Source organism: Triturus cristatus, chromosome 6 (assembly GCF_964204655.1).
Source record: "Triturus cristatus chromosome 6, aTriCri1.1, whole genome shotgun sequence".
Classification (NCBI taxonomy): domain Eukaryota; kingdom Metazoa; phylum Chordata; class Amphibia; order Caudata; family Salamandridae; genus Triturus; species Triturus cristatus.
In genome coordinates, this window is record NC_140589.1 from 1339616605 (window position 1) to 1339688693 (window position 72089).

The window sequence follows — 72089 nt, forward strand, 5'->3', positions numbered from 1 at the left end:
TCTGTCCCTCTCTATCTTCTTCTGACCCTGCTTCCTCAGGATTAATCTCAAGTGGATTTTCAATCTCTTCATCTGACTCAGGTGTAGACTCTGTGGAATTGTTCTTTTCTCCTCTTTCTTCTCCACTGCTTGTTGGAACTTCAGGCACTCTTACAGAATCCGATCTCTCCTCTGAGACTCTCAATGTTTCTCTTGAAGCCTCTCTCGGAAAGAAAAAAGAATCACCTGACTCTTTCTCCTTCCCCCCTCTCAGGATTCTTTTTTCTTCTCACTGGTTCAGTTTCTGCATCATCACTGGAATCTGACTCCTCAAAATACTCCTTACCAGTCCCATCCTTTGGATTTGGAACTCTCAGAGTATGACTTGCATGAACCCAGTTCTTCACACCAGCACACTTTACTGCAGTTGTCGTAGTCGGAATAACTTGTCTTGGCCTTCCCCACCTTGGAACCAAGCAATTTCTTCTTCTGTGCACTTTTATCCTCACCCAGTCCCCTGGACTCAGATCATGGGCTTGCTTCTTTTCAAGTGTGGTGGCGTCTCCTCCAACCTGGGGAAACACAGAATGAACTGCGTCAGCCAGGCCTTTACAGTAATCCAAAATCATGTCATCAGTTATTGTCATCAACTTGTTGACAGGCACGAAAGCATGCCTCATCGCTCGTCCCATCAATATTTCATGTGGACTCAACCCTGTGGTTCTATCTGGAGTAGACCTAATAGTCATTAGCACTAGAGGCAGGACATCAGGCCATTTCATTCCAGTGGCTAAACACATCTTACCAATTCTGTTTTTGATTGTGCCATTCATCTGTTCAATAACACCAGAAGCCTCTGGTCTGTATGCACAATGTAGCTTCTGCTGTATGCTCAATGCTTCACAAATCAAACCCATGAGCTCATTGTAGAAGTGTCCACCTCTGTCTGACTCAATTGTCACTGGGAACCCGTACCTAGGAATCAACTCTCTTAACAGTAACTTTGCCACTGTTATTCCATCATTTATCCTTGTCGGATAGGCCTCCACCCATCTTGAAAACAAACAGACTACCACTAGAACATACCTCAATCTATTCACTTGGGGCATTTCAATGAAATCTATTTGCATCCTGGTAAAAGGACCTCCTTCTCTGCCTATTGTTCCTAGACTCACCACTGTCTTTTTCCCTGTATTGAACTGCTGACAAATCAAACATCTTTGACAGATGCTCTCTGCAATCAACCTGAACTTTGCATTGTACCAGGTTTGTTTAAAGGACCTAATCATAGCGTCCCTCCCCAGATGTCCCTGGCGCCATGATACATTCTTGCCATTGTTGATAGCATCGAGTTAGGCATGACTGGTCTTCCATCTCTATAGATCCAAACATGATCTGTCTCTCTTGGGGCACAACCTGCCTTAATCCAATCTCTCATTTCCTCATCTCCTGCTTCATCCTGCAACTTTCACCTCATCCCATGTTTCCAGGACATTAGTAAACATCACAGAACAAAAAGACATTTCCCTTTCTCGTCCCCGGTTAATCGAATGATTGTTCTTTGCACAATACTGTGCTATGTCATTTGCAAAACGATTACCAAGAGTAACAAAATCATCTCCTTGTCCATGAGCAGCACATTTAACAACTGCTAGTTCTTTAGGCAGCTGTATCGCCTCAAGCAATTTCCCAATCACTTCAGCATTCTTTATGGGAGTTCCACTCGACGTCAAGAAACCTCTCTGTAGCCAAAGTTGGCCAAAATCATGAACCACTCCAAATCCATACTGACTATCAGTCATCACAGTCACTCTCAGATTCTTCCCAATCTTACAAGCTTTCGTCAATGCCACCAATTCAGCCACTTGAGCAGATCTAATTCCTTCAAAGACGAAGCTTCCATAACTTCTGAAACCTTGCACACTGCATATGCTGCACTCAGGACACCATCATCAGTTCTTAGACATGATCCATCCACAAACAGCACATGATCACTCTCAGGTAATGGCAGATCTCTTATGTCTGGTCTGGGTTTTGTGCAGTAATCAAGCACATCCAAACAATCATGATCAACATCATCTCCCACATTCACATTTTCAGCATCTGGCAACAGAGTTGCTGGATTCACACTCACACATCTCTCAAGAGTCACATTTGATGCTCCCAGAATGATTTTCTCATATTTAGTCAGCCGACTGTGACATATATTGAGTTCTGCTTCTTGTCAAAAGAATTGCCACATCATGAGGTACGAACACCCTCACAGGATATCCCATTATTATACCCTCACTTTGTTCCAAGCTTCTGCATGTAGCAGCTACTGCTTTCAGGCAACCTGGCAAACCCACAGCTACGGGGTCAAGTGTTGATGAGAAGTACGCAATTGGCCTCCTCAGTCGTCCATGTTTCTGGATTAACACTGAAAGTGCACATCCATTTCTTTCACTGCAGTACAACTCAAACTCTTTTTCATAGTCTGGCATTCCTAAAGCAGGAGCTTCACACATTCTGCGCTTTAATTCTTCAAATGCTGCCATTTGTTCTGCATTCAGTTCCAATGGGTCTCTCACCTCACTTTTAGTCAATTTTATCAGTGGCTTTGCTATCAGGGAAAAATTACTTATCCACTGACGACAATAACCCACCATCCCCAGAAACATCCTCACCTCTCTCTGGGTCATTAGGGCTCTCATTCCTCTGATAATTTTGATCCTGTCATCGGTCACCTTTCTCAGACCTTTTTCAATATTGTGTCCAAGATAATGCACCTCTTTCTTGCAAAATTGCAATTTGGCTGGAGATACCTTCAACCCTCCATCTGCCAGATGATTCAGTAAAGCTATGGTATCTACTTCACAAGCTTCACGTGTCTTCGATGCCACAAGTAGGTCATCGATATACTGCACTAGTACTGAGCTTTCAGGCATGATCAAACTCTCCAATGATTTCTTCAACAACTGATTGAATATCGAAGGACTCTCTGTATACCCCTGTGGGATACGACACCATGCCAAAATACGCTGTCCAAACCGAAATGCAAAAATCGGCTGGCTGTCATGATGCAATGGAATTGAAAAGAAAGCATGACACAAATCAATTACCGTGTACCATTTAGCATCATGAGGAATCTGATACAAAATCACTGACGGATTTGGCACAATGGGACAACATGCCACCACAATTTTGTTAACCTTTCTCAAATCTTGCACAATACTGAACTTTCCATTAGGTTTCTTCAGCCCCATTATCGGTGAATTACACGGGCTACTCAGTAACTCTCTCAAAACACCCTGTTGAATCATCTTGTCAATTATAGGGGTTATTCCCTCAATTATCTCTGGCGTCAATCTGTACTGTGGGATATTAGGATAAACAATTCCCTCTTTCACTGAAATCTTCACTGGATCTACATTATTCATCAATCCCACATCTTTTCCAGTAAAATCCCAAACTGCTGTTTTTACTCTGTGTCTTAACTCTTGAGGCAAATCATCTGGATTAAACACAGCATATGTTCCAACAATCTCACTTTCTCTATTATCTAGAGTCATCCTGTACAGAACATCCTCATCTAGTGTCTCAAATGCTATTCCATCCGGAGTACAGAAAATTGTGCAATTCTTCTTACACAATAAGTCCCTACCTAACAAGTTCACTGGACTAGTGTCACAGACTACAAATCTGTGCATGTCTGAAAATTTCCCTATTCTTACCCTTACTGGTTCGGTAAGACGAGTCTTAATCTGTGTATTTGCTACACCAACCACTTGGATTGCTTCGTCCGAAAGAGGAAGATTTCTTATATCTGCTGACCTGACAGTTGATCTTGTCGCTCCTGTGTCTACCAAAAAAGTAACACTTTCCCCATTTATTTTCCCATCTACAAATGGTCCTGCCTGGTCTATTTCTAGAGTTCCACCAAGTATGCACTCTTCCTCCTCTCTTCGGCACCGTCAATAGTCCCCTTCAGACTCACTCCCCTCATTCTTTAGCCAGTACTGCTGTACCGGGTTTGAACGTCTCAGTTTGTTTACCTGCTCATCATTGTAGAATCTTGAGTCCTGGTTATACTTCTGGGACCCTCTATTCTGCGGCAAGGGCGGTTTTGGCTCTTGACTCTGCTGTCTGACAACCTTCTGCTGTTGCTGCTGATGATTACACCCCTCGTTCTGCACCTGTTGATTCAATGATTTATTCTCATTACTCACTAATGGTGGATTGGTACACTCGGATCTCCAATGCCCCAATTGTCCACAGTTGTGACATGGGAACTTCTTCTTGGCTTCTTCTAAATTTCCCTTTCCTTTTCCTGTACCGTATCTAGGCCTATTTCCTGGATTATTGGCCTGTTCCACCAGCTGTGCTTCTTGTCTTTCTGCAACTTTCACCTGTGCCCACATTGCTTTTTCTTTCAGCTTTCTCTGTTTTGCCTCAATCTCATCACTGAAGTACTTCGCATGTCTCAAGATTTCATCATTCTTTTTACTCTGCCAATCAACTGTGTGCTCACGAATCCTTTCACTGATTTCAGGTCTCAAGCCATATACAAACCTGTATACAAAATGACTCAAATCCTTATCACCCAGGTGTTCATCTCCACTAAACTGTTTAAAAGCCAGTATCAGCCTTTCATAAAAAGCATGAACTGATTCTTTCGCTTCCTGATGTGTTCGACCTATCTTAACCCAGTCTGTCTCTTTCGGGGGTACCTTATTTTTCAGGAATACAATAACCTGTACATATTTCCTCATAACCTCCGGGTCTGGAGCTCCTGTTTTCGGGTCTCTTGGATACTCCTTAGCAGGCCAATCTATAACTATTTTACACTCTGCCCACAAGTCTGCTGGAACAATTATATCAAACAGACTATTCAGGTCAATCCACAGCACCTTTGACAATTTCAGAAACCTGTCTACCTGCCTATACCACTCAACGGGCTTTTCTCTCAGTCGAGGGAAATCATTTGTAAATGACAAAATATCCTGTCTAGTCCATGGGACATGTACATATCCTCCTCCAGGAATCTCTCTCATAGGATAAGCATCCACTGTTTTTTCCTTTTCTCTCATAGGGAAAGCTGAGTAAGTTCTGTCCACTGAATCTTCTCTTTTCTTATACCATCTATCCTTCCACTTTTCCACATCACCCCATTTTCGCAATAAGGAAATCATTTCCTTAATCTGCCCTGTTCTGCCAACATCATTTAGATTCTCGATATCCTTATCAGAAAAATCCACCCTGTAAGGCTTCTGCAAAGCTTTCACCTTATCCATGTCAACTCCTAGTTCACTCGCTATTCCTTTTAACCTGTCATGTGTACTCTTAGCCCTCCAGGTGATACTCTTGCACATGAATAACAACTCTCCATCATGATGATTTTTCAATATTTCTGTAGGAATTGTTCCTGCAATAAGCTCCTCCAATTCTATGCGCAACCTGGCTACATCAATTGCCTGTGAATCTTTATCCTTCTTTTGAAGAACTTTCATCCAATCATTCAAATCCTCAGCTGTTATTTCTGTAGACTTTTTCACTGCACCCACTTGTTCTGTCATCCTTTGTGGTTCCAAAATCGATCCTCCCAAACAACCAGTATTCAATCCTGAATTAGGCTGTACATCTGATCCTCTACTACATGTGTCATGTCTCAACTGTCTCAAATTATTTTCTCCTGTCCTCATTCCTGATTCCTCCAAAGAACAAGAACCAACCAAACCATTTCCTACATAGGGAACTGTCAAACCATTCTCACCCATTCTTTGCTTATCAAAAATAGGCATAACCGGACCTATGGTTACAGCCACTGTAACAGCTTCTAAATTCTTTGTTAGTTCTCTAATTTTCTCAGTCAACTCAGATGTGGTTCTGGCTAATTCTCTTGTTTTCTCGTCACCAATTTGATTCTCTCTCTCTCGCTCTCTCTCTCTTTCCCTTTCCGTGAAAGAGCTACCACTTTTCAAATCAGGTGTCACAACCTCAGTTTTAACAATTCGCAAAGTATCTCTTATGGGAGTAGCAACTGGCGTTCTCTCTTCTGGTTCTGGTCTATATGGAGGTGGTCTCTTATAAATCATGTCATCCAAGACCTCATCCTCATAATCATTAGCCCCATACCTTCTCACTTCTGCACCAGGCACCTTTTCCGTACCCTTCCTCTCTTCAACTGTCCTCATAGGATATAGTCCCTCTGACATACTAGCATCTCGCCATCTCCTCATTCGATCATGATGAGTTTCACGATCATATTTCCTCCCAAAAATATACCTATAATTGCCTCCACTCCTCTGCTTTTCTCGCTCATGCACCTCATCTTCCCATTCTACCAACGCCTCAAACTGTGTCGGCCTTGGTCTAGGCTCTAGACACATCATCTTTTCCCGTAAATTTCTCAACACGGCCAGATTAAATGAACCATGTTCCGGGAACGCTAAAACACCATCGTCCTTAGTGTACTTAGCCCAGTTGTCTAACCATATACAGGTATGATACCCATATTTCGCAACCATGAAGGATGCAGGAGTTCTTGTCGGAGGTAGCAATTCACCTTCTCTAGTTATTACGTCTTCATCCTTGTCGAACCACCTTTTAATTTTACCGAACAAGGATTTTTTCTTCTTGTCCTCCGTTTGGTAATACATTTTAGCGTTTACCACAACTCTCTAGTCCTTTCCGCAACTGTACGATCTTTTGTCCAATAACAGCGCGACTCACACCAACGCACCAATCCTGGAGCGTCTACGTCACCCTGTACTCCTTCCAATCCCTGCGCGGCTCACACCAACGCACCAATCCCAGCGCGAGCACTGTTCTAATCCACTGTCCAATCACAGCGCGGTCTTTCTCTGACATCAGTAGTCGCTACAGTCGCTTCTGCTCCTGTCTCTTGTCACTCGTCTACCCCTCCTTTACAAAACCTTCTCAGTAGACTTCGTTTCAGATTCTACAAAATCTATTAGTTACAACATATAAACATCTCCATTGTCTGCTTCGCTAACCACAGAATAGTAAGGAAAGGTCTTTCTCACAAGAATCCCGCTTCTTCTCTAGAACAGCGCTTACCTCTGCTCCACTACGGAATAATTACGTTCATTGACACAGTAGCACATCCCTCTACTCTGCCCTTCTAACATGCATCCATTAACTGTTTCCTCTCAGAATGCTCCAAAGAGTCTCACAATTTACTAAATGCTCATACATTCACGCACTTTCATACCAGGAAAATGTAGCACATCCACACAGAATCCTGCCTTTCCCGAGAACAGCGAACAATCTGTCCCGCTACAGAATTATAACACACGTTAACCAAGCAGCGCTTACCTCTGCCCAGTCCTTCAAACAAGCTCAGAGAATACCTATTACTTCTCCAGCAGTAAGCTTTAAGCAAACCTTACGGATCCCTGGGACTTAAGACCAGAGTTTCACAGATAACCTTCGCTACCATACGCACTCCTTTTATACTGAAAATATGTCTCTAATAGTAACACACGACGATGTCACTGATTCCGAACCCAGACAATGTGACGCGCAACTTCAATTGTCACACGTTTTCCCCCGCATACATACAGGGCCAACAATCCCGTCTTTCCCGAGAGCAGCACTCACTTCCCTCTGCCCTACTACGGAACCGTCATCAGCTCCCCACGTTCCAGAAGCCGTACACACTACATAGAACTCAATACGACAACTTCAACATATAGTATTAGTACATTTACCAACATCAATCAATGAATCAAAAGCCTATGTACAGGCAATCGATCAGATCAAGACAATAATCTAAAACCCTGCTCCAGCAATCACACCATGTTAGGCTTTCAATAATTTCTTTTAGTCCATTGTTTAATGTTCCCGGCCCTTAATTTTTATTCACAGACTTTATCTCCCACCCGTATTCACATCTTTATCAAGCATAAAGTATACATATAACATTTGTCCCATTCAATGTGCAGGAATGTTGAGCAGGTTCTCAGGACATGTTGCAAATGTGTCCTTGGATGGGATTCAAGAATAACATCATGGCTTCTGGCTCCTTCAATTTGCGCATGTGCATGAATCAAGTGTTCTACAGATTTCGGTCTCTTGGAAAGGCCCGGAAATGAACTAATAAGATAATCAAATAGAAGCATATTGATTTCAAAATAAAATGTTTTCACTGTATACCACCTATCTCTACTCTAATCCCATTTACTTATAAATGCTCTCCCCGCGTTAGCAATTAGTAAAATAGTGTCTTTTAGTTTCAGCAAAGCAGATGCTTAGCATGTCAGTTTCAAGCGGCTATTTTAGAGGTATCTGCGCAAGTGCAGAAATTTCCCTCCAAGTGAAAGCTCGTCATAACTACGTGGACGTAGTTGACGCATGCACAATACAATTTCCCGCGTTAGCAGTCATTTCAGATTTCACTCGAGTTACTTGTTAATAAGACACATAAGCAAGCTTCGTCTTACTAGAGTATGGAATGTGGTACATATTAATTTACATAATACACAATTTATACAGTGTTACAAGTTATATAAGAAGATTGCTTCCGAGCAAGTGTCTTTTATGTGAGTCCTTGCTTCATCACTATGTAGGGTGACACTCTCTGCCTGAGCCCAGGCAATCTCTGAGCACTTCCATGTGATGCTTGTGAGGGGAGTGGTGTGATGAGTTGCTTAGCTAATAGGTGACGAGGACAATAAACAGGTCTGTGGCTATGTGTCATGGCGGCGCAACCCCAACACACATATTTCCCAGGTGTGCATCACCTGTCCTCCTGTGCAATGTGCCAGATGGCTGTGATCTCATGCCAATAGGAGTGCAAAGAGGGGCCGGCCCACAGCATGTGTAAGATATCAGCATCAACAAAGTTACATTGGAGCAGGTGTCCGCCATGCGTAGAAAGTACCAATTTATATTGTGTGGGGTGAGGTAAGCCCTGTGGAGGACATAGTGCTGTATTAGGCGAATTGAACATTCTGTGGAATCTGACAAGAACTCTCCAGAGCTAAGCTCCATTCCTTATCTGTAGATGGGCGGCCTAGATCCTCTACCCAGTGGCAGCAGAGAGGGAGAAGCAATTGATCCGTGTGCGTGCTCATGGAGTCAGCAAACAAGTGGGTCAGATGTGTACCGGCACCCTTGGCATGTAAGTATTGTAAAGTGAGATGCATGGGGTTCCCCTGCTGCATACCACCCCAACTGTTTTCTAGTACTCTGATCAGCTAGGTAAGAGAAGAAATTGACCTGGGGCAGACCATCATCCTCTATAGAATTCGGGATTGGGGGAAATGAGTGGTCTAAATCAAGTCACAGCACAATAATGAAGTCCCCCCCCCCCCCCCCCCCCACAGCCAGGGCAGGCCACTCCAACCATATAGGACATCAGACAATTTAGTTAGGAATACTGCCTGGCCCCTGTTAGGTGCATAAATGGAACCTATGACCACATGCCTTCCATACTGTCTACCCCTGATCAGGACATATCTGCTGTCTGGGTCAATTCTAGTATCCTCCACCTGGAAAGGAACATCAGCCTTGATCCACACTAGTACTTTCCTTGCATATACCAAAAAGTCAGTGGAGTATACCTGCCCTCACCAGCGCCTCTGTAGCTTTTTGCCTCCGCCATGATCAGGCGTGATTCTTGCAAATAAGCAATGTGGGTGTTTTGTCGATGAAGGTAGGAGTATACAGCATACTACATAAAGGGGTGTGCATTCCTTGGACGTTCCATGTTATCACGTTGGTGCCAGGTATGCCACTAATTATGAAGTGTAGTGGGGCTTTGGCCCGGTCTAAAAGGTCAAACCTGGTGCACTGTGTGCTTCAGCTAGGTGCAGACAAAAGAACCTAACATTTAGAAAAAGAAAAGGAACAGTGAAAACCAAACATAGAATACCAATGGGGCAGAGCAGCAACATGCACCCTATCTAACGTGTCCCACATTAATTAACACACCACATGTATAGGTTAGATTAGTGTATGGGAAGCAGGCATATGAGACCCCCCTGTGTGTGGTGTCTATAGGAGAAGGCACATCAGTGTATGGAAACCACCACAAATCTGAATGTCGATTGAATATAACACAGTGCAGAAAGGGGAATATAATAGGAAAGGGTGTAAGAGGGATGAGAAAAGAGGGGGAGGGATGAGAGGAGGATTAGACAGCATTAAAGGTGAAACCTGGCAGGAACCAACGAGTAATGTGCAGTGACTAACGCATGACCATCACAGCACAGCCAGTGGATGGAGAACAGTAAGGGAGTAGAATTCAGCAGCCTATGGAGTCAGATAAGACCCTCTGCAGTCTGTGGAGTGTTGGCCGGCAGTATCAATGTGTCCGGTTCTGAGAGCCAGACAGTAGACAAACCGTCTTCACTGGATGATCCCACTGGGTCTTTGTCAGCAGCAGACAGGGGTGCGTCTTCCAGGATGCTACCAGCCTCTGTAAATCATGTCCCCACTCCTGTATCACCTGCTTTCCAGATTAGGCATATATCTAACACTTGGGAGAAGCTTCTCTCTACGGCGCCTCTTGTGGTGGCAATCTCTTTGGGGGAGTGCCAATGCTGTATCTTTAGACTAAGTGGGGTGTTGCGATGCAGGACACCTCGTGTCACTCCAATTCCTGCTTCTTTGGGGGCTGTTAAAAATTCGAATTTGCTGTCCATCAGGACCCTAAGCTTTGTCGGAAACAGGAAGAAATACTACACATCAAGCTCGTGTAATTGAAGGAATGAGCCCTGTTGATGTTGTACAGCCAGCATGTAATCTGGAAAGAGCACTAGCCGGGCATTGTCCACAGTGAGGTCAGGGATCTTGCGATCTTATTTGAAGATGAGATTGTGGTCTCAAGGGGCGTGGTCTGGCCATGACGCAAGATGGCTGCTTGATAGCGGAGCCCGATGCTGAGGGGAGCCCCGGACGATAATGAATTGCCCTTCCAGTCATCAACGACGCCTTATTCATGGAAATCACGCCATCTGAATGGTCGGTCCTACTGGTGTGAAGATTTCAAAGCTTTGAAGAGGCTCCTTTACAAACTGCGAGGACGTTTTGTTCTGAGCCACGGCACTCGCATTCTCACAGAGCACAGCTGTCAGAGCGCACACCTCTTAGGAATGCGGTGAGAGGCTTCTGAATACCACAGACCCTGCTCTTGTAAGCAATGATTTATGACACTGTGTGTGTTCATTTGACTCCCTACATATCTGGTGAACCGGAGGTCTGTTAGCTCTTAGTTGTAACGCTTTGAAACTAGCGTTGTCAAAACACAGCTGTCTAAATCACGCACCTCTCAGAAATTTGCTGAAAGGGTCCTAAACCTTCGTGCTGCCTAATGAGACTGCATTGTTTAGCAAGTTAGCTCTCTTCAACTATAATTAGCAGACTTCGCAATGGCTACATCTCCTCTCTGAGAATTACTTTTACCTCACAGCATTCTCACAGAGCACAGCTGATGGAGTGCGTGCCTCTTAGGAATGCGGTGAGCAGCTTCTGAATAACACAGACGGTTGAAGAAACTTCACTGTAAGTGTGACCAGCTCTTGTAAGCAAGGATTAATAATTCTGTGTGTGTTTATCTGCCTCCCTGCATTTCTGGTGAACCGGAGGTCTGTTGTTAGCTGTTAACTGTAATGCTTTGAAGCTAGCATTGTCAAATCACAGCTGACTAAAACTCGCACCTCTCAGAAATGTGCTGAAAGGCTTGTGAACCTTCTTGCTGCCTAATGAGACTGCATTGTTAACCAGGTTGGCTCTCTTCAACTATAATTAACAGGCTTTGCAATACCTTTATCTTCTCTCTCAGAATTACTTTTACCTCACATAGTTCCTGGCAACTTACTAATACATCCAACTTAAACAATATTATCTGAACTTGGTTTACCATCTTATGTAGCTGCTGCAACAAAAATAGATGATTTTTAGTGGTATTAACAGCTCTTCAATAGGCTTCCTTGTTCTTCTGTTTATACCTCAGTGGTTAGAGAATTGGAGTGCGTCATTGATATGCAGCTAATAAATCTGAGGAGATATGACTCCTATTATATATAAGAGGGTTTGCTTACTCCTTTTTTGAGCTGTCCTCTCAGTCTTATATTCGGGGGAAAAAAAAAAGAAGGCAAAATATATGAATTAATTCCAACGCTCAAAAACAATTATTTATTGTTAAGTCACAATTTTATTTTTTATTTCTTTAAACTCCTGAATACTCTTAAGTGCAGTGCTGAAGGCAGCAACATGACGGTATATATATACAGTAGCTTGAGGGTGGAGTCATGAGGAGAATGAGCATGTTTCGTGAAGAGGTGCTCCAACGTTACAATTAACCCCCGGCAGTCCTGTAGAGAGGTTGTTGTTGCTCCAATGTGAGGAAAATAATACTGGCACCCTACATTATCAAAAAAGGGCAATATATATGAATTAATCTCAGTGCTAAACAACTTTAATTTCAAACGTACTATATATTGTCAAGCCACGTTTTAAGCTCTACCCCTGAATACTTTTAAGTGCAATGCTGAAGTCAGATTACATGACTGTACATATACAGTAGTGGTGGTTATGATCACTATGATGCAGTCCTAATTCAATGCATGTTGCATGAAGTGAGATGACAACATATACCTAATGAAATGTGACCCTCTCTGTATATGTTTTACTGCCTAATATAGCGTTCGCCCACACATGAAACCTACTGAAGTAGTTGGAATTGATATTCAGTCTTGACTCTTTTGGATAATTACTGTCATTAAGATATATTTGATAACTCTGTGCACAGAAGCATCAATTTAGAAAGATATTACAGAGGTTAAGATACATTTGTTTGCGCGGTTGTGGGGCTGATATTAATGTCAAACATTAAAAGTGACAGTAAACTCTCTACGCCACTTCTATTTGATGAGGTTCTTAAGCAATCAAGGAAGATGCCTGGCAAAGGATCTGCTCCTACATCAAAAAAAACACCTCAACATGCTAGCATTTCTTCACAAGGTCATACACTGAATCACATATTACTGGAAACTTCAGTAAACGTCTAGAAGGTATGGACACCAACATTTCCTCACTAACAGCTGAAACCAACGCCATTGGAGTAGAATTGGCGGGTTTTTGCACAAGAACCAATGCTCTAGATTTGAGATTGACAATTGTGGAAAATTGTCTTGACGCAGTGCAAAATAAAGACCAAGAACTGCTCTTTCTTCGCAGTAAGATAGTTGACTTGGAGGACCATAGTAGGATAGATAATATTCGCTTTTTGGGATGTCCGGAAAATATTGAAAATCAAAATGCTAGGTTATTTCTTTGGGATGTTCTTCCAAAGTTAACTGGCATCACCCTTGACCCTTCTTTAGTGATACAAAGAGCCCACCGCATAGGTCCTCCATGAAAAGATAGCACAGCTCGACCAAGACCACTTATCGCTTGTTTTTTAAGACATGAGCAAACTAGACTTCTACTAACCACAGCGCGTTCGCATGGCTCATTTTCATATAAAGGTTATGTCATCCACATGGCTGCAGACTTCTCTAAAGAGATTAACGAGAGGCACAAAGCATTCCTTGCTATTAGACCTCAGTTACGACAACTGGACATTAAATATGGTCTATATGAACCAGCCCATTTTCGTATTACGGAAAATAGGAACTCTAGAAACTTTGATGATCCAGCAGATTTGCAACAATTCCTAGATCAAATAAAAACACAAGATATGGATACACAAGATGCTTCAATTGATCAGAGCCATGCGAGCTTGAGTTCCACACAACAAATACTTGATAATAGAAGACGTAATGTTAGCAATCTTCACCAAAGAGGAAGAGATCTAAAAAGACCTACTCATGCCCAAGATGATAAATCTTCAGCGTTGCACGCTGCTTCTGTTTCTACACAAGATCAGCATAGAGATAAGTCTTATTCCCCTCTGAAGCCTGCCTCCGAAGAAGACTGACAATTGTAATATGACAAATTCAGTCATAAATAAGTACTGCATTACTTATATTTTTATTGTAAAAGTTGACTTGATTAGACAGTGTCAATCTATGCGATATAAATGGAAATATTATTCAAGTTTTGCGTAATAGATCTATTCACCATGTTTTATAATATGTATTTGATTATACTGTTTCATTAGGATGTTCCATTTTATCATACGATAATATTTAATAGTATTCGCTTCAGCTTTCACTTTCCTATCTGTTCTATTTTGTATATTTCTTATATTAGATCAATTAATTTTTAATTTGTGTGCATTTATATATAGCAATGAATGTTCTCATCGCTAATATATTATATTGATTGAATTTCCGAGATGGTAACATATACCATGCTTAAAGGACCTACTCATCTGATTTTATCTATGTATTTACATTATGCGCTTTCCTATAGATTCAACATATTGTGGTAATTTATGTTATGCTGTGATATGTATAGTCTCTGGGATTGACAGTATTTGCTATCCCTTCGTCGGGGCTCCTCTCTGCGGTGGTGCTCCGGGAGATATAGACCCGCGGTTCACAGTTTAGTATTTTTGGCACTTACATTATTCTCTACCAATATCTAAACTATATTCACCTCATTTTTCTTAATTTTGACTTTCTACACACTTCCTACTCTCACAACTTATATTTTCTTTGTGTCTCTGATTATCTATATCTCTGCTAAACCAGCGGTTTCTCTTCCTATTTTCTACCCTCTCTCCTCCCTTAATGCTTTTTTTTTTATCGTACTCAAACTCATTGACACCTCATAAATATGTCCAGAATGCCCAACACACGCCCTCTTTCTGTGATTACATGGAATGTGCATGGACTTACTCACTACATCAAAAGAAAGAAAGTACTGTCTTATCTTCAATCCAAGAGGACAGATGTGGCATTACTTCAAGAGACACATTTGGATACATTAGAGTCAGAGAAACTCTGTAGAGATTGGGTAGGCAAAGTAATTCACAGTAGCATACAAAGGGATGAACATACAACCGCAGGCCCCACACCCAAATGTGGAGTAGCAATTCTAATCCTGTCCCGAATCCGTAAATCTCAATATCAAAAACATGGACAGATCCTGAAGGTCGTTATGTATTTGCCTAGCTATGTCTTGGAGATACCTACATTTCTATTGGCTCTGTTTACTCTCCAACGGGAACAAAAAAATCATTTTTTCTTAATCTAAACCATTTGTTAGTTGAGATAGGTGCATCGCAATATCTCTTAGGTGGTGACTGAAACATTGTAAGGGAACCGATTTTAGATGGAACAGGACCCCTAGATAAAAATAATAATGCTGACAGAGCATTAATGGATGACTTCTTAGCTGATAATGCATTCATTGATCACTGGCGTCTTTCACATCCGTCAGATACGGTGTACACATTTTCATCTCCAACGCATGGTACCTTATCTTGTTTGGATTAATTTTTAGTATCACAAAGATTAGTCCAGTCCATTCAAGAATCTTGTCTTTTGGAAGCAGCATTATCTTACTATTCCCCGGTCTTCTTAGTCATTGAAGTTGGCATACCCAGACCAGGGCGTAAACCCTGGTGCATGAACATGAGTCTCCAGAGGGTAAACATCAATTACAAACATTTTTTCAAGACTATAGTTCTATGAATCAGGGTTCAGTAACTACAAATAAAGTGATATGGGCTGTGCCTAAAGATACTATCAGAGGTAAACTGATACGCGAGGCGGCATTAGCCAACAAACGAAATGCTGCATGTCAGCAAGAACTAGAGCAGAACATTCAGTCGTAGACCCGTCAATATACCATAGCACCAACACTGCAAAACCGTAAATCACTAGAGCAAGCTCAAATGGCACTAAATGGGCTTTTCACATCTAAGGCAGAGTTTGCCCTTCAAAAAATGAAAACAAGGCACTATGAACAAGGTTAAAATGCAGGTAGATTATTAGCGGCACAACTAAGACAAAGAGAAGCAGCCATGGTTATCCCCGCTATTAAATCACCTTGCGGTCCAAATCTTACTAGGCCACAGGACATAGTGAATGAGTTTGCTTCCTTTGATACGTCTCTCTACACACCAGACACACAAGTAAACACAGATAGACTAAATGACTTTCTTTCAAAAGTAGATCTTCCATACCTTTCCGATTATGGAAGGGCTTTTCTTGAGGGACAAATTAGTAGGGATGAAATTGCGCAAGCAATATCTAAATTGCCATACCATAAAGCCCCAGGGGAAGATGGTTTCCCTGATGAATTTTATTGTTGGGCTGGACATAATATAATTGATTCCCTATATGCTGCTTTTCAAGAAGGAGAACGAGAACTCCTTAAATCCTCTTTCTAATAAGGCAATAATCGCAGTACTCCCCAAACCTGGAAAGGACCCTTTGCTTTGTACCAGTTACCGTCCCATTTCACTCTTGAATTGCGATATCAAAATATTTGCTAGCATTCTGGATTCTCGTCTTAAAAGGTATTACCTTCCTTAATTCACTCAACTCAAGTAGGATTTTTTCCAGGACGTTCCTCTGGGAATCATTTACGTACACTGGCGCATACCCTATGTTATGCTAAAAACCTCCCACAAGACGCATTAGCCTTATCACTAGATGCTGAACAGGTCTTTGACCACATAGAGTGGGACTATCTTTTCAAAGTGCTTGAACGTTTTGGACTTGGAAACCAGTTTATTCAGAAAGTAGGACTATTACATGATAATCCCTCCATGCAAGTTAATTGTGGAGGATTCTTATCAGAATCATTTCCGATCCACAGAGAAACACGTCAAGGATGTCCTCTATCCCCACTTCTTTTCTTTTAACAATGGAGCCTTTAGCAGCCACGATTCGTCAATCAGAAGCAGTTACAGGCATACCCCTCCCTATAAGTGAATCAAAACTATATCTATACGCCGATGACATATTACTCACCTTAACGGACTTTCCTAATTCATTGCCATCTTTGCTTCAAATTATAGACACTTTTTCTTCATTCTCAGGTTATAAAATAAATTGGGACAAGAGTGAAGCCTTACCTATTTCTGATGGAACCAATAAAGCGGCTATACACAACTTTCACTTTCATTGGCAACCCTCACATCTTAAATATTTGGGTATCTTAGTGAATAAGGGTATGGAAGGTATGATTACAGATAACCTGAACCCACTGATTGTTCAAATGCAACGTGACTTTGATAAGTGGAACATTTTGAATCTTTCCATGTGGGATAGAGTTCAAGCTGTTAAAATGGTTACACTTCCTCATTTTCTATATACCTTAAGTATGTTTCCTCTCCATATTCCCTTATCTTCTTTGAGACTTATAGATTTCGAAATAAAAACTTTTATATGGGGCTCAACGAAACCTTGTTTGGCCGTGACAAAATGAAGGGCTCACCATTCTTCTGGAGGTATGAGTCTTCCATCCATTGAACATTTTAACTTAGCATTGCAGATTTCTCAATTATCATATATGTTACCGGGAGTCTCTGATGTCTCGCAATGGGTCCATTTAGAACGCCATCTTTTATCTTCGGGCTCTGATATTACTGCACTTTATGGCACTAAAATTGCACATCAAAAACCACAAACCCAATCCTATCAGCCATGTCAAAATTGTGTCAAAGAGCACACTGCTTATTATATTTAAACTCCCATATACATGAAAAAGCACCCATAAAGAATAATTACGGTGTTCGTATTAATAAGAAGGTATTATCATGGCCATTAAGAGAAGCAACAGTCAAACACTAGATCAAATTTATCATAATGGTGACTTTGAAACATTCACACAAATACAAGAGGAATTCGGTCTTCCATCACATCAATCCCTAAAATATGATCAGCTCAAGCAATGTTTGGAAAAACAATTAGGTTCACCTTCTCCGGTGCTTTCAAATTCGCAGATAGTATCATACCTAAATACCTGGGGCAAACATAAAGGAGTGATATCTGGTTTATACAGAGTTTTTACAGCACATCTTTTTTCTCAACCTCTAACACAGACATTACAATTTAAATGACAGTCACGACTCAATTTCTTACACTACTGATGCATGGGAGACAATAATGGAGAATCTAGACAAAGGAACTTGTGAAGCTAGACTTAAATTTTGTCTATTTAAGATTCTTCATGATTGGCATTGGTCTCCTGTAAGATTAAAGAAAGCTGGTTTAATTTCCCATGCCAATTGCTGGAGATGTGGTAACACCAATTGTGAATCAACACACATTATATGTGACTTTCCGTTGATCCAACCTTTCTGGGCATATGTGGGAAAAACCTTATCTTCTATTATGCCTTCACATCTTCCGTTCACTCCTGCTGTTATTATCCTTCATGACCTTCAGTTATCTCCAAAACTCACCAAACCCCAATGTAGTCTTTCTCACACAGCAATGGCCACAGCAAAAATATGTATTCTACGACATTGGAAATCTTCATCCCCTCCTTCGCAAGAAGAATGGTTGACAACTATGTTCCAAAACGCATCACATGAGAGAATAATGTATAATCTTCAAAATCAAACTGACATATGTCTTTGTGTTTGGTCACCTTTCCTGAACCTGGATAGTGGCATGGATATTGATATCACTTCAAGAGTGGATACTAATACCCCTTGATCTGGCATTTGACAATATATTTTCTTTCTCCCCCCCCCCACCCCTTTCTTCTTCCTTCCACCACTGGTTCTCATACTTTTCTATTATAATATTAATTTATAATTTGGTTGTATTATTATTTCATTATTATATTATCTTATTATTGTCTCTTTTCTAATTTTCTCCTATTCTTTTATTCTTACTACATCTTATTGACATCTCATTTCTCATCTCTCTTCATATAAATTCTATTGATATGCTTTGTTAATTCTTATATCAACTATTTTTCTATATTCTATTCACTATTCCTTTCTTCATATATTTTACAATATTCCATTTAACAAATGAATTGCTCCTCGAGAGCTGAGGAGATTTGTCATGTTACTATTTTCCATATTTATAGCTATATACAATTTTTAATCGTAATACTCAATCTATATATCCATTGAGTTAACCTATGATTGATTCTTTAAGACTTTTATGTTTCTTATATCTGTTGCCTGTATTATTTAAATATTTAACATTTCTCACACTATATTTATTCAACTGTATACCTTACTATTTATCTTTATAGTTGTAAGTGTTATTTATTGGTGCATAGTATTTATCATATATGCATTTTCTCTTTTTCTTTTACATATTTAGTCAGGATATTTATTCATATCATTCAAATTGTAAGTTGTTATTAACTTTATTGTACTTATGATAAAATGTTCTCAAAATGTCAATAAAAATTTATAACACTATAAAAGAGATTGAGGTCTCAATAATGTAGCACCTTGAAGACCAGAGGTGGAAGGTTGGCTTCCAATTGAGGCTTTCAGACAGGTACATAGTGCGCCTTCTCTACAGAGAAAAACGGCGAGAGGGTTGAAGGAGAGTCAAATCCCTGAATCCATCACTCGATGTAAGCAACTGCATCCCGGCCCCCAGTATTTTCCAGAAGACCTACAACTTGGGTATTGTTCCATACGGAGCAGCCTTCTACATCATCCACCCTCTCCTCTAGGATACAAATGCAATCTCCAAGGTGGTTGACTTGGGCTGTTGTTGTCTGTGCCTGAGGCTGCAAGACAGCTAAAGATTGTTCTGTTTTATGTACCCTCTTTGCCAGCTTTTGAAGATCGCAAAAACAACAATTGATGGACAGAATGCAGAACAATGTCATACATTCACCCCAGTACAGAGATCTGGGCCTAAATCCATTGTTTTTTTGCTCACCATGCCATTCCAGTTTGAACCCAGCCATATGCAAATCAGTCTTGACCCTGTGCCTCATGGGAACAGTCCAGCCCGAACTGCCAAGCCAGGTCCTCCCTGGACTGGAAACAAGCATCCTCGGACCGGTTTCGGGGTTTCACCCCTCTTCAGCCAGGATAGCTTGATTCCAGTGGCATGGAGAGCACGGGACTCACGTCTGAGCATACCCGTCCCACTCGGGGTGACAAATGCAAAAACAACAATTGATGGACAGAATGCAGAACAATGTCATACATTCACCCCAGTACAGAGATCTGGGCCTAAATCCATCGTTTTTTTGCTCACCATGCCATTCCAGTTTGAACCCAGCCATATGCAAATCAGTCTTGACCCTGTGCCTCATGGGAACAGTCCAGCCCGAACTGCCAAGCCAGGTCCTCCCTGGACTGGAAACAAGCATCCTAGGATGAACGGTGATGGATTAAACCCAGATCTGTTGACTGGGTGTGAGTGTTTGATTGGTTCTAATGCTCCGTCCATCACCACCCCCTTTTGTACCGCTTTGTTCGCCATAAGTTGGCAGGGTATGCTCAGACGTGAGTCCCTTGCTCACTTTGCCACTGGATTCAAGCAAGCCTGGCTGAAGACGGCTGAAATGCCTGAAACCGGTCCTAGGAAGCTTGTTTCCGGTCCAGGGAAGGCATGGCTTGGCAGTAAGGGCTGGACTGTTCCCATGAGGCACAGGGTCAGACTGATTTGCATATGGCCATGTCTGAACTGGGGTGGCAGAGTGGGCTAAAGAACGGTGATGGATCAAACCCAGATCTGTTGACTGGGTGTGAGTGTTTGATTGGTTCTGATCCTCCATCCATCACCACCCCCTTTTGTACCGCTTTGTTCGCCATAAGTTGGCAGGGTATGCTCAGACCTGAGTCCCTTGCTCACTTTGCCACTGGATTCAAGCAAGCCTGGCTGAAGACGGCTAAAATGCCAGAAACCGGTCCAAAGAAGCTTGTTTCCGGTCCATGGAAGGCATGGCTTGGCAGTTCGGGCTGGACTGTTCCCATGAGGCACAGGGTCAGACTGATTTGCATATGGCCATGTCTGAACTGGGGTGGGAGAGTGGGCTAAAGAACGGTGATGGATCAAACCCAGATCTGTTGACTGGGTGTGAGTGTTTGATTGGTTCTGATGCTCCGTCCATCACCACCCCCTTTTGTACAGCTTTTGAAGATCAGCATGGAGGGGAGTGTGGTCCGTTGCAATAGTGTCAATCCTGCTTTCAAGAGAGATCCTCGATTTTTCAATAGCCGCTAATACTGTATCCAGTTTGGCCTCAGTTGTAGTGATGACATCGGAGCAAGTCAGAGGGTTCGTCATGCCAGACATGGCTTCAGAGGCAACAGATTGGCACAAAGGTGCGCTTGTGGCGCCAGAAAGTAGGCGACCCATGAGGCAGCAATGTAGTTGGTTTACATTGGGATAATAGGAGGCGGTGGGTGTGAGCCCGCTTGCTTTTGTCAAGGACAATGGGGTCACACAGCAGCAGGAGCAGCCCACCCATCAGTCCCAGATGCTATGCCCCAAGAGGTGAACTGGGTGAACAATTGCAAAGTGATGACAAAGAGCAGAGGCGGTGGTGCCTCATGGAGATAGCCTATGGATGTGCACTGGCACAATCAGAGATACAAGAATAGTCGGACCTGCTTGCACATTAGAAGGTGTGCAGCATGTGGTTGAACCAGGGGAATAACAGAGTCCGCTTAAGTGTCAGGGAGCAGGTGATCTAGGACATCATCACCCAGATGAGGGATCCAGGGTTGTCATCCGCATAGACACATTGCATAATACAGAGAGGGGGGTCTCAAGGGTCAAGGCAGGACTATAAGGTGCACAAATAAGACAGTCATAAGAGGTGTAGCCATGCATGAGCTCCAGTGTTATTGTCAAAAGTGGCAGTTCAGGCAACCTGAAATAGCAGTAGGTTCAACAAGGCCAGGGGTGTTCACTGCAGTCAGGGAGAAATGCAACAAATGTTGTGAGGCCGTCAACATCTCCCCTCCTACAGCCGATGTATGCCAAAGAATGGGGTGAGATAGAGGCGACCACATTGATAATGTGCACCTAAGTAGGAGCTAACATGTGGTCACCGTGCAGCATAGGGGGATGGTAGGTTCCCAATATACAGAAAAGTGGACAAACCATTTGTCTCACCACCACTAGTCAGTGAGCCACCCCAGGAGAAGGAAAGTAAAGGAAAAATGAAAAGTGTTATAGTGATGCACTCACCCCATTTTAATTAGGTCCATACAAGGGAAACAGGCTAACGTACCATTTAGGCACAGCAGTGAGGCAACTGCATGCCAGTGGCAATCAGTGAAATGGCGTAAGCCTACAAGCCCCAGTCTGCCATCAGGCAGCAAATCAAAGCAGGAGCGGCATGGGCAGCTACATCGAGTAAAATGTAGTGGGGGCACAGAATCAGTCACAGAAGCCTTCAGGTGCAGTAGGCAAGGATGTATGGCCGCTTCCCTCCTCTGAAACCGCGCCAACAGTGGGGCAGCAGAAGGGCATTGTGCCATGGCAGATCCGCCCATACCTAAACCAGCCTTGGAAGCGCCCGGCAGTGGTCGGGCCCTGGGCACTGCAGTGTCAGTAGGAAGAGGTGCGCTAAGAAGGCACGAAGAAGTAGATGGTGATCTATAGGCCAGATGGAAGAAACTATTTTGTGTTCGCCAACGATGCTAATCGCAAAATTCGTCTGTTTGCAAATGCAAAATGGCCTTTTCTTATGTATGAAAGCCTTTGCTATTCGCAATTTAGGTGATTGCAATCTCCAGTGATTACCTAAATTCTGAATGCAAATAGGGAATTGCAATTTGTGATTCCATAATGCACATGTAAGAAGCCTTTCCTAACTGCAAACTGTGCATTTAGAACAAGCTATTACCATCAACTTCAACTTGATGGTAACCATGTGCGATATTTGAAAATGCGCAAAAATGCATTTTTCAAAGTGCCATGTAGTGCACACATGCCCCTAGGGCATGCGTATACTTTAAATGTGCACAATTTAAATTTTGGTGGTGTTTTAGGGGGGCAGTATGCCCCCGGGTACCCTTGGTTTTACATTTGCTAATTTGCATTTACCAATTAGGTAATCGCAGCTTAGCTAATGCAAAACCATTCGCACCTATGGGGCAGAACGAATGGAGTCCTATTACCTAATAGCAATTCCCAATCAGATCATATTAAGGAATCGCAGAAATTTGAAAGATTACTTAAGACATTGCATTCTGCAATTATCAGATAGTGATTCAGTACAAATCGGTATTTGGTAATCGCAAAATCATACTTTCAAACATGTGGGCCTATGTCCCGTAGTTAGGCATGTCTCTGGTCCAGGCCTCAGTCAAAGCACCGCTGGATCATGGGACACGGGGTAGACAGCTAGCATGTCAAGAGCGATTGGGTGGAAGGGCAGTCAGGGGGGAGAAATAGCAGAGGTGGTGCCCCACCTGAGGCCGGCGTGGGGGAGGTCTGTGCAATGCAAAAGGGCCAGCACTGACGCTGCACCACACATTCAAGAAGTGGGGTGTTGCCCCATAGTGTCCCACAGACAGGCTTCCAGAACAGGCAGAATAGTCAAAACACTGTACCTGTAGCAATAACTATTTTCAGACACCTCATCTCACGTGGTGATGTTGATCAGTGTACCGGATAAGTGACAGATGTAAGGGGCACAATGCGGAGCTCTGCTAAAGAGAATCCGCCATCTTGGCCTCACAAGCCACACACCCTTTATAAAACCCCTCATATGTAGCAATCAGAATTGTCGCCCTTATAGTGACATACATCTTAGTATACTGCTGAACGTTAAGCTGCTTTTCTTTGACACTGCTGTTCTCTCTGCTTGTGCTCTCTGACTATGGCCTGGCTGCTATTCAGTCTTCCCCCCCTCAGGAAGTTGCCCTACATCATGGTACTGCCATCTCATTCTGATGCTGTTCTCGCTCAGGGTTCCACCATCTTTCTGCAGCCTCTCCTGGAGCTCCGTCCCTGTCGACCCGGAACTCCAATTATTATTAAGGAGGGTCATTTTGCCAGAAATGGAGAATCCACAAACTCAGTTTGCTCAGTCACAATCAATAAAGAAAAATATGCACATGTAGGCTTCTCCATTTCTCAAATGTGTACATTTATTTAAGGATCATATTTATAATCAATGAAAACAAAGGCTAGCTAAAATCAGCCAATTAATAAAAGTGTGCCATTAGGAAATAAATATACCATAGCACATTAGCAAATAATCAATTAATAATAAAAATCCACGAATAAAATCTTCTTTGGAACTGTTTTTCAAATGTATTGTTGTACTGCACCACTTGTTTCACTCTGATAATTCTCCAGTTTTCACTTCAGACTCTTTATCATTGTCTCCTTTAACAATTTCAGCTGATTTCCCAAACCCTTGTTCAGGATTTTCTTGTGCTGCTCTATTTCTTTCTCTCTCACTTTCAGACAGATGAACTTCAGCAAGACAGCCTTGAGGTAAATTAGCCTAATTCAGATTTTCATCAAGCGTCCATCCTCTTGGTTTGCTCCTTCTTGGTTTGTTCCTTCTTTGTTTGTTCCTTCTTTGTTTGTTCCTTCTTTGTTTGCTTAGGTTTGTTTTTCACCTCCCTACCCAGATCCACATACTGAGCGTGACGTTAACTTAATGACTCAATGGCTCATCTAATTGTTTCTTTCGTCATCAGCAGTACACGCTCTCCATGTGTGCTATCTACGGATCAAATGCAGCAAACCTCGATATTTCACAAGACATGTTTGTCACCAAGAATAATGGGTATGGGCCCTTCCAACATTTTTCCAAACAGTCTCTTCGTACATGCTTTTTGTTTAGAACTGATTCTCCTGGTTGTAGATCATTCCCCAATTCTGTGGACTCTGAAGTTGTAGCAAGTTCCACCTAGTGACAGATAGAGCAAACTTTATCAGCTAGGCCCTTGCAGTAATACAGGATCAGTTCATAAGCGACAGTAAGCAAGACTCCGGATGGAATACCCAGAGGTCTTCTTGGCCTTCCAATAAGCATCTCATGGGCACTCAATCCTGCTGTCTTATTTTAGGACGTGATGTGCAGCAACACCAAAGGAAGTGCATATGGACATTTCAGAGAAGCTGAAGCACATTTTTGCAACCTTGTTTTTAAGTACACTATCAAATCCTTTCACTACTCCTGATGCTTCTGGATGATAACTACAATGATCTGATCAGTTTTCAATGTTGCACAAAAAACTCTCATGATTTAATTCTCGAAATTAACTCCCTTGTCATGATTGATGTTGGCATCCCAAATCCAGGGATGAACTCCCTCAATAGTAATTTTTCAACTGTTAGTGCATCACGCCTTTTTGTTGTATATGCCTCAATCCACTTTGAAAACAAATACATAACAATCATTATGACTTCAAACCATAAAATGGTGGCATTTCTACAAAATCATTATGTGGCCTACTGAAGGGACCAGCTGTTTTCCCTATGTGATTCATGGTTACACAAGTTTTCTTTCCAGCATTGTTTTGCTGACACAATATACATCTCTAACAATGGTCTTCCACCATTTTTCTGAAATGAGGATTGAACCAGTAAGCATTAAAGAGCCTAGCCATCCCATCACGCCTCTCATTTGTAGGTCAGTGAGAAACTATCACCAGAATCTGACATAACCACAGTTCGTACGAAAATCGCTGCTCAACTCCTGGTAGTGGCAAAAAGCAGCAGGCAATCCAAGAGACATTTGTGCGAACATCAAGCAGGGCCAACAATTTTAATGTAAAGAACCCAACACAATTTAATTTCCAACTCAACTTAAAAAAATAGAAAAAACAATTAATGAGGGAAAAAGATGAATAGGCAAAAACAGCAAATCATTATAATTGAATAAGGGAACTGCAGCTATTAATTTATGTATCTTTATGTGTTAACATAATGTTCTATTGCAAAAATCACTCGTTTATGATGCATCAGGTTAGAGGTCGCATACACCAAGCGAGTTGTAGCGGTCAAAGTTTTTACCTTATGACTTAGTCTCTAAATCATTCACCTGGGCAGGTTCCAAGAGTGAAGCTGGTGAGGGTCCTTTAAAGTGAGTTACATCACTGTTTAGCCTCCATTAGGTCTGGTGCCAAAAGCTGAAAGCGAGACAATGCTGCATTTTGTTGCTTCAGTATTAGTGTTATTTCTGGGCTAGATCTAATGTCTTGCCCCTTCCAAGGTTTTACCTTCAGACTTAGGGCCTGTTAAATCACGATGGCCTGCCTGCCATTCTCCGATGGGAATGGAGTAAATGACTCTATCCACATGGCAGAGGGGCCGCTCACCTCATTTATAAATAGCCGCCAAGCAGGTGGTCATTTATAGAAGCATTGCAAGGAGCTGCAATCATAGGCAGTTCCTGTCAATGCATTCACTCTGCGCTGTGAGGTTGCATTAGCAGGATGCAGCCCTTAGCAGAAAGTATTTTTTTGTACTTTCAAAAAGAAAATCTTGAAGCAGCGTTTTCTTTTTGTAAAGAAAAAACATAATACTCCTTGCCATGGAAGTCTTCTCCTTTGGCAGGGGAGGAGTTATTACAATTCTACTGCCCGTTACCGCCAGGTTGTGCGTGGCAGGCAGGAAAATAAAAAATGGCTATATTTCCCCCCATCTAAATAGTGCGGGTAGACATGTAGTCATTTCTCCAACAGCCCTTACCCCCAGGGCCATCGAAGAAGTTTGGCCACAGTGGAGATGAAGTGTTCTCCACCGTGGCCAACCTTAAGGTCCGCCCAAAATTATATTAGGTAGGCAGACTACTATGTTGCCATGGAGGGAACTCCGTAACCACCGCAATGGAGTTCTCTTCCCGTACACATATAAATTGAGCCCTTAATCGCTTTTTTAGTTCTCAAAATTTACTCGAGAAGGCTAGATGTAGTAATTGGGCAATTGCTCCATGATGCTGGATACCTTTACCACAAGGTTTTCCTGAACCTTTTTTCAGTGTAGAAAAAATATTTAAGCAGGACTAACCTGTTTTTACCTGCTTTGTGCAAAATCTTGCTGGTCAACTCTCAGCCTCTTGTCTCGGTCCTTCAGAGGTGGAAAAATTACTAAGTCGCACTTTTCTCCAACTGCTCCAAAAATTATTTATGGTCAGTCCAACAGCTCCCTGGGCCCCATCCTCTCTTCAGCTAATCTTCTGCAGGCTCTAGTTCTCTGTGGTATGCCATTCCCTCGTCAAGTGAGAAGTTCTTCTGCTTTTGTGTTCATCTACCAGGCAAATAGGAGGGCTACCACTTGATCTTTGGGTATACGTCATAGACCCTTGGTGACAGCAAGTGCCAGCAGGCATCAGGAGTCTTTGAGTCCCCTTTATTTAGCAGAGTTACGTTTCTGCAGATGTTTTGTTTGCAGGTCCAGGAGTGTTCTGATAAGGTGGTGAGGTGCTAGTTTTATCCTGTGCACTAGCCAGTGATTGAAGAATATCGCCGATCCAGTCCTGTCTACTTTCTCACTCTATGCCTGCCTCCTTTTGGAGCACTTTCTCTTCATTTTACTGTAAACATTCACAGAAGTGCAAGATGGTTGAGCTCTTCTTTCCTCTGGAAGAGCTCAAGAAAGGTCCCTCCCACTCTCCTGTTTATATTAGGTGACCTGCCGTATGCCAGGGTATAACCTGATTCATCATCCTGCTGAGGCTAGAGACACAGGGACTAGGAGGGTTCTGGTGATAGAAGGAAACAAACCCTTTCAGCTTCATTTGAGGGCATGCCATAAGAAGTGATTATGGCACCCCTGTTCAGCCTACCTGTGCTTGAAGTACATTGACACGTGTTTACGCTCCTCCCAGGCTTAGTTTTCTTTCTCTTCCAAATCCACACACATGCTTTTGGTTTGGTGTTTCACATCTGTTCCTGGTTTTGCAATTATGCACTTCAACTTGCACTACATCCTGCTTTTCAAATAATACTCTGCATGTATACCCTTCTATTTCTGAATCAGAACAATAAGCTCCACCTCTTTGGACTTCTCCATTGCACTGACTTCAGTCTCTGATTTATCAGTGGTTGTTTCTTCTGGCTCCAGTGTGTGCCCCACTTTAATTGTTACACCTTTCCCTTCAGCTCTGGTGAGCACGTCTATGGCATTGCAAGCCTCATTCCTGCTATCTTAGGTGTCATTCATTTCCATGTGGATTTTCATTTATTGTACCCCAGTAGCCATCTTAAGCTAGTTAAATCTGCCATATATGGCTGTACATTGTAAATCTGTCAGGCACAAATGTTCTAAAATCATCTGGTTAAGTTAAACAAATCCAATTTTCATCTGTGATACCCATGCATTAAATACAGTACAGTGTTCCTCATATACCAAAGGCTCATATTATGTTTGAATTTATAATTATCCTGCGATGCGCATCCATTAGCCAAAGTGTTTACCAGGCATGCTTAATGTAATTTCTCGATCATTTGTGTCGTACTATTCAAGTTTATGCTCATACAATTGTTTTTGTTTTTGATGTGCATGTATTGGCTTCAAAACCGAGAACATGTTTACCTTCAAGTATTTATTACATTGTGAGCACTTCTGATTCCTCTCCTAAAGGTTAGACTGAATTCACAGATTAGAGTGTGTACCCTGTTTATTTGAAGGTGGTTTATTAATGTGTCTGGGTTTTAGGAGCCTCTCAATCCAGAATGGTCTGAATGTTTGAATGAAGAGGTTGCACATGGCCTCCACTTACAAGGTGGCCCAGGTACACCACTGAACTCTGCCCTATTTGGTACTTACTGGCCTTAATAGCCAGGCCTGCCTGTTGCAGGGCCTAAAACACTTCCTTTAGGTGGGCCAGGTAACTCCTCCCAAGTAGACATATACAGCGGTATAACGTCTAGATAAGCTGCACTGAACTGTTCTAACCCAGACAAGACCCTGTTAACCAACCTCTGGAAGGTGGCAGGGCCATTCTTTAAACCAAAGGGCATTACGTTGAATTGTTAATGTGCCTCTGGTGTGAAGAATGCTGAACACTCATTTGCTCCTTCACTGAGGGCACACTGACAGTTGCCCGAGGTTAAGCCAAATATATTCAGGTACTTTGCAGCCCCTAACCTATCAATGAGGTCATTAGATCTAGGAATAGGGTGAGCATCGTTCTTAGTGACTACATTCAATCCTCTGTAGGCCACACAGAGATTTTACTCCTGCATTTCTCTTTGGGGATTAGGTTTGGCTACCAGCACCACTGGGCTGTCACAGGGACTATCCGGGGGCTCAATTATTGCCAATTTCATCATCTTAGTTACTTCAGCTTTGATGCTGGCTCTGACCTGGTCAGACAACGTGTACAACTGTACTGCGAGTCTGTCAACTGGAAAAGAGTACAACTCCCTCTAATCACACATCTAGCACATCGCTGGAAAGGAGGTCAGGCAGTGGCTCAGCTTTCTCTTCTCCTCCTTGATCACTGACCATCAGCATAGTCATGTCTGCCATGTCTTGGTGGGGTTTTAACTTATGGACTTTAAATCCTGTGAGTGTTCCTGGGGGTGTTCAGGTCTACCAGGTAGGCAACCTCACCCTTCTTATTTATGATTGGATAGGGCCCAGTTCACTTGCCATGGAGGGCACTAGGCACTGCAGGCTCCAACATCCACACAAACTGTCCTGGTTTGTACTCAGGCATAGTAGCCTTCTGATAATACCAGAGTTTCATGAGCTCTTGGCTGGTCTGCAGGTTTCTGCTTGCTTTGTACATGTACTCTGCCATGCGAGATCTCAGGCCTAGTACATTAGTCCAGCACATGGTCCTGGGCTTCATTAAGAGGCTTACCTCTAACAGGGTGCCCAAACAACAATTAAAAGGGGCTAAAGCCAAACCCTTTTTGTGGGACCTCGTGTCGTGTGTGTAAACAGTAGGCATGGGAGGAGAACATCCCATTGTCTTCTGAGTTTGGCAGGCAAACCCATGGTCACGCCTTCCAGCTTTTTTTAACCTTTCCACCAAACCATAAGTCTGGAGATAAAATGAGGTGTTGAACTTGCAGGTAACACCACATTATTACCACATTGCCTTCAGATATCTAGACATGAAATGTGTGCCTCTCTCTGAGGCAATATCCTTTGGCAAACCCACTCTGATGAACACGCTAAGTAGGGCCCTAGCCACTAAAGGAGCATTCACTTGAGGGGTATTGCTTCAGGATATCTTTTGGCATGGTCCACTACCACCAAGATATATTTGTTCCTTGATGCAGTTGGTGAGTCTAAGGGACTGACCATGTCCAACCCCACCCTCTCAAAGTGAGTCATAACCACTGACAATGGTATCAATGGAGTCCTTGGATGCCCCCTGCTTTGCCACTGTATTGACAAGTTGCACAGGAGCTACAGAACTCCTTCACTTTGGCAGACATGTTGGGCCAATAGAAATGGTTTACCAACCCGTTCCAAATCTTATTCTGACCCAAATTACCTGCCAATGGGATGTTGTGGCTCAATTTGAAGAGGTATTCGCTATACTTTCGGAGGACCACCAAACTCTTGGTGACTCTTTCCTTGAGGTCTCTGGCATCAGCATGTAGGACTCCCTCATCACATTAGACTTTGTGAAATCCATTGATATCACTTTCCTCTTGCCTAGAGGCGGTCTGCCTCCGGTACACAGAAGGGTGGGAAACTCTCTGTCCCTGACAAAACCTCTCTCAGGAGGATCCACCAGCTCCTGTCAATTCTCCCAAGTCAGACACATTTTACAAGGGTGGAATCCTAACCTCAGAGGTTAAATCCTACTACTCAGGGTCAGATTCTTTCTGCACCTAAGGAGTTCTTTGAACTGGCTCACCAGACCCTGATCCCTTTTCCTTGTTATTAGATGCTTGACACATTGATCCAAGTTCCAAGTGTCCAGCATTGCCCTTGTGGGAAGTCTTAAACCTGGTCACAGCAAAAACCCTCTCTGGGAGATTCAAAATCCTTGCATGGACCACTCACTCCACCCCTGACCAGACAGACACTTCAAGATCATTTCCCAGTAGACACTCTACTTTGAGTGCAAGAGTCACAATTACCTTCTTAGGGCCTGTCACACTTCCTCATTCCAAACTCACCATTGTCATGGGATGGAGTTTGTCTCTGCTGTATGCAAATGTTACCTGGTGATACACACCAGCTATGATCTTCTCTTTAGAAATCAGATACTCTGTGACCATTGTCACACTGGCTCCTTCATCTCTCAGAGCCTCAACCTCAGTTCTGTTGATTTTAGGTCCCTGCCTGTACCTCTTTGTGAGAAGTTGGCCTGGTATATGCTGGTCACTAGTTAAAGTGGCCACCTTGCACCAGTACAATTTGACTCTTATGGCAGATAGGTTTAAGACAACCTTTTAAAGAAAGCTATCCTAGTGGTAGCTGTGGAGAGCAGCCTTCAGGTTAAGTCTTTAGAGGAATGTAAAGCAGCTTGTTTTACCTTATAATCTCTTGAATTACTAAATGAAAGGACACCACACCGGTATATATATAAAATATATATGTATTTATTACTAAACACACTCTACTAATCTCTTTATGAGATTAGAAGTAAGGAACATATGCACAAATCAACGTTTCACAACAAGTTAAGCACAAATATGGCTGGGGCCCTAGGGGCGTACCAGACCATATACTAAAAAAGAGGTTTATTAATATCCACTTGAGAAGGGACAAGGCCTAGGGCCTTCAGAAGTGCTGGGGCCTCACTAATCCACCTAAGGCAGGTAAGAAAAGGACCCACGGGAGACACATGCAGTGTGAGAACACAGCCGCAGACCCCAATATACTTCAATGGAGCAAGTCACGGTTGGAATTTTAAAGTTCTAGGATACTTCGGGAGAGTCTACAAGCAAGTCACTTACAGGGTAAGTAGTTCTGGAGCCAACACACACAGGAGCACCGTAGTGAAGGAGTTGCCTCACCCAGGGAAGCCGGGTGCATAGGTGCCTTTTGGTGTCGGGTCGCGGTGTCGTTTTCAATGGGAGCCAAAAAAGACTTGCTGCTTGTGAAGAGAGAAGAAGTGTCCGGTGGAATCCAAGGCTGGATTCAGAAGAAAGAAGACCTGAAAGCAGAGGAGACAGTGTTCAGAGTCACTTACCAGTGACCCGGGCCCAGGAAGATGGATGCCCACAGTTGTCGGATGATTTCAGGTGATCACGGGTGTCTTGACTCTTCAGCCACGAGGTCAAGGAGGCATCGACGATGACCAGGAGCTGGATTAGGCGTGTCCCACAAAGTCTGCAGCTTACTGCGGTGTCGGTGACCAGATTGGAGCCAACAAGCCTTGGTAACAGCAAGTCTTGTGGAAAGTGTAAAAAGTCAGCGGTGCAGACCAGCAAGGTCTGAGGGACTCACCGAGCAAGGGTAAATCAGGGTAGGCCTGGAGCAACCAGGGGAGCCCTTTAGTTCTGTGGTAAAGTCTTATGGGGACTCACAAGCTAACTGGCAAGGAATCCTGAAGACGCCTCAGGAGGATTCACTCTACAGGAGCCCACGGTCACTCGAGATGAGGTAGGCCTCTGATCTTCGGTGGAAATCCTGCTGGAGGCTTGGACCACAAGTGGTCTAATGCACAAGTTCGTAGAATGTCGTGAAGGGGTTGCACCCGAAAATAGTGCCCGGTACCCAGGTATTGTTCCTCATCACTCGTGGGGTCCACTTGCCTCAGCTTCGCTGGGGACTCACGATGGCCTTGGAGAAGTCAGGAAATCCACTTCTGGGGCTGCAGTGACTCCAGACTCCAGTGGGAGTGGAAAAGTTTGCGACCGTTGATTCAAAGTTTTGGTGCCTGCCAAGCAGGGAAGTCACTCCTTGACTCCAAGGGAGATTCTTCAGTCTTCCAAAGGTTTGTGGAATGTCGAAGGGCCAGGATTCTTCTTCAGAGCGTTGTCCAGGGATATCTAGTTTGCAATGGCAAGGGTTCCCTAACTTATACTACAAGGAAGGGAGGGACTAGCTCTATGACCCCTCCAGGGAGGGACTAGCTCTATGGCCCCTCCTATGGGAGGGTCAGGGGAGTGGGTGGCTACACCCACTTCCCTTTGTCCAGTTTTGCGCCAGAGCAGGGGCAGGTAGCCCCTGAACCGGTTTGAGCTGGCATATGCACAGAGGAGCCTACTACTCCCCCAGTGCAGGACTTCAAAGCACTCTAGGAGTGCACCCTCCCAGCCCCAATACACTAAATCTTGTCTGGGAGGTGGTTACACCTCCCTGTGACAGGATGCCTATTGTTGAGCCTCCTCCACTGCGAGTTTCGGTCATCCACAAACAGCTACAGAGAATGGTCTCTGAGAGCTGCAGAGGGGCCCTGCTCAGGCAGAGGCACCCCCTCACATGGAAACCAAGCACCCTGCCCTCAGGATTGATAGGACCTGCCTTAGGGGTGACTGATAGGTGTATATGTGTGTGTAAGGAGAGATATAGGGAACCTATATCTCAGTGAGGAGTGCTAACACTACCTCACCCAGGCTGCAGTAGCAGGCCTGTGGTGTCAGATTTAGTCTGCTTCCCAGGGGTGGCATAATGCATGATTCAGCCCCTGGTAGGCCTGTGAAGTACCTTTGCCCTTGGTACCTAAGGTACCATATACTAGGGGCTCATAAGGTACCACAGTATCCAATCACTAGTGCATCTAATATGCACTCCAAGTTGTTTAGAGAGAACAGAGAGGTTGGGGCCCTGATTAGCAGGGTCCCAGCCAGACTATAGCCAGAAATCAGTGTAAACATCAGAAAAAAAGTGGGGGCAACATAAGGTGCAGATCCTACTCTCCTACACTCTCCATGCTGGCAGGCAAGATGGCCAGGGTTGCAGTTTCAACCCCACCGAAGGACACTAAGGTTGACTGTGTTAACCTATTCTACATCTCCGGAACACTCTCCACCCCCTCACCTATACTGACAATCCCCTGAGAATGCCCACCAGTGGAAGGCTTCTTTGTGCAGGAGGTATCTCCTATTTTGCCTCCTGACTGATGACAGTCATAACACTTTCCTGCCTTCAAAAGGTCAATGAACTTTCCTACCTTTGCAGGGTCAAAGGACTTCTCCTGATATCCCTCCCCCCTGCACATGTTTTTGTGGGTCTTATGAGGACTCTTCAGATTTTTAAAATTTTTCCCCTGGGATTTTTCCCTGGGAGAGAACCCATCCTCATTTCTTTTGATCACCCCCCTGGTGTTGATTGGAAACCTGGGTTTTCACCTACTCATCAGCTGTCTCCCCCAGTTAACAGAGAGCTCAGAGTTCACTAGATACTAGTGTAACTTCTCTTGTAGACAACGAGTCCGGATGTGAACCTTAAGAATTAAGTTGCGCAGCCCCTTATATGTACTCACCTGGTTACCTTTATTCCAGCCCTCTAGTGCCTTCACTGAGATATATAAACAAAGTCCACGCAGGACTGTGTGTTAGCTTTCTGGGTGTCCCTGAACTTCACCCCGTACTGCTCTGGAGTAAGACCAAATGTCCTGACTAGATATTTCCTCATGTGTGTAGGATTATGCCTCATCCCCCTCTAGGGCTCGGAGCCTATCCCTCTCAGCTACTGGGATCAACTCCCACAGGAGTGATCCCCAATAGAGTGCACCCTTCTCATCATAAAGGCCCTTTCAAATGCAGTCAGCTATTTGTCAATGTTAACCCTGACTGAGGAACTCTTCCATTGGGAAACCTGGGATCAAACCAACCACCCCTGAACATCTGAGCATCTTCCCCATTTTTGCTGCCACCATTTTGTTTCTCTTCCTCCCTTGTACACTTCTTCTTAGCTAGTTCTATCTTTTCTTTTTACACAGCTATTTATGCCAGAGGAGTCTAAAGTTCCTACATTCTGAGAGCCCTCTCTTGCTCCTCTGTGGGGAACCACCCCTCCTTCCATTAGCTGGAACCATGAACCTGGTACTGTAAGAAATGTACACCAAATGTTGGTAGGGGGTTTATTTGTAGGAGTAAGTAGGTACCTACCACTAGTAATAAGGTTACAATCTCAATATAAGGTCAAATCAAGTTCTCAATAAATTATTCCCTTGCTCAACCTTTGGTAGCTCGCTAAGAGCAGGCAGGTTTAACTTAGGAGACAGCAGTGTAATCCATTTAAAAACACCAATACAATAAATGAGTAAAATACAACACACAATAAAAATCCAAAACAAATTTATAAAAATAGGAAATATTTTTATCATTAAAAAGACACTAAATGACAAAAAGCCAATGTAGGGGACTGGAGATATGTATTTTTAAAGATTAAATATGTTCTAATGGCTAAAAAAGAAAAGCGCCAACTTGGGATATCTGGTCACTGTTGACCTGGACAATGTAGAAGTTTCAGGCTGACCGCAATGGAGCGTGGGTCAGATACACTGAGCAGTAGACCCTGGTCAAGTTGTTACCTTCAGACTTAGTTGTTTTTCTGGAGTTTGTTCTCTCGTCTTTGAGTGAGGCACCTCATCAGGCTGGGTTTGGAGTTGACAATGGTGGCTTGGTTCAGCGCGAAGCCTTGGTCAAATCCTGGAAGCCTTGAGCTCCGGAACTTTCAGCTGGATGAACCTAAAATCTGGGTCAAGGTTTGACACCCACAGCTTGACTCTTGGTAATGGGTCAGTAAACATCTGGAGCTTTTTGACAAAAATTCTCCAAACTTCTGAATTCTTTTCCAGAAGACCCTTTTTGGGCTTCCAAGTGTCCACAACACCAATCCAAGGGTCTGGAAGCTCTGAGATTGTCTTTGGGATGTTGGGACTAGGTCTCCGAAAATGCACCCCACAAAATCATTAAAAGTTCACTAGATGGTGTCTAGGTGGACTCCTCTTGCTCTAGATGATGTAGGTGGAGCTCCTTTAACCTGTTTCTTTCAAGGAATTCACTCTTTCTCTTCTTGAAGCAAAGTGTGCAGCAGGTGCAGTAATTCAGAGTGCAATCCTTTGTGGTGCAGGCCAGGGTTCCAGCAGGGTGGTCCTTCTTTTTCTTGTAGTTTCACGCATGAATCTGAGTTTCTTGGAAACTCTCCCATACTTATCTGTGCTTCTGAGGTGACAAGCAGGGGGCACCTCGAGACATGGTGCCACTTCCTCCAAAGTGTGGCATATTCTTCACCTAAAAGCACTATTTTTCCAAAATCCAAAATTGAGAAACTCTTGCCTGGGGGTTAAGATCTTGCTATGCCATTCCACTGATGTGGCTACGTTTTCCTAACACTCCATGGCTGGGGTGGCAGGGTGTTTGTGTGAGCCTGTGTCATATCCTAACTGTCATTCCCTCTTTAAAGACCCGTTTGGCTGGTCTACCCCTATCCTGCCTTTTGCTATGTAGCTGCAGTTCTCCTCCCACCAGAGGCTTTTTTTTGTCTTTGCCCAGGCCACTTCAGACCTCATTAAGACAACTTGCCTCATCTTGGCAGAAGCTAGCCAGTTAGGGAAGGGCTGCTGGAAGGCTGTATTTTGGCTCATCAGAAAAGCAAGTTCTATAACTTCTTTTTTGTGATGGTTATAATAAATCTAACAGTGGCAAGTAGTTGGCGTTATTCTAACTAGCATTTTGATACTTTGAAGCATATTTGTTAGCTCACTTCTATAAATATTTATACTTTTTTAAAATATCTTTTTATTGGCATTTATATTTTTAACAAGAATATCCTCAACACAATTACAGAGCCATGATGAGTGGGACATGTTGCCCATTGTACACATATGGTAGGTATCTTATGAATGCGGAAGAATAATCCACAGTATCCACTCCATCTCCTGGCCATAACCAATATCTCCAAAATAAAGTCCCAATCCAGATTCAGTGTATCAATAAAAGGATCCCACATCATGGTATGCTATACAATAGGGAGTATTCTTGTTGGCTATCAACATTGCCCACCGTAGCTGTACATATTTTCCGAAAAACACAATTTTGCCACGTACTAGGGTAGACAGCCGTAGCATGAAAGTAAATAATAGCAATATAAGAAAATAAAGGAGAAACAACACAAGAGAACTCACTCTGTGTCACTGTAAAATAAACATATAACTACAACTTGTAACAAACTACCAGGGGTCCTTAGTCTGTGCAAGCTTCCTTAATCTACCGGCCTACGCTGTTTTTGGGCCCGGGGGGAACGTGGGAGGGGGGGGAACAGGGGAGTTCAAGTTCATCCTAAGTGTAGCTTTCCACCAGGAAGGCAATCCTCCTCCCACCATCCTGCAGGAGCCCCAATCTAAGTGTCCAATCCTCACCCATCAATCTCCCGTTAATGCATATGAGTGTTTGTCTTCCCCAAGTCTTCAGGGTCATTCGGGTTTGTATCCGAGGACAGTTCAGGTGAATGTCGTATTTCCCATTCCTTCACAATATTAAAGTATTCCCATGTTAGCCTATGGAGCCATCGAGCTACAATTGGGAAAAAGGTAATTGACAGTTTGTTTTCTCCCCAGGGCTTATAAAACATATTTTATAATGCCCCTGCTTGTTGTTACAAGGTACCCTACCCCTGGGACACCTAGAAGAGACCTTATGGGTGACGTATGTGTAAAAAATAAAATGTAATATAAAATGACATCCAGCAGCACAGCAGTGCACACTTGAGTGCATTAAATCAGCCGGGCCTTTAAACCTATATGCCCTACCATATATTAGGGGCAATTAGTTGTCATGCCAATTGCAATTACACCTAATTACCATTTATCTTTTAAACCGAGCACTGGCCCTGAGTCTGGTCAGCAGAGCCCATGGCAAAATCTGAGTCAGTAACCACCAGAATCAGTCAACAAAATGGGGGTGATCAGGGCAAAAAGTATGACTTTCTTACACTGTTAATTTCTGTGTGGGTCTATTACACATTTAGACACTTTTAACACACTAGTGTAGCCTTATTGAGTTTCTGCATGCCTGTTCCCAAAATGCAGGGTAATGCAAATCCATTTCCTCATTTTCTTGTAAATGCTTGAGATTCACCTATGACATAGGGATTACGGGTTACCTCTTTTTCTCTACCTGCCATTGTACATAGTTATGGCCTTCACTTCAGAGGTGAAAACAAAAATAACTCTAATAATTCATCAACAAAGCTCTGAAAAGAGATCCATTCAAGCATCTACAAACTGTTCAGAGGGACTCTAGTGACAATGACCTGAGTAAATTTCAACAGTATATCAAAGGTTTGAAGGAGCAATTTGAAAAACAGATCATCATAGGTTTTTACGAGCATACATTTTTTTACTAGACATTAGCGAGCTTGTGCAATTATTTACTCTTAAGTTGCATTCCTATGCATTCTTACTTCAGTGTACAAGTTTAAAAACGCTACAGAACAGTTAATTCATGAACAACCAGTGATAAGGTCTTTTGATGCGAATGTGCAAAAAACATCTATTGGCTACCAACATCTTTCTCACAGCAAAGCTGTGGATATGGCGATCTGTAGAGAGATGTTAAGGGAGTCCACAAAGAATTGCAGTCCAACAACATTTCTTGGCCTTCCTTGAATGGCGTAATTGCCAGTAAGAGGTTGTCTAACTGTAAAGCAGAATCTCCAAATTCATTGAAAACAATCTTATCACAAATGTGATGCATACAACACTCGTAGTCACTTTCAAGAGATGTCCAGCTTGTCAATTTGAATAAATAAACTGTGGAAGGGTGACCATTAGGCAAGTGTATGAAGACACAAGAGAAGCTCAACCAATGTCGAGAGGGATGAAAAGTATGATGAACACCAAGGCCCAGATTCTCAAAAGAATCTCGAAACGCAGCAAAGCATCCAAAGATGCTGCTCTGCATTGCTTGACAGGAAGTGAGCAGGAGAGTGCCATAGAGATATGGCTCTCTCCTTCCCTCTCCCTAGCACCTGCGCATATTTTAGCTGCCTTGACCAGGCACACACCTTACCACTATAGTGCCAGGGTGTGTGCCTGAGTTTTTTACTGGAAGGGTAGATTTCCAGTACAGAATACTATGCTTAGACACACTTGCCAACTTTTCCTACTTTGTATGTGTGCTGCACAGTGCAGCATGAAACATTTCTCCTTTTAGCGCCTCCTTTCAGGTGCCATTAACTCTTGGCACTAAACCCTGTCTACTATTGTTTTGCCTCAAAAGGCATGGGTGGTTGCATGGGAACATCCATGTACCACCCAGGTAACACCCCCTTGGTGCTAAGTTACACAAAGCAGTGCTTTGCACTGCATTGTGTTACTTTTAGGGTACGTTCCAGCGCAAAACAGGTTTTTCACTGGAAAGTGAAATAGGAAAAAAGCATTTGGTGTTGGTTGGCGTCACTTTTCACCCAGTGCAAAATGTTTGAGAATCTCCCTCCTAGTTTCTGTCAGACATAATACCTCCATTGATTTTGAATAGGGTGGATTGGAGTACAGTGATTCTAACATTGACATCAAGGCTGAGAATATTTATTTGACTAATTGGTAGAATCAGGTTCTAAAATTGTGATTTTGTCTGACATCCCATTCTACGAGAATGACCTATGTCTGATGATTGATCTGTTAACCATTCAGTTTCATCTTATTACAAGCGATACCCCTGATCTAGCGGCGCACCAGCAACAGATACTCCAATACCATATACACACCTGGGCCCATAAACACACATATACACACAGGCTAGTAAAACCGCTGGAGTCACAGTTTGTTTCTTACTTCAAGATTAGTTGCTTTTCATTCCTAACTAATCTTTTCACTGATCAAAAAGTTCTTTCCTCTGGTCAATGGACCATTAGTTGAACTAGTTGATAGTGAATGACATTGACAATTTCTCTTAGTACCAATGATATAACCACAGACTCGGGAACATTTTAAATCTTTATCTGATTTATTTTGCATGTGAACCACCTCAAAGTACAGTACAGTCGTCATCACTCAATCATCAAACACATACTTTACACTTGCAATGACGTATGCACAGAAAGGAGAGGACAGAGAGAAAAGACATCTGCACATTTACGGAAATATTATTTACCTAGGATGGTGTGAAAACCAATCCCTTGGCCAAAGGGCTGGTAAGGGTCCCCCGGGAAAGATCAGGCGACAAAGGCTTCAGAACAGGAATTAGGGCAGGATAGATGGCCTATCTAACACCAACGCTTACGTAGCACCCCTCTCTGACACTCTCTTCCTTCTCGAGATTCTTCCGCGATCTTCTTCTAAAATTAATTAATTTAAGATAGATTGTTCTGCATTCAATTCTTCATCAGCATCTCTTGTCACTCCGACAGCATCCCAAGCTCTGCAGCATTCAGTAAATCTCCGTCTGACTAACTAACAAGACTACTTCAATTATACCTTTCAATACTCATGTACCACCCATTAATGTTTCAATATCGTAAAAATACTTACTCTCATCCGACAGGCAAGGGGGGGAGATCATCACACCATACTGATATGTCATATTAGTCTATCATTTCATTGTTCACAGATCTAACCACTTAATTTTTATTCCACAATTTTATTCCCACCCATATTCACATCTTATTAGAAACATTTGTTTAAAATTGTTGTGAACATCCATTCATCCAGAGGTCTTCAATGCTTGTTCCCAGGATATGTAACTTTTGTGGCTTTGGATCGCATTCAAGTGTATCGTCACTCTTCCGCCTCAATACCACCAGGCATGGGCGGTGGTCAAATGTCTAACAAACTCTGGATTCATTCGAGAGGCCCAAATACGCACTAATAAGAAAGTCAGAAAGACAAATATTAATTCCAAGAATAAATGATTTCACTGTTTACCACCCATCTCTACTCTAATCCCATGTACTTATTAATGCTTTCCCACGTTAGCATTAGTAAAATAGCATGTTTTAATTTCAGCAAAGCAGATGCCGTGCATGTGAGCTTTCAGTCCGCCATTTTAGTGTTTTCTGCTCATGCGCAAGAATTTCCCTCCAAGCAACAGCTCGTCATACTGCATTGATGCAGTTGACACATGCGCAATCAAGATTTACCGTTAGCAGCCATTTTAGAACTTCGCTTGAGTTACTTATGTTAGTAATCACATAAGCAAGTTTCTCTGACCCTTATTTTGATGTAATGCGTATTAGTTTTACACAATACGAAATTAATACAATGTTAGGGATTTAAACGAGAAGTTTGCTTCCGAGCAAGTCTCTTTTCTACGAGTCCTTGATCCATCAATCCCCTCTCTGATTGCATTTTAAGCCGTCACAAAATTACCCATCCCAATCAGATGCCCACTTTTAGCATATCTCACTCCCTTTTCGTTCTTGTTCTCATCTTTGTTTTTCAAATCTTTCATTCTTTTATATAGTTTCCCTTTCATCTCTTCTAGTTGAATTTCTTCATACTTTCTTTTCTTTCCCTTTCTATTTCCTTCATATTTCCTTCATTTCCCCTTATTTCTGCAACTTTTACACCATATCATTATTGTTAAAACTATTATTGTTATAGCAACTAATGGAAAGACTACTTGACCTATAATACCTTTCCCAAGATTAGTAAAGCAAGTCCCTATTGAAGAAATACTCTTTTAGTCTTTCCCATACATTGTCTACCTCCAGTGGTTTCAATTCTTATTGAAATTATGTAATATTCTTAATATATCCTCTGATTTCCTTGCTTTTATCAGGTATGTAAGTGCAACAATGTTGCACTTTCAACATTTTACAGACTGCCTTCCTTTGCCAATAATATATCAAGCGCAAGTCGATTTCGAAAAACCATAGACCTAATTGCAACCACTTCTGTATTAATCATCAAGCAACCCCCAGCAGTATCAGTTGGAAAACGATCAACTACTTTTGACAATTGACAGATTCTATGCGTATTCAGATTGACTCCCACTGAAGGTATTAATGCATGTAAAATGTCACCTATTATTTCTGAAATCTAGCTCTCTTTCTTCGTGTTAGTTCATTCGTGTTTTCATTGCTTCCAGTGATTCTTTTTACATGATATATCTTTGGAAATACTATCCCAAAGTAGCAACTCCCGTACCACCGTGCAGGCAGCTTATAGTAAGCATTATTCCCACACATGTAGTAAACTCCAGGAAATACTGGATCAATCCCCCCTTTTAGTCCCCAACCTCCCAAAATTAGGAAGTTATGTTCACATTCACTGGAACCAATAAATACCTTAATATAGTCTGTCTTTAATCTATGGAGGCAGGTTTTCCCTGTCTTTACAAAGTCTAGGGACATCGCATCATGAGCTCTGCCAGCTGTAATTATTCCCTCTTTCTCAGCCCAAGGTGGAATATGGGTTTTCTGTTCAGCAGCTTTTCTTTGGAAATCCTGTCTCCTTTCTTCAACTAAATTCACAAATACTTTCTCTTCTTCACGTAATGAGCATGTTAAATTATTTTTGTGTGCCTTTACTATATCTATTGACTTCATGTTTAAGAACAATTCACCCATAAACTGTGCATCTGGACTACTAAGCACTGGATTCATATTCTTCCGAATAGGAATTTCTGAATATACTACATCTAAATTTGAATAATAATACTGAAGTTGTCCTGTTCTATAAAATAGACTTGTCAGTACACTACATGAAATGCCATATGTTAAAGGTAAATGATGGTATGTGACTCTTTCTGCCACTGAAGCTGGTAATTTTATACAAACATAACAATCCCTAATCTCCATTGTGTCTACGTACTGAAACAACAACTTTGTGAATACGTTTAAAGACGTGTCATTATCAGATACTGTGTGTTGTAAATCTATCTCATCTGCTGCTTCTAATTCTACTGTATCTCCTTTCATAGTAGCTATCTTTTCATTAGTATCTGTGTCCTTTTTCTTGTCTGCTACCATGAAATAAGGAACTGCTATTGTTAGAAAAAGTCATACTATGACCACTAATAAAATACTACATGTGCAAGCCCTACAACATTTCTGAGTACAACTTTGTTTTGGTCCTCCAGCAACCCTGTCATTTGCCATTTTAATCTAAGAAGATTCCTCTTCTTTTCTTTTCTTTACTTATGCATTCAAATCTTTGGTACTTCATCACTCTGTTCAGCATTTACTTCTTTCTCATCTGTCTCTTCATTCAAATCCAAATTTTCAACTCTTCCAAAATCACTTAGGTCCACTCAGGACCCTTGAACTTATTGTTCAAGATTCTCAGTCTTGGACTTCTTCGAATATTTTTCACTATTGACTGAGTTTGACTAGTAACTTAATTTACTTGTTCAGGGTTTTCACTGGATTTTCTCAAATGGTATTTTAATCTTCTAACCCCACCTGGCCAGTTAACACCTTTTCTGACCCTTTTAACTTGCACTGTACTTTCACCTTTTATGTCTCTTTCAAGAGTTCTTTTATTTTCCTTATGTTGTGGCACAATATGTTCTTCCTCTTCTTCAGAGTCACTCTCTGTCGGCTCTTGTTCAGGTTTTGTTATTTGTGGCTTCATCTGCCTGAACTTGTTCTTCTTCCTCTATCTGCTCCTGTTCGAGTCTTTTTTCAAATTGATCTTCTTCTTCCCAAACTTTTTCTTCTTTTCCTAACTGGTCCTGTTCAGGTCTCACTACAGTTTGTTCTCCTGCTGCCTGAAAGTGTTCCTCTATACCTGTCTGTCCCTGCTCATGTCTTTTGGTTGATCTGCTTGCCTGAGTATGTTCTCCTTTCCCTGTCTGGTCCTGCTCAGGGTCTCGAGTAGCTTTGTTCACTTCTTCCTGAGTGTGTTCTTCTACACCTATCTTGTCCTCTCTAGCTTCTTGTCTTTCTAATCTTGTTCTACTTCTTGTTTGAATGACCACCTCCGGTATGTCAACCACTGGTGTCCAGCCCTCCTGACTTGTGCTTGGTTGTTCTTTGTCAGTCACTTCAGAATCAGTCACTCTAGATTCTTCGACTGCACAACCTTCAGCAGTCCCAACTGTTTCAGTCAGTTGCGGTCTCTTCACAGTAGGGCCTGGAACCCTTTTTGTGTGACTCGCATGGATCCAATTGGGCAAACCTGCACACTTCACTGCTGTAGTAGTGACCAGTATGACTTGCCGTGGATCATCCCACCTGGGTGCTAGGCACGACTTTCTGGTGTGCTTCTCCACTACCACAAACAATGGGGTAACAGTTCCTAAGAAAGACAGTGCCGGTATGGTCTACTGTCTGAGAGGTAAGAAACAGAGCAAAAAGGAATTTGAGGAAAAGGTTCGTGGGTGTGAGTGTGATGTAGGCCAGATACTCCTGGACGGTGTTCGAAGTGCCCTCACACACCCTTGCGGGTGCAAATCTCATTACAGTGCTTTTTAGGCACCATTCCCCGTTAGAGTTTACCCAGACCCGACGGACTCATTAAATGAGGTCCTCTATCTTATTCCAAAGTTACTGGAAACCCAAAACGAGGAATCAACTCCCTCAACAGAAATTTAGCAACTGTCAGGCTGTCATTTCTCCTGGTGGGGTATGGCTACACCCATCGTGAAAACAAACACACTATGACAAGGATGTACTTCATTCGTTTGCTTGGTGGTAACTCTATGAAATCAAGCTGTAGTCTTATGAATGGTCCTTCTGTCTTTCCGATTTTTCCCCAGCTGACTACTGTCTTCCTGCCTGGATTTTTTTGCTGACAAATTAGGCATCTCTGGCAAAGACTCTCTGCGACTACCCTGAACCTTGGATTATACCAATCTTGTCTAAATAGTCTGATCATAGCATCCCTACCCACATGAGTGTCTCCATGATACATTCTTGCCATTTGAGAGAGCAAGCAGTCTGGCATGACTGGTCTGCCATCAGGGTACACTCGCTCGTCATCTTCTGCCCTCCTTTCACAACCTGATTTCATCCAATTTTCCTTTTCGCTTACCTCTACCTCACCCTGCAACTGTCTCACCTCATCCCATGTTTTGAAAGCTGAGAATAACATAAGTTAGCAGCTGATTCCACTAATTTCAATTTTCCTATTCAATGCAACATTATTTATTGCACAATATTGAGCAATCTGGTCAGCAAATCGGTTACTGGTTGCCACATAGTCATTTCCTGACCGGTGAGCAGCACACTTGACCACTGCTATTTCTTTTGGCAATTGTATTGCTTCCAACAATTCTTTCACAAACTGTCTATTTCGTATGGGGGTGTCAGACAATAAGGTACATGAATTTGATTTCCTCAAGAGCAGAAGATAATACTCCAGTCCCTCTCTGAAACGGCCAAGACTGACTTTTTTTTTTTTTGCAGAGTTTTATATAGCACGAACTTGACCCGATTCCAATCAGGTATCAGAGCGCTTTACATAGCACCAGTTACGTTACACACATTCATATTTTTTTTTTTGTTAGGCATGGGGAGATTAAGGGGAGATTAAGTGATTTGCCCAGAATCACAGGAAGTTCAGCCTCATTACAGTTTCCGTGGTCGAGCGCCCTAGCCGTTAGGCCAACTCCTCTCCCCAACTCCCTAACTACAGTCTCAGCTATTACAAGGGGGGAAAGGGGTTTTGGGATAATAGAGAGACTCCTCACAAAGTGCGTTCTGTTCTCCTCATCTTGTCTTGCTCAGGAGGTTTCTCAGTGTGCACCTATAACAGAGTAACATAAAATTAATAGGGACCAACTAGATTGCAGTACACTCTCTCTTCTAATTTCACTTATTTACATTGCTAATTGAATTCACCAAGATACATATCCACCTGTAAATTTTATGAGGAATAGCCTCTCTCTGTGTAGATGAATAAGAAGATAATGGCTAATAGTATCAGCTGGAGAATTAACCCAAGATTGAGTTAGCAATATTAGCCATGCAATTCTATGTATATTGTTTTTTTGTTTTTTTTAATAAAAGTCCTTGTAAATAGATGTCCTCATATTAGATGAAGGGTAGGTGTTGCTATATATATATATATATATATATATTTATAGGAGTTTTAACTCTAAGGTTTACTTAGGCCAAAAGTCTTGACTGCAAACTTTCTGTGAATTCCAATAATAAGTCTAAAAGAACTTGCAATCAGAATGAATTCTTGCAGTCTTTTGAAAATAATTAGTTCTTCTTTTTTGAGATTAATCCAACTTAGAATCTTCTTTCTTTTTTCACTATATTTTTAAGGTAATTACAAATTTTTACTCACTCAGGATCTTGAAAGAAAGCGTCTAATACAACGCTCACTCGGCTCTCGTGTAGAATCCTTAAAAGAGTTCTCACAGAATGAGACGCTAGTCCCTGAGTACCTTAATGCCGATGGCTGAAGACACTAGTCTCTGGAGTTTCTCACAAGGCGGTCAAAGTGAATACTCTATTCCGAAGAAAAGACGCTAATCTTCTGACTGGAAACTCTCTACTGAACGCTGCCGGGTTGAGACTCTACCGTCTCCTCAGGTGAATCAGTTGAAGTGGGACGAACGCTGGATTTGCGGGCACTCTCCTGATCATTTGCTGCTTGAAGACTAGACTGCATCTCTTTGTTTATGCGGCGGGTGGCCATCTTTGAATTCTCGCTTTGCCGATGTTGCCATTGCTTGATAAACACTCGAGTTAGCAGTCTGCTGCATAGGTACGATCTTTTCCATTGAGGATATTTCCTGTATCTAGAATACAGGGGGATCTTGAAGAAGTCAGAAATCCCCTCTGCATCCAGAGTTGGGCAAAGTCATGCACAACCCCGTAACTATATTGACTGTCTGTAAATATGGTTATCTTCCAATTTTTCCCAATTTTACATGCCTTTATTAAGGCCACCAATTCGGCTACTTGTGCAGACTTGACTCCCAGTAAACAGGATGCTTCAATGACCCCAGATATTTTACAGACAGCATAAGCTGCACTCAGTCCTCCTCCTTCAATCCTTAAACAAGAGCCCTCGACAAATAATATGTGGTCTGGCTCTTTCAGGGGTTCCTCCTGTATATCAGAGCGGGGCTTAGTTCCCAATCCCAGTCACATCTAAGCAGTCATGATCCACTTCATCAATAACGTAGCAGGGTCTACCATTGTACAACTAATTACTGTCACGTGTTCTGCTCCCAGAATTACTCTTTCATACTTAGTCATCCGACTAGGGGTAAGGTGCTGTGTTTGAGTTCTTGTTAAAAGAATCTTGACTGAATGTGGAACATAAACCTTTACTGGATGTCCCATCACAATTGACTCACTTTGATCCAGACGCATACAAGTAGCAGCTACTGCTTTTAAGCAGCCAGGTAAAGCTGAAGCCATAGCATCTAAAGAAGCAGAAAAATATGCCACTGGATGTCAGCTTAATCCATGTCTTTGGGTCAAGACTGAGAGCGCACAACATTCTGTCTCGCAACAGAACAGTGCAAATTCTTTCGTATAATCAAGCATACCTAAGGCAGGGTCCTGACACAGACAATTTCGCAATTTCACAAATGCTTCCACACTTTCATCGTTCCAATCAATGGGATCCTTCACTCTTTTTCTTGTCATCTTGATCAATGGTTTCACCAACAAGGAAAATCCTACAATCCACTGCCGACAGTACCCAACCAGTCCGAGAAACATTCCTATTTCTCTTTGCGTCTGTGGTAACTGCATTTGCTTGATTATTTTAATTCTCTCAGGGGTCACTTTTCTCACACCTCTTTCTATTTTGTGACCCTGGTATTTTACTCCTGTTGTGAAAAAATTGCAATTTCTCTGGAGACACTTTGTGTCCCCGTCAGCCAAATGGTTTAGCCACGCAATTGAATCAGTAACACAGTCTTCTCGAGATTTCGATGCCATAAGTAAGTCATTGATATACTGTACTAGAACTGAATTTCTGGGCATAACTAACTTTTCTAGACACTTTTTCAGAATTTGTTTGGAATACTCTTGAGGAACTTGGTTCTATACCAAAATACGATCTTCAAATTTAAAAGACAAAAGATACTGGCGGTCTGGATGCAAAGGAATGGTGAAAAAGGCCTGGCATAAATCAATTACTGTAAACCAACCTGCATTCCAGGGTATTTGATAGAGAATCACTGCTGGATTTGGCACTACAGGACAAAAAGGCACTACAATCTTATTACTTTTTCTTAAATCCTGCACTGTCCTGTATTTTTCGCAAGGCTTTTTAAGTCCTATTATAGGTGAATTACAAGGACTACTCATTATTTTCTTTACTATGCCCGGTTTAAGCATTCGATCAATTTCTAAAGTCACTCCTGCTTACACTTCTGGACTCATTTTGTATTGTGTGGTGTTGGGATAAACTGCACCTTCTTTCACAGTCACCTTTACTGGGTCTACATTCGCCATTAGCCCTATTTCTTTTCCAGTGAAATCCCATACTTCTGGATTCACGGTTGTTTTCAATTCTTCTGGTAAGTCATCTTTTGTCATTAAAGAATACATTTCATCTGTCTCTGTGCCCTGTTTTGCAAGCATTTTCTTACATACAATGTCTTCATCAGGGGTTTGAAAAGCAACACCATCCGGTGTACAATAAATTGTGCAGTTCATTTTGCACAACAGATCTCTTCCTAATAAATTCACTGAGCTAGAATCGCAGACTAAGGATCTATGCATGTCTTTAAAATTTCCGATGTGCACTTCCATGGGTTTTGTAATTGGGGTTCTAATCTGTTGATTTGAGACTCCGACTACTTGGATCGCTTCTCCCGAGAGGGGTGGGTTTGGGATGTCTGCTGTTCTCACAGTAGAACTGGTAGCACCAGTATCCAACAGAAAAGTGATATCATTGCCTTCCACTTTCCCCTCAATAAATGGACCTGACTGATTTACCGGCAAGGATGTGCCAAATAAGCACTCCTCTTCCTTCCCCCTCCTGCACCGTCATTGCTCATGTTCATTTTCATCATTATTCTGTAACAGGCATTGTGAAATCACAGAATATTTCTTACCACTTCCTCCTTGAAATCCGGCGTCCGTACTGTACTTTGGCTGGCCCACAAAAATTGGCATAGGGCAGGTGGCACCTGACACTGCTGATTAACTATCTGCTGCAGCTGATTCATAAGCACCTCATTCTGTGTCTGTGGATTTAGATTTTGCTTTGGCCCACTCGTTTTTCCATTGTCCTAACTTTCTGCACCCATGACAAGGAAACTTCTTCTTTGCATCCTCTCTGTTCATTCGTCCTCATAATTTACCACCATTCACCACATGATCACTCTGATACTGCTCTTTCATCTGACTATCAGTCTGACTGTTTGACTTAAGTTCCTGTTGTACTGCCAATTTCACTTTTGCCCACATCATTTTCTCTTTTAACTTTCTATATCTCGCCTCAATATCGTCCCCACAATATTTTGCATATTTCAGAATCTCATCTATAGTCTTGCTCTGCCAGCACAACATGTGCTGTTGAATAATCTGACTAATCTCTGGTTTCAAATCGTACTCAAACCGATACACTAAATGTCCCATATCTTTGTCACCAATGTTCTCAAAACCACTATACTGCGTAAAACACCTGCAGTAACCTTTCATAGTAGGAATGTACAGATTCATTCGGCTCTTGGGTGGGTCTATCTATTTTTACCCAGTCTGCTTCTCTGGGAGGGACTTTCCCTTTCAAGAAAGTAATTACTTGGTGATATTTCTTACTCACATCATCTGAGGATGCTCCTATTTTTGAATCTCTCGGATACTCTTCACTCGCCAATCAACTGTTATTTTACATTCCGTCCATAAGTCAGCAGGCACCACTATATCAAACAGACCATCCAGAGCCTTCAACAAAACCTTCGAAACTTTCAAAAACCTATCAACTTGTTTGTACCATTCAACTGGTTTCTCTCTTAATCTAGGGAAGTTGTTTGTAAATGACAAAATATCTTGTCGACTCCATGGGACATGAACATATCCACTACCAGGTACCTCTCTCATGGGACACATTCTTTCTACCTTTCCTGATTCTTTTATTAAATATGCAGAGAATGCTTCTTTTGCCTGTGCTTCCTCCTTCTTAATTGTTATTGTCCACCTTGTCCTCCACTTGTCAATGTCTCCCCACTTTTGCAAAATATTCATCAACTCTTTTACCTGTAGCTTTCTACCAGACAAATTCATATTTTCTAAATCTTTGTCAGTAAACTCCACTCTATGGTTTCTGCAGTACTTTGGATCTCCCTATATCTATTCCCATCTCTGAAGCAAGCTCTGTCAATTCCTCATGAAAAGATTTTGCATTTCTTGTTATACTCCTGAATATAATCAACAACTCTTCCTCATTGTAAGTATTCAATCTTTCTATTCCCACATTTCCAGCTATCAACTCTTCCAATTCCACTTTCAGTTTGTAAATATTTATTATTTTTGGGGTCGAACTTTGTTTTTCCTTTCCCTGTGCCCATCTCTCTAGATCATCTGGAGTTACCGTTGTTGCACTTCTTGTTCCTGATGATACCACAGACCTTCCTTCCTTAGTAACTCTTTTTAGAGCTTCACTTACTGATTCTCTTCTCGGTAGATCCATTAATTAAATCACTGAATTGCACTCACTGGCTTGGTCGTCAGTTATTACAATTTCTTTTTTATGATTATTCAGAGGAGTTGTTAGAACTTGGGGTTTTGAGCAATTTACTTTGTCTCCATACAAGGGAACAACACGACCTATAGTTATGGGTATTGTCAATGCTTCTGGGTTTAAATTTAATTGGGTTATTTTCTGTATTAATTCCTCTCTATTTTTATTTAACACTTCTTTTTCTTTTTCTTGAAGTACCCTACTAACTGGTACATCATGTAAAATTTGTGGAACTAAAGGTGTTCCCATGACTGGTGCACTTGGGGTGACTCTCCTGGGTCCTTCATGATACCGCGGAGGGTTTGTTGTTAAAATGTCCTCCAAAAATTCATCATCTGATTCACCATAACCTATCACTTTCATGTGTTTCGTTTTTTCTTTACACTTGCCCCCTGGCTGGGTTCAAACTGGAATGGCATGGTGAGCAAAGAAACGATGGATTTAGGCCCAGATCTCTGTACTGGGGTGAATGTATGACATTGTTCTACATTCTGTCCATCAACTGTTGTTTTTGCATTTGTCACCCCGAGTGGGACGGATATGCTCAGACGTGAGTCCCGTGCTCTCCATGCCACTGGAATCAAGCTATCCTGGCTGAAGAGGGGTGAAACCCTGAAACCGGTCCTAGGATGCTTAGTTCCTTTCCAGGGAGGACCTGGCTTGGCAGTTCAGACTGGACTGTTCCCATGAGGCACAGGGTCAAGACTGATTTGCATATGGCTGGGTTCAAACTGGAATGGCATGGTGAGCAAAAAAACGATGGATTTAGGCCCAGATCTCTGTACTGGGGTGAATGTATGACATTGTTCTGCATTCTGTCCATCAACTGTTGTTTTTGCCCCTGACTGTTCCTCAGCCACTAACACTGGATATAAACCTTCCGAAACCATTGCTCTTCTCCATTGCTTCATCTGACCCTCACGTGATTCACGTAAATATCGGGGAAAATGTCCCATATATCTTCCACTCCTGTTTTTCTCTCGTTCATATGCCTCAATCTCCCATTCCTCTAGTGCCTCATACTGCGTTAGCCTAGGTCTTGGATCTAAATCATTCATCCTCATTCTCAAATTGTGAAGAATTCTCCCATTAAACGCACCATGTTCAGGAAAAGCTAAAGCACCATCAATCTTTGTGTACTCTATCCAATTCTCCATCCATACACATGTATGATATCCTCTCTCCATCATCATAAATGAAGCAGGCATTTTAGGTGGAGGAGTAGGAATTCCCTCTCTAGTCAACACAGGCTTATCTTTCTTAAAGACATTTTTAATCTTCTTTATAAATTCAATTTTTCTCTTTTCACCATACATTCTAGATACTCCATGTAGGAAACAATAATCCGCAAATACTCAAGCTTTTCTGTCAGGACGACTCACACCAAAAGGCAAATGAGTCAAACATACAAATTGTATCGACCAATCCTAAAACAGCTTTCACTCAGTCACTGAATCAGATCCCATCTCACACTTGCGGTCTGACCAATACCAGCGCGGCTTTTTCGCTGACGTCAGGTCTGCTCCTTACTACTGACCCCTCCTTTACAATTCGCGTCAGTCACATGCCCGCTGTTTCAGCCTATCCCAGCGCAGCGCTTTGTGACGTCAGTGCAACTCCGGCAACTGACCCTCCCTTCACAAGGTAATACGAAAACATATTTTCTTTACTTTTCTTTAAATGAAATTTGTCAATAACAACATAAAAACATTCGCTACTCTGCCTGTTCCGCTAAACAAAGGATAGATTTTTCGACTTGTTCAGGAGACTAAGAATTGCTCCTCTTCTATTACGAGTAAAAACCTCTGTTTACCCTTCATTCAAGCTCAAGAGAACATGCTTACCCATACTAGGTGATATAAGACCAACGTTTCACCAGTGAACCCTTTTCGCTACCACTCACACTCAACTTTATATGAAATAGTCCCTAATTTAACACTGCCAGCCCTGCATAGCTTCTCAGTGCTATTCCAATAGACGATTAACCTCACTGCAGTATGGCTTCAATCACCACCCGCTTATCATTACCCGGGATTTTTCCAGACAACCTAAAACAAGACGCTAACTCTTTTTGTTAGACATAAATCAATAATCAAAAATCATTACTTAACACCAAACTAGTCAATAATAACCATAGCTCTGCTACCAGAAAACTGATACAGCGGTGCACCAGCAACAGATACTCCAATACCATATACTCACCTGGGCCCATAAACACACATATACACACAGGCTAGTAAAACCGCTGGAGTCAAAGTTTATGTTTCTTACTTTAAGATTAGTTGATTTTCATTCCTAACTAATCTTTTCACTGATCAAAAAGTTATTTTCTCTGGTCAATGGACCAATAGTTGAACTAATTGATGGTGAAATGACATTAACAATTTCTCTTAGTACCAATGAAATAACCACAGACTCTGGAACATTTTAAATCTTTATCTAAATTATTTTGCATGTGAACCGCCTCAAAGTACAGTACAGTCGTTGTCACTCATAGGAGAGAAGGTTCAATTAATCACTCTACAAGCACATACTTTACACTTGCAATGACTTATGCGCAGAAAGGAGAGGACAGAGAGAAAAGGCATCTGCACATTAATGGAAATAATATTTACCTAGGATGGTGTGAAAACCAACCCCCTGGCCAAAGGGCTGGTAAGGGTCCCCTGGGAAAAATCAGGCGACAAAGGCTTCAGGACAGGATTTAGGACAGGATAGATGACCTCTCTATCACCGACACTCTCTTCCTCTTCGATATTCTTCCGTGATCTTCTTCTAAAATTAATTACTTTAAGATAGATGGTTCTGCATTCAATTCTTCATCAGCATCTCTTGTCACTCCGACAGCATCCCAAGCTCTGCAGCGTTCAGAAAATCTCCGTCTGACTAAATAAGACTACCTCAATTATAACTTTCAATATTCATGTACCACCCATTAATGTTTCAATATCGTAAAAATACTGACTTTCATTGGACAGGCAAGTGGGGGAAGATCATCACACCATGCTTATATGTCATATTAGTCTATCATTTCATTGTTCACAGGTCCAACCCCTTAATTTTTATTCCCAAATTTTATTTCCACCCGTAGTCATATCTTTTTAGAAACATTTGTTTAAAATTGTCGTGAACATCCATTCATCCAGAGGTCTTCAGTGCTTGCTCCCAGGATATGTAACTTTTGTGTCCTTGGATCGCATTCAAGTGTATCGTCACTCCTCCGCCTCAATCCCACCAGACATGCGCGGTGGTCACATGTCTAAAAAACTCTGGACTCATACGAGAGGCCCGAATACACACTAATAAGAAAGTCAGAAAGACAAATATTTATTCCAAGAATTAATGGTTTCACTGTTTACCACCCATCTCTACTCTAATCCCATTTACTTATTAATGCTTTCCCGCATTAGCATTAGTAAAATAGCTTGGTTTAATTTCAGCAAAGCAGATGCCATGTATGTGAGCTTTCAATCTGCCATTTTAGTGTTTTCTGCGCATGCGCAAGAATTTTCCTCCAAGCGACAGCTCGTCATACTGCGTAGATGCAGTTGACGCATGCGCAATAAAGATTTCCCGTTAGCAGCCATTTTAGAACTTCGCTCAAGTTACTTATGTTAGTAAACACATATGCAAGCTTCTCTGGCCCTATTTTGATGTAATGCGTATTAGTTTTACACAAACGAGATTAATACAATGTTTAGGGCATATATGTTCCTACGAATATAAATGCTTGTATATATGTCTGTATACGACAATTGTGGTGAAGATATTTTCTAAGTGTAAGTCCTTTCAGGATCTGACACTGGGGGTTAACTAGAGATGATTTGTGATTCTTGATTGGTCGTATTGCTGTGATATTTGTTATGTGCACTCATGGGAAGTGCTCACATGCTTTTGGGAGCGGTGTACCCCTTCGGATACACGGCTTATGTTGATTTGGGGTGTTGGTTGTATTTATGTGTTTTAATGGTGGTTATGCTATCTTACTTGTTTTCTTAGGCTTCTAAGTTGGGGGTGTTGTAACAATTGTTATGATATCCTTTTATTATATGTCCTCCTTGGCTTCTAAGTTGGGGGTGTTACCACCCAAGTCGTAGTCATATGTTAATTATATTACTGCAAATTAACCGGTGAGATTATAATGGATACTATTTGTTTACTTTTAGATATATTGTACCACACTTATTCCTCTGTGCTCAATATTGGATGATCTTCACTTTGGACATTACCAGTAAAAGTATATATATAAAATATTATTTTGGAAGCATCCTGGTGAGAATCCATCGTTTTATTTATTATTATAAATTGGAAATTTTACTATTACGCTGTCACACCTATATTGTGTGCGACTGTAAGTTGGTATTATTCACACATGTGATCTTATTATGTTTGTTTTCTCTCCTTCGTGTGATTTTCTCTCTCCTGACACACATTTTTTGATTGTATTTAAGTAACTGGTTTAATGATAATGTGACTATTAATAGTACTAATTTTGTACAAACCTGCTCTTTTTAAATGTGTATATATTTTGTATTGTAAATAGATATATATGTTATATTGATCAGCTGTGGTTATATGTGTTGTCCAATATGGTGTGTTAATTTATTTGTATATGTTTAAAAATATTTTTGTCTTTTTGATTTGAGGTTTAATGTCATCAGTGTGATATGATTGTAACGTTTATGCATATTGTATGTAAATATGTATGTTTTATCTATGTGGATATTTATATGTTGTTTTATGTTATTTACAGCCCTGATGAAGTTCCGTTGAAAGGAGCGAAACACGTTGGCTGGTGTCCTGTGCGGTCCTATGTTTTATATGAAGAAGAATAAAGGACTATTTTGAATAAGCTCACATTTACGAATTCGTGACTTAATTCCTGGGGCCACCTCCATCTTTTTTCCAAAATTCTCCAAACTGGTTTTCCAGTAAGATCCTTCCATAGCAGGTCTTGGAGTTGTTTGGCACAGGAGCTGCATATTCATGGGACTTGAATACTGATGTGCGCAACATTAGTCGGCTGTGGAATCATTTATTTGTCAAGAATTTGTATGGACTGTTGAAGCACTCTGTTACCCTTTTTACAATTCTATTAATGTGAAAATGCCAAAATATAACGATGGCCGTGAGGAGATGACACTTAATCTTTTTGGAGCGAGTGGTGTAAAACCAACTATTAATATAGAAACTTCTGGTAAAACAAGTCTTAAAACACTGTTTATAAGACTAGAGAGACTTAGAAAACAGGAATTGAGTAGATGGTGGGACGGGGTCACCCTTAAACAATACATGGAAAATGGTAAGGTCCCTAGGGGACTAAGGATCCTTATTTTCCCCACCTTCGAAGATCTTAGTGAAAGTTTGCTTAAAGGGTGGTAAGGTAACTTAGAAGGTGCCTCACGTATTATGATGGAGATCTTGGTGCGGCACTCAATGGAAAAGGGAGAGAAATTGCAGGAGGAAATTGAAAAAGTAGAAAAGGAAATCAGTGAATTGGGGGAAAAAGAACTTGTTGAAAACAAATTGCTATTTTGAAACAGGTGATGGACAGCCATCAAGCTTACATTAAGGATAAGAAATTGAGTAAAATTAAAAGGGACGATCGTGATTATAGAGACGGGCGAATTTATACCTTCGCCAAAAAATTAGATCATTTATCAGGGTCTGATGATAAGAAGAGAAACAGGGAGGAAAGGGAGGATGTAGATGATGGTCATTCCGTGAGCAACCGCTCAGTTTCCTCTACAAGCAGTACAACATCTTCAAATATAAATCAGGAAATCATTTTAGGGGAAGGGGCCTCGTCCTTTCAAAAGGAATTAGCGAAGTTAAGAATATCAAGCTGTTTACAACAGAAAAAAGAACCGCAAAAACCAGGAGGGGAGGCCGAAAAAGGGTCAGCAGGGTGCCAGTAGAGAAAGTGGAGGTTGCAGTCAGACCCAAAAGACCCTAATCAATCAGACCCATAAGGACATGAGTGACAATATATGTGACACTATTGGCCATTGTAGTGTGAGTGAGAATATCTCTGACCTAAAAATTGTTAATCTTTCAAATAAAATATTGGATGTTGAGGAAACAAATTTACTTTGTAAAGGTCTTAATTTTTGTCCCACTCAAAGTGGAGATTTTACAAATATACATGTTGATCTTTTCAAGTTTATTAGGATTTTAAAACTTAAGGACTTCTTTTCCAATCAACCCTCTAAGCAGATAAGAGTACCAACTATGGGGGAAGAGGGCACACATACTATTGCTGATGTGCGCAATATCCAATGTCTCTTATCCATCTCCAATGAGGAAGGGTCGGATATGCCAAACCTACTTAGAGAATTGGATATTGCCCAAGAAATGCCAATTGACAGCCTCTTATGTCCTAAATCCAAGTTTGTCACTACAGGTGGGTATCATCCCAATATTGATGTATTTCACAAAAAAGTTGCAGAGGATTTGTATAAATTGGAAACCCCAAACAAATATGGTGGCCACCCCAAAATTAATCTCACCTATTCTGAGCGTCAGGCATTACAACGTCTCAGGGGAGACCCAGAAATTGTTATACGCGAAGCTGACAAGGGCGGCAACGTTGTAGTTACGAATCGTTGTGATTATTTAAAAGAAATTGGCCGACAGCCCAGTGACAACAAAAGCTATATGAAGCTAAGTGAAAATCCCATTCCTGGCGTAGCATTGAAAATCAACGCGATGCTATGTGAATGAAGGGACTCATGTCTAATCACGGAGGACGAATACAAATGCCTACAGGTTGATTGTCCCTCCTATCCATGTATTTATATTTTACCCAAAATACATAAGGGGGGACAATTCCCTCCTGGAAGGCCCATTATTTCTGGGGTGCGCTCACCAACAGAGAAATTGGCCGAATATGTTGATCTAAAGTTACAAAAATATGTCCTGGGTCTGCCCTCGTACATTAGTGACAGTAAGGATATTCTATTGAAACTTTAGGATTTTGAGTGGTCGGAGGACCTCTTTTTTGTTACATTTGATGTTGAAAGCCTTTATACCTGCATTGATAGGAAATACGGTATTATGGCAGTGCAGTCCTACTTAAACAAGGAAGGGGCAAAGTTATATGCACAGAATGAGATGATTGTTGATATGATTGACCTGATATTATTGAACAACTTTTTCCTCTTTAACGATCATTGGTTCCAACAGATCAATGGGATCGCGATGGGTTCCAGGTTTGCTCCCTCTTATGCCTGCCTCTTTATAGGGTGGTATGAGAGGGAGCATGCCTGGGCCAGATGTGCCTCCCCTGGTCACAGTATGTTGTGTACTGGGGGAGGTTTACTGATGATATCATATGTTTGTGGTCAGGATCAGTTGAATAGCTGGAACAATATCGTCTCTACTTGAATGAGAATTTGTTTAATGTAAAGCTTACTATGTCTTACCATAGAGATGCCATCACCTTTTTAGATATAACCTTTTATGTCCAGGATGGGGTTATTCAAAGTAAGCTATACCGTAAGGCGACATCCTGTAATTCCTTGCCTCATGCATCAAGTGCACACGCGAGTTCGGTCATATAAAATATATCCTTCGGTGAGTTGACTCGTGTGAGAAGCAATTGCAGTGAGACAGAAACCTTTCAGGCAAATGTTGCTGAGACCAAACACAGATTTCTTAGACGAGGATATGATATTAAAAACTTAAACAAAGCAGAGGCGAGGATCAATCTGATCAATAGAGATGCTATATTGTGTAATGGACCAAATAAAAAACACTCACGTGAGAATGCAGTTGGTGTTGGGTTCATTACCCAATACACCACACATTGTGATAAGATCTTTAATGTGTTTCGTAAGAATTGGCATCTATTGACAACCATCCCTGGGCTAAAAGAACATCTTGGCAACCGACCTTCTATTACATACAGGAAGGGTATGACAATACGCAATCATCTATGCCCCAGTTATGTAACATCAGTTCCTAGTGGTGGAACATGGTTGCCTCCTAAACCTAAAGGTTTCTTCCATTGTGGGACTTGCATTACCTGCCCAATTGGCAGAAATAAAACAACTTCTTTTTCTTATAACACTGACCATAGATATCTTATCGATCAGTTCTGTAATTGTAATTCTACATGTATTGTTTACATTTTGGGCTGCCCATGTGAAAAAAACTATGTGGGCATTACTGTCCGCCCATTGAAGCTACGAATTCAGGAACATCGGAGAGCTATCAAAAGTAGGGACTCAAGATATCCCATTACGGAACATTACAACTTGGTACATGCAAACGATAATACCTTTTGGTTTCATTCGATTGAACACATCCCTACTAATAGGAGAGGTGGAAATAGGGAACTTATGCTTACAAGGGCGGAAGCCAAATGGATATGTTGTTTGCCAACTACCCAGCTTGGACACAATACTGATAGCGAAATGCATTATGTTTTGTAATTTTGGGATCTTCTGAAAGATCAGGCTTAATGATAAGAATGACGGGCCATCTGGTAATATATGACAAACATCTTGACTATCCATTGAGCCTTTTGGAACTCTACATCTAGGCATATTGGGTTTGGTTTATTTTTTACAGCTATTCTTTTTAATGCGCTTTGACATATTGAGGCGCAAGCTGTTTATCTCCATACCTATATTGCTATGATCTTTAGTGCTATTGACATATTCACAATGGAATAGTGGATGTCGATCGCTTATAATTCTGTCGTTTGATGCCATAATGACAGGACACAACCCCAGGGATACGGATCTTAAGTGTTCCGAAAGTGAACCAGACAAGGTATGACCCCAGTGATATTGACCGCTTATAATTCCTTGTGGTCTGATGACATAATGACAGGATATAACCCTTGGGACACTCGTTATATTTGGCCCGAGAGTATAAATAAGAAGGTATATCCTCTGGGACAATGATTCTCCATGTTCCAGATATGATTAGCGAAAAGGATATAACGAGCTTCATTATAGCAAAACATTTTGATTATTTTATAGATTTGTATCTGAAGGTATACAGATCAGGTTTAATGTTCTTTTTCTTTCACCCCCCCCTTTTTTTACTTTACTATAGCCATTACAGAATGGCGTTGATATTTGCAGTAGCTATCCACATCCGACTCACTATTGTGAGTTTTTCTGCCGATGACGGGATATACTTTGTTTATGTGCGGGGCAATTTGGACTCGCACTTGGATATTATATAATTGAAAGTATTGCCGCGTAGGCATCATTGTTTGTTTCATTGCTTGTCAATTTTTGCTTTAAAATTTGCCCCTTTTTTTGACATCTTTATATAATTTTTTTATTTTTTATTTTATTCTTTGTGTGCCCTTGTGTTTTGAAACATATCAGCAGGTTGTTTAGTAACAGAAGTGGCTGGTGTTCAGTTTTAGAAATAGGTGTTCCAAAAGTAAGCGTTTTTTTGAGAATTAGAACATTCTAAGATGGCGCTGAGTGTGTTGGTATTAGTTCAATTGAATTTGCAACATGGCTGACGTCAGACGCCAATCTGTGCGTCCCGTCAAGACACACGTTATAAGCTGCAGGAAAGATGGAATCGGTTGCTTTCTTCCTGGACTGTGGGTACGGAGCCTTACACCGCGAGCGTCAATTGCAACGATTTTTGAAGTGAGTAGACGTTATGGGTGAACATGTAACTTGTATACGTTTATATTATTGCATTTATCGGGTAGTGGTAGATCGTAGGATTTAATATTTGTTGGGACTATGCCCTATTCAGGGTCGGACTATAACAATTTTATCAACACGCTTCATATATGACATAGAGGTTGTGCCCATTATGACTCTATCATAAGTTGTTGGGGGGATTTAAAACAAATAAATAAAATAAATACGATCCCATCTGTCTATTATGGGCTTGATTTTCGAAATTCGAGTCTTGTTCGCGATCTAGTGTAAACATGTGGATACTGGGCTACAGCTGACTATTCTGTATCAAGGGTTAACTCCGTTTTTATTATATTTTTTTATTATTCTCTATACACAACTGAATTTTGTTTGCTTCTTTACAAAAGTCATTGTTAGGAAATAATAACTTTATTGTTAAGTTAGTGGATTTTATTATTTATTCACATTTACAAGTTCATAATGACTTACAATGATCAGACATGAAATGTGATCTTTTTGATTGGTGGCATAAATCTGATATTGCTCATAGGCATTCATATGCAGGGTCTGTATACATTTAGGGCATATATGTCCCTACGAATATAAATGCTTGTATATATGTCTGCATACGACAATGGTGGTTAAGATATTTTCTAAGTGTATGTCCTTTCAGGATCTGACACTGAGGGTTAACTAGAGATGATTTGTGATTCTTGATTGGTCGTATTGCTGTGATATTTGTTATGTGCACTCATGGGAAGTGCTCACATGCTTTTGGGAGGGGTGTACCCCTTCGGATACACGGCTTATGTTGATTTGGGGTGTTGGTTGTATTTATGTGTTGTAATGGTGGTTATGATATCTTTTTATTACTTGTTTTCTTAGGCATCTAAGTTGGGGGTGTTGTAACAATTGTTATGATACCCTTTTATTATGTCCTCCTTGGCTTCTAAGTTGGGGGTGTTACCACCCAAGTCGTAGTCATATGTTATTATATTACTGCAAATTAACCGGTGAGATTATATTGGATACTATTTGTTTACTTTTAGATATATTGTACCACACTTATTCCTCTGTGCTCAATATTGGATGATCTTCACTTTGGACATTACCAGTAAAAGTATATATATAAAAAATTATTTTGGAAGCATCCTGGTGAGAATCCATCATTTTATTTATTATTATAAATTGGAAATTTTACTATTACGCTGTCACACCTATATTGTGTGAGACTGTAAGTTGGTATTATACACACATGTGATATTATTATGTTTGTTTTCTCTCCTTCGTGTGATTTTCTCTCTCCTGACACACATTTTTTGATTGTATTTAAGTAACTGGTTTAATGATTATGTGACTATTAATAGTACTAATTTTGTACAAACCTGCTCTTTTTAAATGTGTACGTATTTTGTATTGTAAATAGATATATATGTTATATTGATCAGCTGTGGTTATATGTGTTGTCCAGTATGGTGTGTTAATTTATTTGTATATGTTTAAAAATATTTTTGTCTTTTTTGATTTGAGGTTTAGTGTCATCAGTGTGATATGATTGTAACGTTTATGTATATTGTATGTAAATGTGTATGTTTTATCTATGTGGATATTTATATGTTGTTTTATGTTATTTACAGACCTGATGAAGTTCCGTTGAAAGGAACGAAACGCGTTGGCTGTTGTCCTGTGCGTTCCTATGTTTTATATAAAGAAGAATAAAGGACTATTTTGAATAAGCTCACATTTACGAATTCTTGACTTAATTCCTGGTGCCACCTCCATCTTTTTTCCACAATGATGGGGAGTTAAATGAGAGGCTTGCTTCCGATCAAGTCTCCTTTCTACGAGTCCTTGCTCCATCACCCCCACCTCTGATTATATGCCTTTTACACACACCTTTAGGGCTATTGTACTCCGTGTATTATATGGCTCTCCGCAGAAACTTATTTTTCTATGCCGTTGTTCATATTTTCTTTTATTATGTCTTTTACTTTATTCTGGCATCTATTTTCAGCCTGTGCTTAGTTTTCTGTAGCTGTGTTTCATTTTTGTTGTCGTCTCATTTGCCACCTTTCACTTTCTTATCTGTTCTTGCCGCACCCATTTTGTTTAGATTATTATCACTCTTGGTTTCACATTTCAGATGCCTTCTCAATTTGTTTCTGTTATTTTCTTAAAGTATAGGCTCCTCTCCATTGCCGCACTCTGGTGGTTGTGCATTATGCTGTCAATAGCGCAGGAAAAATATTAGCGCTTGCCTCAATATTTCTTAGTGATGGAAGATTGCAGTAAGGTCATAGTAGTCTCTGTGCTATGAATCCAAGGCAGACAAAGAGTGTGCAACTACCATGCTGAGATTTTCTCATAAATCCTGACGGGAAGCAGATGCTTGAACAGTGCTGGCTGTAGAGAGTGGTCTCTGAAATCACTTGCTGCCAGCACCACATTAAAGTTGTCTGTAACTAGTGGCACCATTCTCCTAGAAACAAAAAGGATGTTTCAATGTCAGGACATTCCAGTAATATGAACATAAATATCACGCTTTTATAGGGATATAAAAAACATCATTGTATATCAGGCTCTGCGAAAAAGGAGAGCACTTCACAGGAATTGACATGTACTGTTTCTCATGCAAAAGGCCAAAACAATAAATTAAAACCCTGAATTGAAGATGCTTGCTGCCTAGTAATGTATACCTTTGCAAAACACTGAGGGGCATATTCATGAGAGGAGTTAGACCTGGCTACTTGGGGTGGTCTTCCTCTGGACTTCTTGCCTTCTAACCTCTATGTTTTGCTGATTCCTTTAATTGTTCTTAGGACTCTGAGCACTTTACCACTACTAACCAGTGCAAAGGGCATGTGCTTCTCCCCTAAACATGATGACACTGGTGTATACCTGATTAACATAGCTGTCATAATGGTACGTCCCTTGTAAAGTGGTAGACCCTCTACCCAGGGCATGCACTTCAAATGCTCTTAGTGGGCTGCAGCACTGATTTTGCCACTCACAGAAGTAGCCTTTCAAACCTTCCTCAGGCCTGCCTCTGCGGTGCCAGTGCCTATGTGTGCAGTTTACTGCCACTTCGACCTGGCATTTAATACTACTTGCCAGGCCTTATTTATTACATATGTCATCTCTAAAGTAGGCCCTAAGTAACCCTAAGGGCAGTGTGCCATGTAAGTAAAAGGTAGGGCATGTACTTGTATGTTTTTCATGTCCTGGTGGTGACTAACAGAGAATTTCGTTTTTCACTACTGTTAGGCCTACCCTCTCTGATAGACCAGCTGTGGGAATTAATTAATGCACTTTTAGGCTGTAATTCCAGATCAGAGAGAAGTAGCTTTTTCATGTTTCATATCTTTGGAATGGCAATGATAAATCCTCCTCACTAGTGAAGTTTGTTTTAACATTACAGTTTTTGAAAAGTGGACCTTTCTCTGTACTTACTGCTCTTTGTGACTTACAACCTGTCTCCAATACATGTCTGGGTTGGGTGACAGCTACAAATTGTGAATTCCCCAGCCACGAACACAGGAAGGCGAGGCTCATCTGAATTCTGAGCACTCATCTGCATTCCTCTGATTTCTGATGGGACTTCCTAGGCAGGGAGAAATAGAAGGGCCAGACACTTAAACTTCAAAAGGTAGTGTCCTGTCCTCACACAAAGCACTGATTTTCCCCACACAGATAGAATGGCAGACAGGACTGGGTTGAAATAGATCCTTGTGCACTTCAGAGGCCTGCTTTGAAGTCACCCCCTACATCAAAGGCACTTTTGAGTGTTGCTCGGATATGAATTTACCTTAAAGAAATGAAAACACAAGAGGCGTTAGGCAAAACAGGAAAAAGTTGGTTTAATTAAACACAGCAGCCAGGAGAGTCTCCAAAGAATGCATCTGAGGAAAGTCTCTTGGTGTGCAAGTTTTGGCTAGTATTATATGCATTTTATGAGGTATAATAAAACAATTTCTGCATTCCTGAAAAGCATCTCAGTCATCAATTTACAAGCTCAGGTATCAGATAAGCACACTGATAGCTCTCGACCTCAGGGAGAGCCAGTGTGGGCCAGTGTGTATGTGTCTAGATGTCCGGCATGAAGAGCGCATGATCACTATGTGCGGTGTGCATGTTTTGTCCTGATTGGATGAGTATTTCTATCTACATGTGGTATATAGCTTTAAGGAATTTTTAGGAAATGTGAGCCTATGACAGAATGTGGTTTATAGGGGCTATTTGACTCTGCCTGTTTTTTGGTGCAACTATCTATCTGTGAGATTTATCAGGGTTGTCCCTGGGCACGTGTTTGTCTTTGGGTTAAGAACGACCCCACCTGTGACCTGGTATTCGATGGGCATGGGTGTGGTTTATAGGACCTGCCTGACCACATATCTCTGACTCAGGTTTATGGGAGGTCACCTTGGGTAAATCTGACAGCAATGATGTGAGTGCACTGGAACTCCTGAAAATAATTTGGCAGTCACTGATATAATTTTTCTCTAAATTCTCAACTTTGTGTGTACAGTTGTCATAGTGTACATTGATATTGTCTTTACTGATATTGACATAGTTATGCATTCCCAAATCATGGCGTACACCAACATTGCTTTTAGTGGTAACAACATTGTCATTTATGCTTAGATTATGGGATACATTGACATTGCTACTGCCGGTATCATCTCTGTTGTGCTGGCATAGATTATGGCATACATCGACATTGCATTTATGGGCATTGACATTGTTATGTGGGCAAAGGTTATGACCTACATTGACGTCGCATTTATTAGTATTGCCGTTGTCGGGCCTGCACATATTATGGTATTCATTGACTTCTTATTTACCCAACATGGATATAAGTACTTGGTCTCTGACCCCCTAAAATTAGACACTTCTGGATCTTGAACTGTACCTCTGTCAGAAGGACTGCTGTGCTACTTCAATGAATCAACTGGACTGCGTTTCTGCTTGTTGCCCTGCTGCTCCCTGACTCTGCTGAAGGAGAGCTAGATTCTCTTTTCTGAGGTCTCAGGGACAAAAAAGACTTCCTGCAATTCTGTTGGTGTTGCTGGACTCTGCTTTTCTGTGAGTCCTACTGTTATGTTCCATATATGTACCCCAAAATAGTTTCAGTTAGCAACCTAACCTCTCACCTATATTTCCCCTGTCATTGCACTACATAACAATTCTAGGGACTGATCTTTTACCTAGTTAAGGTACTGCTAACGAGATGTGGGGTTTTCCCTGAAAACTAGCCTCATCCATTATACATGAGAACTCTTGGAAACTCCGCAGGACTACCATCTCCTGCATAATAACTATGTATATGGGTCATTCCTTCTGTCATCTTAAGTCGGTAGGTAGGTAGATCACCTGAGGGTACCACTTTGACTATACAAACACCATATCTTTGCTGAGGCAGGGAGAGGAAAAAAAGGACTTTCATGCTGACACACTGACGTGAGATGCTGAGGTTCCTGCACCCAGACGCTCCAGCTCGCAGTGGTCTGACATCCCTCGCGGGGTGTCCATCTCGAGACCAAGACGGGTCCCACAGTCTCTCACTTCAGGTAATGTGGTTGACTTTATCCTAGAGGGATTCTTGGCTCTACACCTACATACATGCTAGGGACACTAACATCAAGTTAGAGTTGCATCGTATGAGTACGCATTTATTACTGTCATGTATTTTATATACTTGCATGTATTCATAATTTTAGCATGATGGTAGGGATCTACCATCCTTTTACTCTGTTGGTGCTTCTAATCATTTCTGTCTGTTTCTGTCTAATGGTTGTTTCAGTGCACTTATTTTACACTAGAATGATGCTGGTTCAATAAATGCTTATTGAAAACGTCCCCACTGTTTTATTCTGTGTATCTCTCTGAGACAGAGTGAGCGCGAATGACTGAGCGAAAAGTACTGCACTGTTTCCACGATCCCTGATGGGACAGAGTTGTCATTTTCGATAGTTGCTGTTAGATTTGTGGGTCTCTAGTTGGCAGAGGTAGGTACCTTTGTCCAAGTAGGGGCCCTTGCGTCTAGTCAGGGTAAGGGGGTACACTCCTAAAATAACCCCTGCACACCCCCTTGGTAGCTTGGCATGAGCAGACAGGCTTATCTCAGAGGCAGTGTGTAAATCATTTGTGAAAACATATAGTAACCAAGTGACAACACTACAGATGGACACCACACAAAGTATTCTTTATATAGGCTTATCACAAGACCACAAACGAAAATAATCCACAATACTGTACTTAAAATGGTAGAATTAGCTTAGTTCTCTTTAGATGTTAAAATGCGACACTTTGCGTTCAATGTACCTTAAATGCGTAACGCAATACAACGAAAGTGTTGCAGGGAAGGTGATACGTCGGTTCCTTATACGCAAGAACGGTGATGTGTCGGGTCCCTACTGCTGCGTAGGGGATGTGTTGGTTTCTTACTGCGCTTCTGTGGCGATGCGGCACGCAATGCCGTGATGCGATGAAGATCTGGTGCAAAGAGACAACGATGGTGTTTTTTCTTGATGCGACACGATGCGGACCGCAATAGGCCCTGTGACACGCTTCTCGGTAATGCGGCGGCATCTGATGCGACGTCAATCCTCTTCTCCGGTGATGCGAGGTGCTTCGGGACCCTGCGATGACTCAACGCTTCTTCTGGGCCGCGACAGGCCCTGCGACACGCTTCCCGGTGATGCGGTGGCGTCTGCTGCGACGTAGATCCTCTTCTCCGGCGATGCGAGGCGTTTCTCGTTGTGAAGCGACAGCGGCAGTGCGGCGACACGCTTCTTGCTCCTTGCTCATGAGTTATGCTTCCAGCTCCTTGCGAAATGCAGTCCCTCAGAAAGCTTCGCAAAATTAGCAGGCACTTCCAAACAACTCTTGGGGAGCTGCTGGGTCTGTTGTCCCTGAGACTTCAGCAGGAGGAAAGCTCTTTTCACAAGTCATTGGAGATCCTTCACAAGTTGAATAAAGTATACACAAAGTTCCTTCTCCTCTCTTTGGCAGTCAGGCAACCACTGCAGGCCAATCACTAAAGCTTAGGGATAGTCTCTCCTCAGTCTCTCTGGTTCCGCTCCTCAGCAAAGGTTTCTTTTTGTTTCACAAAGGGATCTAAAGTTCTGGGGTCTGGGTCCCCCTTTTTATACACAGTTTCTCTTTATTCTTTGAAGGCAGAGAGACCTTTGCCTAGTCCAAACCAGTTCTGGTCAGTCATGGAGAACTTTGTTTACATGACTCCTTCTTTCCTTTCACAGTGCAGGGCAGAGACATCAGACGCACCACAGGAGGTGGAGCCAGCCTTGTGGAGGGAAGGCACAGCCCTATTCAGGTCCCAGGTGCAACTCCTCCCACCCATCTACATGCAGATCTTTCTATTCAGCCCTGTGATGACTCACCCTGTCTCCTGGAATCCCCCAGCCCCTGTCACTCAAACTCCAGACAAGGAATACACAACCTAGCAGAGGCAGGTTTGGATGGTTAGACAAGAAAATACATACTTTATAAAAGTGGTATTTTAAAACACAGAATGTTAAAACCAACTTCACTAAAAGATGTATTTTATCATTCTGAGTTCAGGCATACTCAACTCGAATTTCTGCCATGTTCCCTGAGTCAGTTAGGATTATAAGCTGTAAAAATCAAACTGCCCATTCTGGCCTATGGGGAACAGGTAGCCTTGAAATAGTGAATAACGAAAATGGCTGTAATTCACTATTAGAACATGCCACACACACCAGGGCATGTCCAAACTTATACTTACAATGCACCCTGCCCTTGGGACTACCATAGGGGTGTCTGATATGAAGAAAAGGGAAGGTTTAGGGACTGGCAAGTGGGTGCACTTGCCCAGTCAGCATGGCAGTACCAGACTGCACACAGGCTCTGCAATGACAAACCTCAGACACACTTTAACAGGCTGCTTCTGTGGGTGGCACAACCAGTGCTGCAAGCCCACTAGTAGAATTTGGATTACCAGCCCTGGGCACTCCTGGTGCACTGTACTAGGGTCTGACAGGTAAACCAAAACAGCCAATCATGGAATCACTAATCCATACATCAATTTACAACAGGGAGCACTTGTACTGTGGCACTAGATAGCAGTGGCACAGTGCCCAAAGCAAAAAAACACATGAGTCAATAGCAAAAAATGAAATGGAGACCCACGCCAAGGTGCCAGGTCTAACAGTTGCCAAGAACTATTCTCTCCTTGGTAAGAGTGGTTTCTAGTGGCACTGTGAGCTAGCTGGTATACAGGCAAACATACCCGGTGGGGTTGTCTGTAATCAGTCTGGGCACCAATTCCACAGTCGATGTTGTCTAAACACACAGATCCTATATAGGTTTATAGAGACTACCCGACACTACGCTTGTCTGAGTTGTCCTCTCCAAGTTCTAGGCCTTTGAAGTGGGTTTTCTACTGTTTTCTACAAAACCGACACATTGTCACCATTGCGCTGATCGGAACCGATGTATCACCCTTCGATGCCGATGTTGAGACAGTTCAACAATAGCAGTTCTACAGCCTGGGTGGCCCGATTACGCTTTGCATGGCTTACTGATGATACATTGCCTTCACTTCAGCGAAGCTCGACGACGATGCAGCTACTTACTACGCGGAAAAGATTGACTCATCGAGCCCTCAACTTCGAAGGTTTGCTCCATCCAGGGTCCTTACTCAGCAGCCTGCTTGGGTCCTGGGGCCGGCCTGCCCTGCATCGCGGTCAGACTGAACTTTGGATTTGCATCGGTCCCTCGCGACCTTAAGTAAACTTTTGACTCCTAGTGACTTATGAGCACTATTGTTGCATTTAATCTTTAAAAAATTTATATCTCAACTTCTACTGATCAGATTGTTCTTACTTTGGCCTTATTTTGCTCAGATAAATATTCACTATGTGTGGAGTCTTTTTGTGGTGTATTCATTGTGTTACTGTGTGTGTGTATTGCACAAATACTTTACACATTGCCTCCTTAGAAAAGCCTGACTGCTCTGTGCCAAGCTACCAGAGGGTGAGCAAAGGTTATCTTCTTGTGTGTTTCTAGGTGACTAGAGAGGTGTTTTCTGCCTGACCTGGGTACATACCTCAGCCAACAAGGAATCCCATTTCTAACAAGATGCTTGCATCACCTTTGCACCACGCAAAATGGTACATGCGTGACCCAAGCCTCTAAGTCAAATTTATAAAGCCATCAAAGCCATTTTGGTTTCCTGCACCCAGCAACACACATGCAAAGAGAAATAAGACTATAAAACTATCCTGACAATAGAACAGGCACCCTTGCACCATGACAGAAGGGTATCTGAATTGGCACTAGGCTGCCACAAGTGTATAAGTGCAAAGAGAGAGCAGAAATGTACCATATGCATTATTATTAAAACTCATGTTTAAAATGAATTAAATTTAAAATTCTTGCCTTAAAATATATCCACACATGAAACAGGCCACCATCTCATATAAAGGTGTTCAAAATATTGATACAAGGACAACCCAAGGAGGATGCCCCAGTGCTCACCTGACACTATATAGCGTGCTGCCGTTACTCATTGCGTGGAATGCGCTGCTTGTGGAGGGACTACCAATCCCAGAATTCCAGTTACTGAGGAAGGCTTCTCCCGGGCTGCTCCCAGGACAAGAGCAGGCTTGCTTGCGCCCGTCAGTGCCAGGAAATGGCATGACAGGGCCTGCTATTGGCCACGTACACCAGTCAACCTTCTGCCAGCGAAAAACAAACTGGTAAGAGCTTATTGTTTCGCCTTGGATTGAGAGGGATATATGCAAATTGCCCCATCATAAAATAACTACTTACCACCTATGTAAGTCACTTATGACTATCATTTCTTAGGTGACGTTACTTGAAGGGATTTGCTTTTTGGGAAATACGACCCTACTATTGACTGCATAACCTGCTGAATGATGGGCAAAAGAAAGGCACTGGACGCTCCCTCACACAAAAGAAAAGATCCAAAGGCTGTGAGACATGCAGCTGAAAACTGCACTCTTCCAGACATCAATGAGCTGATTCTGGAAGTTGAAGGTATATTGAATAAAGAAAGGAAACAGCTGCCACCTACTAACAAATGAACACATTTTTACACAGGCACCACAAAAGCTGCAAGTGCACTCCCTAGGAAATCCACCTCTCTCCCCAGAGAATTTTTAGTGGTAGCCTCTAATTCTAAATCCGAGATTACTGGCCCTTCCGCCTCGTCTCAAGATGGGGGTCAGCCGCCCATTCATCCTGATAATGAAACCTTTTGTATAACTGATGTTGAATCGCAGAAAGAGCCCATTTTGCAATTTGACCCAGAAAGTTTAGGTTGCATCAATCGCTTGCCTTTGCAGACAAATCCAACAAGACCTAAACTGCCTGTGGCAGCCCCTGCGGTGGGCGACCTGGAATATGATAAATTGGAAATTAAGGTAATCATAGACTACTTGAAAGCCTAATTCTTGTCTTTAAAAGAGGCATTTATTTCATAAAAATGCAGGCTAACAGACATCCAGTGGACTGTGACTCCAGCTATAGGTTCTCCCACCTCTCAAAGAACCGAGTACCCTAGTTGACAGCCTCTAAAGTTGTTGCCTTAAAATATAATCCACATTCAAAACAAGCCACCATCTCATATAATGGCGGTCAAAATGTTGATAAAAGGACAACACAAGGAGGGACGCCAAGATAGATGGGTTGTGCAGTCTTAAACAGTAATAAAAGTTGTAAATCTCGGTCTTAGCAAAGTTCTGACAGCTTACTGGTGGATGTCCAGAATTTCAGAATAGCTAACCCCATTTATCCTACAAGGAGCTTAGAAGGAGGTGCTTCTCCTTGCAACATGTATGATTTTGAACATCCTGAACTAACAGATCAGAAAGTGTCTGGTAGAGAGGCTGAAATCTACCTGGCAAAAGTACCTAAGAGGAAACGAGGTCAAAGGAAAAATAAGGAAGCACTTGTTAACAAAACAATTGATTAGATCATTGTGATAGGCAGTACTATTCTTTAATTCATAAAGATATAATTACTGCCCATCGACGCTCTGACCAGTTGGATGGATTTTGTTCGATCAAACTGGTACTGGACAGTTGTGAATTAGTAAACAACCTCTTTGGAATGGAGGAAAGGTCCATATCTCCAAGTGGCTCAAATATTCAATTTAAAATCGAACTTAGATCTGGTGAAGGGAAAACATCGGTCCATATGACCCCCTGTCACCCAAGAGGAAGGGTAGTATTTAATTCTGAGGAGCCTTTTACAGGGCTAATTTGCACCAGATATTATGAATCTTCAAAAATAGTCCTACATTTGGGCCCTTTTACTCCTGCCTTAATTGAAATTTTGTGACTCAATACCAGACATTCTAAAAGAGGGGATTGAGAGTCTGGTTCAGCACTTTGTAACTCACATCTGTTGGAAGCCGTGTCAAATGCCTACAACCAGAACCAGTTATCTGAACTTTAATGTTTGTCTTCCACACAAACATTATGCAAACACAAAGCTAATGAAAAAACTCATGTGAGCCTTTAGCTTATATCTCCAACTGTTGTCACTTCAAGCTTTTAAAATTCCATTTCTTACAATCCATTCTATTTACCTTTGCCAGGTTCAGAGGGTTCATTTAGGGTGCAGCTGTTGTCATGTAATATTGCAGGGTTACATGCTCAGATGGTCTACCCAGACAGGGTAAACTTTATTGGCCAATTTGATCTAATCATGCTCCAGTACTGTGATTTGTACAACCGAGGATATACAGGGGTTTCTATTGAACCCCTGTATATCCTTGGTTATGCAAATCACAGTATTGAAGCAACTCCGTCAAGAGATGGGTACCCTCCGGCGGGATCTTAATCTGGTCACAGATCTTGTTTAATTTGTTTATAAAACATCTGACATTTGATAGTCCAGATATGATTGGGCTGACGATAAGGGGGTCTAATGATATAATTGTGAGTTTTCCTAGGATCTACAATTTTTCTGTGGCCCAAAATTAAGATTGCCCCACGTTGGCTAAACTTGATCCCCACTTGCAAACAGATTATTGCATTCTCTGCTAATTATTGGTGGTGACTTTAACGTAACATTCAAACCTATATCTTTTATGGATTCTATAACTGATCCTTAGAATGCGGCCAGAGCTATCCAAAGCTTGGAAGGGGAACCACTAAAATAATGGTCTATTATTGCTATGCAACTCAATTCGCTATAGTTGAGGCATGTAACAGCAAATCTAAATAAGATGGCAATCGAGAATATACC

At 41.8% G+C, this 72089-nt stretch overlaps 1 long non-coding RNA gene across 1 annotated transcript; it reads left to right on the forward strand.

Moving 5' to 3' along the window:
- The first annotated feature begins 11388 nt into the window (after positions 1-11388).
- Positions 11389-56209, forward strand: LOC146821401 (uncharacterized). The gene is made up of 3 exons (XR_014962707.1): positions 11389-11487; positions 54375-54480; positions 54962-56209. It is a non-coding gene; the product is annotated as an uncharacterized LOC146821401 (long non-coding RNA).
- Positions 56210-72089: the final 15880 nt, after the last annotated feature.